Source organism: Helianthus annuus, chromosome 2 (genome assembly GCF_002127325.2).
Source record: "Helianthus annuus cultivar XRQ/B chromosome 2, HanXRQr2.0-SUNRISE, whole genome shotgun sequence".
Taxonomy (NCBI): Eukaryota; Viridiplantae; Streptophyta; class Magnoliopsida; order Asterales; family Asteraceae; genus Helianthus; species Helianthus annuus.
In genome coordinates, this window is record NC_035434.2 from 57,899,256 (window position 1) to 57,971,344 (window position 72,089).

Here is a 72,089-nt window from a genome sequence, read left to right on the forward strand (position 1 = left end):
TCCAGCTGGAGGGTGCTAATAATGACGTGGTGTTCCTTCAACTTTCCCAATTCTCACTCGCCGGTCGGGCTACAACTTGGCTCAATTCACAGCCGGCGGGCACTTTTACCACTTGGGCAGCCCTTCGAGAAGCGTTTCTCAATAAGTACTTCCTGCCTGCTAAGGCATCCTGACTCCGTGATCAATTCACTATTTCCGCATGGAGCCCGACGAGCCATATTACCTAGCTTGGGAGCGCTTCAATCACCTTCTCTCAAGGTGCTCCCATCATGTGACAACTGGCACCAAACCGGTAATTTCCGTACACTTTAATTATTATTTAATGACTGCAATTATGTGCTTAAATGTCAACATTGTTTGATTTCATACTATACAAGTGAATTCATGCACGTTTTATACTACAAAATATTGCTTTATGCATTAACAAGAGCGTTGCGTCAGAAATACTAGTAAACTCACCGGTAAGACACATTGTGTCAACAATCCCACAGAAAACAGTCAGACAATAGAATTGGAGCCTAGGTGTAGGTCCAATGACAAGAATACATTAAAACCCAAGAGTACATACAAGGGTTTATATATAGACCATCCGGAAGCTAAAATACGCACTAAAAAGCACCCGAAACACACTTTAAATGCTAAAACTCATACAATTCAGCTATAATCAGCTTTTAAGCACATTAATATCATGTAGAATTTATGTTTTATTGTCCAAAATAACTTACAAAGTGTCGGGAATTAAAACTGCCATAAAAAGTGCTTTATACCTAGTGAAACTGCGCAATTCAGCACTTTAACGAACCGTAACGAACCGAACAACCGGACAATAACTGGGACATCAAGATTTGACTAAAAGTAATGTTTTTATGATATTAAACTAGTATTGATGCTAGAACACCTTAAAAATCATAAAAACACCTAAACACACTTAAACATACTTAAACCTCCTAATTTGCACTTTAAACCTCTAACTTCCAAAAATATTACATTTTACCCCCTCCCCTCATGTTGCAAACGGCCACAAAGGGCCCCACATGGCTTTTATTATTTTATATAACCATTTCCCCTAACTAGTTGGCATAAAATCTATGAGAAGGATCATGTGATTTTTTCTTTATAAAAACCATAAGTATTCACCATTGTCCATTAACACATAAAAACTTCATCTTCTTCCTCCCATTCCTTCTTGGACTCGGCTCAAACTCACCACCCTACCACCACCATTTCCATGCTTCAATCTTATAATCTAAGGTGATCTAGAGGTGTATGGAAGCCATTTAAGAAGGTGTATAGTGCTAGAACTTGAAGGACCTCTTCCTGGAGCTTTTAACCACTCACTTTCTTCCTTGTTCATCTTCTTCAATCTTGTGCCACTTCCCTAGCCATTAGAGCTAGTAGTAAGCTTCTTGATCACTAATTTATGTCATGTTTATGTTATGTACAAGTTTCACCATCTAAACAACTTAACTTCTAATGTTAAAAATGAGAATATCTAACATATTTATGAAGAAAATAAGTGATTACATGAATTTTTAGTGTGTGTAATGAAGTTGTTGATGTGGTATCTTGCTTTTATGATTATATCAAGTATGTTAAAGTTAGGATCTACCAAGTTTAAGCATGGATCTTGAAGGATCCATGGTTAAACTTGAAGGTGAACATATGAAGCATAATGTGAACTTGAAATTTTTTTTTGTACATAAACATATAAATTTGAAGTGATAAGGTATGTGTAGAATTATTTTTTCACACTAAAACTCATGGAAAGTTTGTTAAAAATATAACATAAAGCTTGTTTTTTTAAAGATCAAAGTAAGATGATAAACATGTAGATCTAAATATCCATGAGTGATTTTTCAAAAGAATCAAGTTAAAATACAAGTTTTACTTAATCTTGGTTCTTAAACAAATAAACCTTATTTTTGGTGGTTAATAAAGTAAAGATACATATGTGTAACAAGAAAAATACAAGAAGTAGTATTTTTAGAAAACATGAACATAAGTTGTAAGAATCACACTTTAAAGTGGTAACAAGACTTACTAAATACCCTAGTAAGTTACTACACATTTTTATAAATTTTCAAGTTCATGAAATAGAGAAATTAGTGTATGTTGTTGATGATTGTTGTTGAAATTGATTGATGATGATTTTTAAAAGAAAATAAACACATGTTTTGAAAACATGGGAAACCTCCATTTTTAGGGGAAACCTGTCAAAATTTTTATAAATTTTGACACTTAGAAAAATATATAAGTTTTTGAGAAACTTATTCCCTAAAAATGTATCTAAAAACATTTACCAAGGTTTCCCTAATTTTTGTGTTAAGAAATGATGATTTCTTCAAGACTAAAAATTGATATTAAGTATGCATATTTTTGAGGAAAAATATATGTAATTATTGGTCACCAAATTTTGTGCTAAGTGTATGTAGTATGTATTATACATGATAGTGTATTAGGACTTGAAAATACACTAAATACTTCTAAGGAGTAAAAACACAAAAATACATATACAACATACAAGATACATAATTCGGGTGCAAAATACAAGAAACTTATATTTATTTTTGAGAAAATAATATAAGTAAGACACTTAGTTAAAAATTTAAAATATTTTTAACATAACAATACATATACAAAAGATAGTGACTTGTGCTTGTACGATACAAGTCTAGTGACTAACGATAATAAAACACGTTTAGGTCACGACGCATTATAAGCAAATCCGGTGAAGTTTACGACGCAAGGAACGCAAAGTTGTGAGTTCATGCTCCCCCTTTTCTTTAACTGTTTTTGTTTTACACTTCGGGGCTGAAATACATGTTACAAATTTTACAATGTTTACATGTGTTATGATGGGTACAAAAACATTCAAGTGAAACATTCTAGACCATGTCTCGAATAGGGTACTATAAGCACCATTAATCAACGTATACATTCAGACCGCGGAACAAAAGGTTAGATCTAATGGGTTTCAGGCAACCCCACTCTTGGCCTACTTCTACCAATGAGTGCTTCTGTGTCTCAGTCAAAGTTGACAAAAATGCCTAGGTTTGGTGACTTCCTATGTCGTGACTTATGTTAGTGGCCTTGCAAACCACTAGCGATCTCACACATTCACACAGTCATAGTACTCAGTTACAGATACAAGTTACATTCAAACATTCATACATTCTACAAGTTTCATACTATGTTTTCATTCGAGTATTTTAAACATTCAAAACAATCACTACATGAATTCACACCAACATTATGTTGACGTTTTTCCAAAACTCACATGTATTTCAGGTAACTAAAGGTGGATGTGCGCGCGGTCCTACTCATGCTTGTGGATGTCGTCTATGTTATGTTTAAATAAAGTTGTAAACTTTTAAGACAATGTTTTATGCTATCTCGCGATGTAAACGCTAAACTTATGTTTTCAAATTATGAAATGTTTGGTATTTAAAGTTATTTTTACGAGCATGTAGTATGTTTACCTTTCGTATGCAATGAGAACCTTTCATGATCACACCTCGTGCTTCCGCCGCAGAAAAGGGTGTGACACATCATGGTCTCTCTGATTGGTCCCTTGTAGAGAAATTCTACAACGGGTTCACTCATGAAACTAAGGCCCGTTTTGATACATCCGCAGGAGGCCACCTCATGGGTAAGAAAAAAGTGGTCGAATGCAATGATCTGTTCGAGAGCTTCGCTCAATCCGACCTTGAACAACGGTCCAACATCACGAATTCCATTCCTGCATCTGGTACATCCTCGACCGCTCGAGGGGTACACCAAGTTAGCTTGGAGACTACGGTGGCCACTGATCTAGAGAATTTTCAAAGAGAGATGAGTAGGGAAATTAAGGACTTGAAAGCCAAAGTCGATAAGTGTGAGGTTTGTATGGGGGTCATGGTACTATCGAGTGTCTGATGCTCACTCAAGAGCAAGTCGAGTTCATAACTGGTCAAAACCGCAGTCCCACTAACCCATTAATAATAACTCCAACTATAGCTCAAATTGGCGTAACAATAGCAATTTTCGTTCTTCTGGTAACCCCCTGGTTTCCAATCAGGTAAAACTCAAAACAGGGGGCAAGGTTAATTCTATAGTGGGGGTTCACAAAACCAGGGTCAATTTTCTGGCGGGGGTTCGCAGGGTCAATTTAGCACTAGGAGTTCAAATACGTAGTTTGCTAGTGGAGGGTCAAACTGTCAAGGTTCAAACAACCAAGACTTGAGTAGTGATTTAGATGAAATTAAGGCCATGTTATCTCAAATAATTGTTAAGGACCAAAACACGTATAAAACCTTAGAGGAACATGCCATACTCTGAAATAACCATCATTTCGGCTTCCTAGATCTTCAAAGGACTGTCGTTGACATTGCTCGTCAGCTACAAGAAAGACCACCCAGTCAATTCTCGGGCAAGACCCAAACAAATCCGACAACCCAATTGAAAGCTATCTTAACCCATAGTAGTAAGAGGAAAAGTTTAGGATGTAGTGATAGAGAGAGTTGAGCAAAAGGAGAAATAATTAGTGGGTGAGGAGATCGAAATGAAGGATCCCAGTAAGGTGCAAACTAGGCTAGACCTAGAAATTACCGCACACACCGAAGAGCCCCAAGTTGAGCGGAGTGTAGGAAAGAAACCCGTAGAGGTTATTATACCTCCAAAAAAGTGGTCACACAAACATTAGTACAGCTATAAACATGTTTAGACAACATAAAACAGATTTTTTTAAGACTGTTACTGTCACACCCTCAAATTCCACATGCGGAGTACTACCGCGAGGCGTGTGACTGACCAGGATCCGCCCACCAATCACATTGAACAATCATCGAAATAAAGCAGTTTTATCAAAATATGTTTAGTGACCAATAAAGTAAAGTCTTAAGTTAAAAACAATGTTTAAAGATAGTAACGAAAGCATAAGTCAAACAGTTCAGTTAAAAGTCCAAAATTTTATTGAAACCCAACACGGGTTGATGCAACCAGCACACCTCCCAAGCTGCAACCTCTTGCCATCACTGAGTACCTGCAAAAGCATGCAGTAGGGTATCAACATAAAGTTGGCGAGTTCATGAGTTGTCCAGTTTTAATTCGATAAAACTTTTTTAAGTTGTTAAGTTACTCATTTATGTCATGCCATGGGGAGCTACCCCATATGTAAGCTACTAAACTGCGTAATACCGAATACTTAGCAACCTCATGTTTCGTTGTTGCCCCGTTTTCCAATGTCTATCATCATTGACGGTTTGCCAGAGTCTATTAGTTCACGCCCGATCCTATCCAGGCACGGTGTGAGGTTGGTGTGACCTAATAGCGCTATCAACTAATAACCTGTTCGCCAGGCCATGCGACTAATCGGTATAGTAAGTAGGGACTTCCGTGATAGAGTTTCATTTAGTACGCTTGTCGCATCTAATATAAATAATAATTAACCGTATTCCAAACCTGGAATAGTAAGTAATCCCAAACTAGGGAAAGTTTTGTTTGTATCGTTCAAGCAATCCCAAACCAGGGAAAGTGTTTTTCGTTCCGTTTCCCAACCACTGGGAACACGTGCTTTTAGTAGATAGGTTGTGAACTCACCTTGGTTTACTCGGCAGGTAACTTACTTGTTTACACAGTTTGTCAACCACGTCCTATTATGGCTACCATTATAAGTTAGGTTTTGTAGTGCAAGTAGTTCACGTATTTGTACACATAACTAACAAGTAACATTCAAAATATGACAGATAATACACACATACACATCTTTACTCATACAGGTTTCATGAATCAAGTCGAACTGATGAACACTCGTAATATAACACAACAGTGTGCAACCCATTAAGTTTGAAGGCCCAAATAAAGTAGTGTGTGGCCTGATCGTTAGTGTGTGGCCCAGTCTTCTAAAGGTTCAGCATAGGAGTGTACATTAAAGGTGTGCGGCCCAATAAGTTAGATGGCCCAAGGAGAGTGTGCAACCCACTTTGGACAGCCCACACGGAGTGTGCGGCCTGTCTCCAAGTGTGCGGTTATGCAGTTAAAGGTTCTACAATGAGCTTAGTATGTTTGTACTATAGTGTGCAGTTATACAAGTGTGTGGTTATACGAGTGTGCGGTATTGCATCCCTTGGGTGTACTTGGTGCATGACAGGTTGTACCTTCCCAAGTGTGCGGTACATACCGCACTCTCAGTGTGCGGTGTAATGCGCTTGATTATACCACGTGCCTCCCATGTTGTACACCCCCTTTATACGATATTAACAGGATTCACTTATGTCAATTCATTTCCACATATCAAAATGCACAGATTTGACATACGCATCATCTTCCATTCCAAGTTCATATCATCATACATTCATGAAAATCAGAAAGTCTAATCCTGCCTAATCTCATTTCATTAACAAGCATTAATATATTTACGTTCCTATGTTCATTTAGAATTATGATCAGTCATCATCATAATGTCAAGAACAAGTTTTTATTTTTGCACACCTATAATCATTGTAAACAATCAAACATAGATCTAAACTCACCCCTATAGATTTTATCAAGAAAACACCAGGGCATCCTTATATGCATTTTGAATGAGCACTTTGTCAATTCAAACATTCAATCAAGCAACTTCAGATTTTAAATAAAAACCACCTTTAACATTCGCAAAGAACCTAAACCTTATCATAACAAGCCCTAAACTCTTCAAGCAAACATCCACATTCTAGCATGAACTGATTCTCATCAAATACTAGCATATATTCATGATTATCTCACATCAACATTAACATATAAATATCGATTATTTCAAGCTCATAACTTATCATTCATCTTGCAATGTCATATAAGCAAGTATTTGATTTAGTCGACCCACATAATGTGTAAATGATAAATCCTACTAACCTGGGATTTGTGAAGTAGGATTGTGTGAGAACAAGAAGAGATGAACTCCTAGAAAGATAGAAAATGTTGTTGTGGATTTTCCTGAGGAAAGGTGCCGCCATCAACTCCCAAATAGAATGTTTTTAGGGATTGATGAGTGAAATGATTTGCTGACAAAACATTCATGTTGTCGGCTGAATGTTCCCTTTTATACCAGGTGAGGATACCGCACATACTAATAAGTGTGCGACATCATAGGGTTTCAGCTGGGCTCGTGTTATTGGGTCTGAATAAGTGTGCGGTGCAGCCCAGTCCAAGAAGAGAGGAGAGTGTGCGACTGAAAGTGGTGTGTTCGGGTGATGGGGTGTGCGGCCAAGACTAAGTCAACAAAATGATTTATTTTACTGATGTGCACAAGATGCAACATATAAATTACATCAATTGTGGCATAAAACTAACCCTTTTTTAGTACTAATGTTGGAAAAAGTGTGCTTTTGTCTTCCTTTTGTATTTTCAGGATTAAATGAGCTCAAATGAACAAAAGAGGCAAAAATACAGCTAAATCTAACATAAATACAAGAAAAGGAACAAACGTGGCATGCCCGACCTCCCGACAGCATCTTCCCAAAGCAAAACAAGAAGGCAGAAGGCTAAACACGCCCCGTGCTCAGTGAGCACGGGGGCGTGCCCAAGTGTCAGCAGAAAAGACAAAGTGATAGAAGCTTCTACTGCCCACCACGGGGCCGTGCGTAATTTTCTATTGAATGGGACATTATTTTACATAATTGGTTGAAGATCACTAGACGTTTCGTTCTAAACCACTAATAAAAATGAGACAAATGTACCCTTCAAAGTAAAAATAGATCAATTGCTATCTAGCTTGTGCTTTATAAATAGCTTCGGCACAGAGACAAAGGGCTGAGCTTTGAATAGAAAAAGAAAAGGATTCTTTTCGTGAGATAGGGCAGCGGACACAGGGGCGTGGTCAACTGTTGCAGACGCATTTAATGAAATTGCGAATTGCAATTAATGAAGAGAGAGACTCGGATGGACATGGGGCTGTGCCCAGTGGACACGAGGCCGTGCCCAGTCTTCTGTTCAGCCTATAAATAGGAGTGCTTGGAGCTCTTGCAACTCATCCCTTGGCACACCACCTCTCTCACACTTCACCCACCATCTACCACCATCACAACACCATCATCCGCCACCATCATCCATTGTCTATCATAGAGTGTGTGAGTCATCTCGGGATCCAAGATTGATCGTAAGAGTTCTTGACAATCAAAGGCCATGTTTGCCTAAGTCTCTTACATCACTTGGTGAAGACAAGTGTTTAGTATAATACTTTTTATTTTTAATATTTTGCACTTTTTAATTGGTTTTGTATTAATGACTTTAATTACTAGTTTCTTGTGTTGAAGGTGATTCTTCCTTATCGTTTGTCCGTGGTGTCTTGGCATTATTTTACTTTCTATATAAAATAAAAGATTTTCACCATTCATATCTCCACGGTCTATATGGAGGTATGTTGGCTACCTGGTCGGGGGTTAAGGGAACGGTTTGGTAAGAGTCTTGCCATTGTTCAGTGTATAGATCCTGCAAAGGACCTGGGTCAAATTTAGTACGACCTCCTTCAATACCCAACAGTATTGGATAGGGGGGGGGGGTCCAAACTCTTTGATCCCCTCATAAGTTAAACTACTATTAAAACTTTAACCCGGCTACTTAGGACTGTATCCCTGCTGACTCATACTACTTAGCCGAGGGTAACGTCGCCTTCAAAAGAGGGGCCTACCACATTATGCATTAATAACTTAATTAATTATCTTTCAATAATCCGACCCTTTAGTATTGTATCCTTGCTGACTCAAACTACTAGGTTGAGGGTAACATCACCTTCAAAAGCGGGGCCTACTACAATAACTAAGATAATCTCTTAAACAAGTGCAAAAGTGTGAAAATAATCATAGGTTATACTAAACACGAATCGGATCCAAGTGATTCATCTTGTCTATATGTTTTTACTTTTATTTTATTTTCAGCATTTTAGTTAGTTTTATTTTTCTAGTTTAAAAACCTTTTTTCTAACATTTTGATTTGATTAGATGTTGAGGATAAACCGGTACTAAAAGCTCTTGTGTCCTTGGACGACCTCGGTATCTTACCAACACTATACTACGTCCACGATGGGTGCACTTGCCCATATGTGTGTTTAGTGTTAGTGAATATCGTGTTTATAAATTTAAAACTTGGCTAAAAACGTAAAAAGGGCTTAAAATATACACCTAAATTATATACACACTCACACGCATCAAGTTTTTGGCGCCGTTGCCGGGGACACAAGGATTTTAAGAAAGTTAGGAATCAGCGGCCAAATCATTTTTTCTATTTTATTTTTATTTTTTTTAGGATTTTCTTAATTTTTCAGCTTCTGCAGAGCTCAGCACGGGCCGTGCCTGGACGGACACGGGCCATGCCCAGCAATGTCACTGGCAATTTTTATTTTCCGAGTTACAAAGAGCTGAGCACGGGGCCTTGTCGGTGCAACACGGGGCCGTGTCCAACTTTCCAGTAACAGGGATCCGGAAAACAATTGCTGTATCTCCGACCACGGGCCGTGTTCACTGAGCACGGGGCCGTGGTGAACTTCCTGACCAATGTTCTTTTCTGTTTTTATTGTAGGACTTGGAACTGGACACCACATCTGAACCTTCTACGTAGTGTATGAGCTCCAGTTCTAGTAGAGACATAAAAGAACCTCTAGAAGAACCCGAACGCTTTCTCAGAAAAAGACTTAAAGCTAAAAACCAAGAGAAGGTTTCGGGGGACCCACTTCCAATGGCGGACCAACGTACCCTCATGGATTACCTACGACCCACCATGGGTAATCTCGGCGCCGCTATCAATGCACCGAATGTTGAAGCTAACAACTTCGAACTTCGGCCACATTTGATACAAATGCTTCAAAACTCCGCAACCTTCCATGGGCTTGCGGACGAGGATCCCCATCTACATATTACTAATTTCTTAGAAATATGTGATACCTTTCGGATCAATGGAGCATCAAATGACGCCATCCGCCTTCGAATGTTTCCATTTTCACTAAAAGACCGAGCAAAAGCTTGGCTCAACGACCTCCCAGTTGGTTCGGTAAACACCTGGGATGAACTAGCCTAAAAATTTCTATATAAGTATTTCGCTAAAACGGCTAAGTTAATGACTGAAATTAATACATATTCACAAGAGGATGGGGAATCCTTATATGAAACTTGGGAAAGGTTCAAGGAGCTATTGCGAAAGTGTCCTCATCACGGTCTTGCGGTATGGCAACAAGTATCCACTTTCTACAATGGGTTGTTGCCACACACAAGACAAACACTTGACTCTAGCTCCGGGGGACTTTTAGATAATCGCCGCCCACATGAAATATACAATCAAATTGAGGAAATTGCTCAAACCAATTTTCAGTGGAACACTCCCCGAGGCAATAAATCTATTGCCCCGGGCGCCCATAAGGTTGATGAAAGCACTTCTTTACAAGCCCAAATCAAAGCCCTTTCTTCAAAAATCAAAAAGTTATAAATGACAAAAACGGTCTCGGTTATGGCTTGTGAAGGGTGTGGTGGGCCACATGAAAATTGGAGTTGTATGAAAGAAACAGATGATCAACAAGATTCGGTAAACTACATTGATAATAGACCTAGGCCGTCGGGTCCTCCAACGGGTACCTACAACCAAGGATGGCGTAACCACTCTAACTTTGGTTGGAGAGAACCCGACAATAGTAGTAACCAACAAAGCCTAAACCAACGAACAAACTTTCAACAACCAAGAAATGAGTCACAACTTTTCCCTCAACAACAAGGTGGACGAGAAAGGCTTGATGATACGGTATCTCGCCTCATCTCCGACACTGAAAGGAAAAACTCGGATCGATTTCAACAATTGGAATCGAATTTTAGAAATCAACAAGCTAGTATACAAAACATTGAAAAACAAATAAATCAATTAGCTCAAAATTTCTCCAAGAGACCACAAGGTGCATTACCAAGTAATACCGAAACAAACCCAAAAGCACAAGTCCATCTCATAACGTTAAGAAACCGTACCGTGGGTTCTGAAGAAGCTCCACCACCGCCAACTGAGGGAAGCACAACACCGCCCCAACAAGAGAAGACTTCTCCTCTAATTCAAGAGCCTACCAAGGCTCCTCCGGTTCCATACCCCGGTAGGTTAATTCGTCAAAAGACCAATGAGCAATTCGCAAAAATCGAAAATCTACTAAAACAATTGCATGTTAATATTCCTTTTATAGAAGTCCTAACTCAAATGCCTAAATACTCAAAATTCATGAGGGACTTCCTCACTCATAAAAGGAAAATTGAATCAGTGCAATTAGTTAACTTAGGCGAAGAATGCTCCGCCCTCGTACTCACCAAACTCCCACAAAAGAAGATTGATCCTGGAAGCTTCACAATTCCTTGCTCGATCGGGGAATCCCCCGTTCGTAATGCACTAGCCGACCTCGGGACTAGCATTAACCTCATGCCTGTGTCAATGTTCAAACGACTCGGCCTAGGAAAAACTAGCCCTACCAAGATAAGTATACAACTTGCCAACAGATCCGTCAAATACCCACAAGGTGTCGCTGAAAATCTATTGGTCAAAGTCGACAATTTCGTCTACCCGGCCGACTTTGTCATACTAGATATGGAAGAAGACACCGAGGTCCCCCTAATACTAGGGAGGCCATTTCTAGCCACCGCGCAAGCAGTGGTAGACATGAATGATGGAACACTTACTTTAAGGTTTGGGGATAAGGAAGTGAAGTTTGGAGTTGGGAAGAGAGTAGAGGACGATGACCCGGTCAATTACGTGAAGGTCATTGATTCGAGTTTGGATGATGCTCTCCGACGGTGCAACAAGGGATGCAAAACATCCCGCTCCCAAGATATATGACCTCACTTTGGGTCTAGCCAAGGACCCTTATAAACGTGGCGCACCACGGAGGCATTCCTCGGAACTTTCCTTAGTTTAGCTTAGATTAATTTTTAGTTTAATTTGCAGGAATAAAACACACTCGGGATGGTCAAGGATAACAAGGGAAACGAGAAACATCACCCCATGCACAAAAACAGGGCCATCCGACAAAAATTTCTTCATTACAGCAAGTTCAGCACGGGCCGTGTCCGCCTAACATGGCCCCGTGCTGCACAATCTGCAGCAATCGCCCAGTTCAGGTAACTGGACACGGGCCATGTTCACTGAACACGCCCCCGTGTCCAGGCTTCTGTTCCTCTTTATTAAATTTTGATACTGGCACCTGAACACGGGGCCGTGCCCGGTCACCACGGGGCCGTGTCCAAAGTGCCAATAACATAAAATTTTTCTTTTAACACCCTTTTACACATTCAATCAACCTAAAAACTTATTTTTGGGACACATTGAGGATAATGTGTAATTTAAGTGTGGGGGGGGGGGATGCTAAAACTTTGAATCTTGCAAGTTCTAATTAACAAGCCTTACACAAAACTCTATTGGAACCGCTAATCACCCCAAATTTTTTTCAAAAATTTTTTTTTTCATTTTTTTACCTGTCTAAGTTTAAGTTGGGAATTTCAAGTTCTAACAAGGTTATATTTTTACAAGTTTACAACCGATAGCGTCATGATAAAAAGAACCAACATAAGAAAATTATGAAACGACATGACAAGCTTAGTTAAAATTTGATTATATATACTTAATCACATAAAAAAAACCATTCCCACAAAAGTGAGTTTTGGGCCTTTATTGAGCATACAAATACATATCTTTACACTAAATGCTCATTTTTCGCTTCTTCTGTGAATAACCGCTTGGTTCATACGACTGTAGAACTTGCCACGACAGTGCATTCCCGGTCCTTACCAACTTAAACCCGAGTAAGTAAATGATGGAGGCATTAGGACTAACCCTTTTTTCTTTCTACACCATTATTTTTCATTTTTTTATGACCTACCCAAAATCCCCCTAGTTAACCCCTTTGAGCCTAAACCTTTTCATTTCTTAACCCAAAACAATCACCCTTTTTACCCACCTAAACCTTTTTATTTTAACCCTTTCTTTTAAGTAACAAAGCTCGGTTTTTCTTATGACTTTTCAAAAAAAAAAGTTGATGAAACCAAATAAACAAACAACTTCATCAAAATTAACCTTGTTTGAAAGAAATGGTTCATCAAAGTAAAAAAAATTAAAATTATGAAAAATAAAAAGTCTTTAAAAAACCGATGCTTTTTACGCTTTTCGCCCTTTTACTAACCACTAACCCAACCACCCACCTTTAGCCCAAGCCTAACCCTTCACCCAAAAAGTCCTCTTGATATTTACAAAGGTATATAGTTAAAAAGGAGAAGAATTGATTGCTTGGCAAGCCTATGGTAGGAGTAAGTTCCATGCCGCTCTCGAGTGATTCACTAAAAATACACCTTCGGCCGAGTGTTAAGTGATCCCCCGTGAGGTATGTGAATCTGTATCTAAATGGAATTTTAAAAAGGCATGTCATGCCCTAATAAGTAATTTATCTTATGAAACATTTTTAATAAATCATGACGAATAGGATTGTAAATAAATAAAAATAAAACTTAAATAAAGAATCTTGGAAATCCTGACACTCTATGACAAGTCCAAAAACCTTCTCTTCTACCCATTCCATTTGGGAAGTGAAAAAGCCACATTATAAAGAGTTTTGCTTGAGGACAAGCAAAGATTCAAGTGTGGGGGTATTTGATGTGCACAAAATGCAACATATAAATTACATCAATTGTGGCATAAAACTAACCCTTTTTTAGTACTAATGTTGGAAAAAATTTGCTTTTGTCTTCCTTTTGTATTTTCAGGATTAAATGAGCTCAAATGAACAAAAGAGGCAAAAATACAGCTAAATCTAACATAAAAACAAGAAAAGGAACAAACGTGGCATGCCCGACCTCCCGACAGCATCTTCCCAAAGCAAAACAAGAAGGCAGAAGGCTGAACACGCCCCGTGCTCAGTGAGCACGAGGGTTTGCCCAAGTGTCAGCAGAAAAGACAAAGTGATAGAAGCTTCTACTGCCCACCACGGGGCCGTGCTCAGCGGACACGGGGGTATGGTCAACTGTTGGAGACGCATTTAATGAAATTGCGAATTGCAATTAATGAAGAGAGAGATACTCGGATGGACACGGGGCCGTGCCCAGTGGACACGGGGCCGTGCCCAGGCTTCTGTTCAGCCTATAAATAGGAGTGCTTGGAGCTCTTGCAACTCATCCCTTGGCACACCACCCCTCTCACACTTCACCCACCATCCACCACCATCACAACACCATCATCCACCACCATCATCCATTGTCCATCATAGAGTGTGTGAGTCATCTCGGGGTCCAAGATTGATCGTAAGAGTTCTTGACAATCAAAGGCTATGTTTTCCTAAGTCTATTACATCACTTGGTGAAGACAATTGTTTAGTATAATACTTTTTATTTTTAATCTTTTGCACTTTTTAATTGGTTTTGTATTAATGACTTTAATTACTAGTTTCTTATGTTGAAGGTGATTCTTCCTTATCGTTTATCTGTGGTGTCTTGGCATTATTTTACTTTCTATATAAAATAAAAGATTTTCACCATTCATATCTCCATGGTCTATATGGAGGTATGTTGGCTACCTGGTCGGGGGTTAAGGGAACGGTTTAGTAAGAGTCTTTCAGTGTATAGATCCTGCAAAGGACCTGGGTTAAATTTAGTAGGACCTCCTTCAATACCCAACGGTATTGGATTGGGGGGGGGGGGGTCCAAACTCTTTGATCCCCTCATAAGTTAAACTACTATTAAAACTTAACCCGGCTACTTAGGACTGTATCCCTGCTGACTCAGACTACTTAGCCGAGGGTAACGTCGCCTTCAAAAGAGGGGCCTACCACATTATGCATTAATAACTTAATTAATTATCTTTCAATAATTCGACCCTTTAGTATTGTATCCTTGCTGACTCAAACTACTTGGTTGAGGGTAACATCACCTTCAAAAGAGGGGCCTACTATAATAACTAAGATAATCTCTTAAACAAGTGCAAAAGTGCGAAAATAATCAAAGGTTATACTACACACGAGTCGGATCCAAGTGATTCATCTTGTCTATCTGTTTTTACTTTTATTTTATTTTCAGCATTTTAGTTAGTTTTATTTATCTAGTTTAAAAACCTTTTTTTCTAACATTTTGATTTGATTAGACGTTGAGGATAAACCGGTACTAAAAGATCTTGTGTCCTTGGACGACCTCGGTATCTTACCAACACTATACTACGTCCACGATGGGTGCACTTGCCCATATGTGTGTTTAGTGTTAGTGAATATTGTGTTTATAAATTTAAAACTTGGCTAAAAAGTGTAAAAAGGGCTTAAAATATACACCTAAATTATATACACACTGACGCGCATCATTTACTAACCAAAAATCACATACCACAAATATAATATGCAACCAACCAATTAATCCATTTAATCAAATTTAATAACCATTGGTGCATATTCTGTGACAACAGCTTAATAGTTTGATTATTTAGTCTTTGGATATTTTGTAATGGGCTTAGCATATTGGTTAGTGAGTTAATTATTGTAGTGGGCTTGGAAAATGGCCTAGTACAGTAGGAAGCCCAGTTCATAGACATGTGGTATATAAACATGTTTTGTAATTAGGGTTTTAGTAGTTAGAGACTTCTTGGAGACTAGAGAGAGAAAACGTAGAGAGAGAGAGAGAATTCGAAAATTAGGGTTTGTAGAGCAAGATCACAGAGAGAGGCTGTGAGGTTGTGGTGTCTTGAATTGATTGTAAAACGTTTCGTTTGGATAATCAATAGAAGACCGTTTAATTGTGAATTATGTGTTTCTACTCGTTTTTGTGCTATTCTGGTCTAGCGGATTCCACACTCTAGATTGGATTGACAATTCTGTGACAATCCGTACGAACAAGAGGACCTACATTTGGTATCAGAGCGTTAGGCTCTTGAAGAAGCTCGGTTTAGAATTGTGATCTGCATAGGGTGGAAGTTGTTTAAAAATTTCGAAAATTTTAAACCTGAATTAAGGTTTTGAATTTTTTTGGGTTTGACAAAATTTTTGAAAGTGGTTTTAATCTGAATTGGTTGTTTTGATCTTACTGTGTTTTTAGTTTTGCTGATTTGCAGGTTTTTGGGACAAATTTGGTTGATTTTTGAAGAATATTTGGCTGGACAGACTTGAAGATTCGAAGACTGTTCTTCGTGTTCTTCATAATTTTCAAAAAATTAGTGCTGATTTGGTTCCTTGATTTTGCAGAAAATTGATAAGAGATAAGGATAAAATCTTCTGAAATTTTGAAAAGATTTGGTTCTAGCAAATTTGCTGATCTCGGATAAATACACTGACAAACCAGCGAATTTGTGACCTAGCAACTTAATAACCAGCGAAATTAACTGGAGTATTTGGATAGCTAGCATAATTAACCAGCGAATTTAATAACCAGAGGAATTAACCAGAGAAATTACCTGGAGGAATTAACCAGCATATTTAGTTTGGCTAAGTGGAGTATTTGCTGGAGGAATTAACCAGCATATTTAGTTTGGCTAAGTGAAGTATTTGCTGGAGGAATTAAAAAAGTGGAGTATTTGCTGGAGGAATTAAAAAGTGGAGTATTTATTTTTGTGGAGGAATTAGATACGTATAGAGGAATTAACGTTTTCGAAAATAGAAAACGATCCGTAACTCATCTTAGCAAACCGTTTGCGCCGTTGGACTCCACGTATTTTTAGGACAAAATAAAACGTGACAAGGACCAGAAGAGAAGTTAGATTTGGATTTTGAAACAGGTTACCAAAATCCATTTGAACTTTTACGCTGCATGATGGCTAAAATGGATAAGGTCCGGGAGACTATTAAGAATTGGCCAAAGCTTATAAATGTTAAAGAATATGTTGACTGGAAAGAGAAGTTTGAGTTGTTTGTTAAAAGTGAAGATACTAAAATGTGGAGCTGTATGATCGATGGCTACATTGCTGCCACACGACGAATTGACAGGAGAATTATAGTGATCTCTTAAGAAAAGATGGATGAATTTGAGAAACATTTGTTTGATGCTGAGAAGAAAGTTTTAATGGCGATTAAGATGTCCTTGCCATCTGGAATAAAACACTCATTTAATAGGTATGGGACATCAAGAGAGCTGTGGGAAGCTTTGGAAAAACGTTATCAGATTCCTTTAAGATTGAATACATGTGATAAAGCTTGTGTATCTGAGCTTGCAGCTGTGAAGATAGGAGAAGTAGTTGCTGAAGTAGAAGAAAAGAAGAAAGCTGATGAGGAGAATGTTGAGAAGAAACATGCAGAAGTTTCAAAGGGCTTGAATGATGTGAATGGACTTACAACAGAGGTGAAGGTAACATCAGAACCTGTAAGTCATACATGTCACAATTGCAATGAACTACAAGGTAAAGTTAACACACTATCGGAGCAAAACAAAACTATGTTAGCTTTTTTTGAAAAGTTGAAAGAGTCAAATGTTCTTTTGATTAACAGAGAGTTAAACTGCTTAAACAAACTCAAATCAAATGAACAAGAAATCAGCAGTTTAACAAGCAAAGTCAATGAACAATCACAGATCATTGATTTGGCTCGTGAAACTCTGAAAGAAAAGACTAACGAGTTTAGGGAAAAGTGCACAGATATGGCTGATCTGCAAGCCAAAATTGTAGAACTTCAGGGTAAGTTAGACAAATTTGGAAAATCTTCGTTAGTCAGGACTCATATTCAAAAGGGTTTGAAAACGAGTAATGATAAAACAGGGGTGGGGTTTAGTAAAGCTTCATCTTCTAAACATCAAGACTACTCATTTTTACCAACTGAGGATGAGTTAACTGATTTTGTAACCACTGCACATGTAGTGGATCCGATAGTTGTGGACTTGCCAAATAGTCTAGTTTCTTTGAATGAATCTGTTGATTCTAACAGTACACCTCATAAATCGAATGAGGATACTGTAGAGGAAAAGAAGAAAACATTTAAAAAGAGATTTCACATAAAGAGGATTTATAAGAAAGGGTCTTGTTTTAAATGTCACAACAAAGGGCACGTGGCGAGTTGTTGTCCTTTAAAGAAAAATAAGCAAAAAGTTGATGATGTTAAGGATGGGAATAAGGTTGGTTTAAATAATAATGTGCAACCACATTGTCAAAGTAATCAACCAAGATTTCAATCTAAACCTTCAACATCAAGAAGATTTGATAGACCGAGAAGTATTTCTCCACAATTTAGTCATTTTAATGGTAAATCAAATCGGTTTCAAAATCAAACTAGAAATTTTGGATATCAAAATCGATACCAAACTTCTGGTAATCGAAATTTTCAAAGAAGAAACAAACATAGGGGTTTTAGTAACTCAAGTGTTCAACCACATCCATTTTTTTTTCTAAATTCATGGTATAATAATGGGCAAAGAAGGTATCAAGATAAAAATTTTCAAAGGTTAGAAAATCCGAGATTTTATTGGAACTCTCGCTATCAAAGACCTAGTGGAAGTTATAAATCTTGTTCAACAACGGGTAAAACATCCAAGACACTAGGAAGGTGTGATGGATATTGGTTAGAAGCTTCATATATGGATTTACATGGTCAACCCAAATCCAGTCAGGTTTGGGTTGTTAAGTCTAACTGAGTTGTTGAGTTTGTGCAGTATGACCAAGAAGGACTGTTGATGTGTTCAACAGTGGTTGTTGCTGTTAAGCGTCTGAGGTGAATAGTAGGTTAAAATTGGTAACCAACTATTTACTTTAGTGATTGATTGATTTATTGGTGAAAAACCTATTGTCAGGTTAAAGTGGGAGTCTGTTTGTGTTTAAATTTGTGTTTTCCAAACTTACTCCATAAAAACAAAACTTTAGGGGGATAAATTTCCCTAAGCCAAAAAGAGTTTAGTTACTGCGTGTGTTTAGGGGGAGTAAGTTATAAATTAAAAAAAAAATAATACAAAAACATTGAAAAATTAAAAACATAAAAAAATAGAAAATCAAAAAATGAGTTATCACTGTGTGAAAGAGAAGAGATGATAGTACATCAGCAAGTTAGACTGTCACACTCAAACTGAAATTAAATTACTTAAGTGTGATAGCAGCTTCATCATACGATGTACCAGTAGGCAAAAAACATGAAATAATCAGCTTACCAATGTGATATAAACCTAAACAAACTGTGTATGAGTGGGGAACACATCTCTGGTGTATGGTTTAATGATCTTAAATCTTGCGTTGATAGATTGCCAAAATCTGAGGTTTTGGGTCTTTATACTGTTATTTAATCCGGGGATATCAGGGTTGTCCTTCTGCTTCATCCAGATACATGTTGACCTAGGCACAACCAAGATATCTTAAAAGAGCTAAAAATGCCAAAACCCATAAATGAAGAAGCTCTCCTAGAGAGTCATTCAAATGTGCAAAATGCATAAATCGTAACAAAAATGGTATTTGTCTTTAGCCCTCGTTAGATATTTTGGTCTCTTTGCTGTACGGAAGTACTGACCTGTTCACCAATTATCTATCGTTGAAAAACAAAACGGATGAATTCAGTATACTCACCTACTACGAGGAATCTTTGTGCATACCTATTGCGGGGGTACATCCTGAAGTGGGACATGCTAATATTTCAGTAATAATATTACCTTAACATATCATATGGTAATGGAACTTGAAATGTTCATGCATTTTGTTTAAGTGGATAAACAATACTGGTAATCGTCTTGGACTACTTTTTACGGAAAACAAAATAAAGAATTATCTAGTAGTGTGAAGACAGTTTGATTTAGCTGATATACAATACTGGTAATCATTTTTTCTATTTTATTTTTTTATTTTTTTTAGGATTTTCTTAATTTTTTTAGGATTTTCTTAATTTTGTTTAAGTGGATAAACAATACTGGTAATCATTTTTTCTATTTTATTTTTATTTTTTTTTAGGATTTTCTTAATTTTTCAGCTTCTGCAGAGCTCAGCACGGGCCGTGCCTGGACGGACACGGGCCATGCCCAGCAATGTCACTGGCAATTTTTATTTTCCGAGTTACAAAGAGCTGAGCACGGGGCCTTGTCGGTGCAACACGGGGCCGTGTCCAACTTTCCAGTAACAGGGATCCGGAAAACAATTGCTGTATCTCCGACCACGGGCCGTGTTCACTGAGCACGGGGCCGTGGTGAACTTCCTGACCAATGTTCTTTTCTGTTTTTATTGTAGGACTTGGAACTGGACACCACATCTGAACCTTCTACGTAGTGTATGAGCTCCAGTTCTAGTAGAGACATAAAAGAACCTCTAGAAGAACCCGAACGCTTTCTCAGAAAAAGACTTAAAGCTAAAAACCAAGAGAAGGTTTCGGGGGACCCACTTCCAATGGCGGACCAACGTACCCTCATGGATTACCTACGACCCACCATGGGTAATCTCGGCGCCGCTATCAATGCACCGAATGTTGAAGCTAACAACTTCGAACTTTGGCCACATTTGATACAAATGCTTCAAAACTCCGCAACCTTCCATGGGCTTGCGGACGAGGATCCCCATCTACATATTACTAATTTCTTAGAAATATGTGATACCTTTCGGATCAATGGAGCATCAAATGACGCCATCCGCCTTCGAATGTTTCCATTTTCACTAAAAGACCGAGCAAAAGCTTGGCTCAACGACCTCCCAGTTGGTTCGGTAAACACCTGGGATGAACTAGCCTAAAAATTTCTATATAAGTATTTCCCTCCCGCTAAAACGGCTAAGTTAATGACTGAAATTAATACATATTCACAAGAGGATGGGGAATCCTTATATGAAACTTGGGAAAGGTTCAAGGAGCTATTGCGAAAGTGTCCTCATCACGGTCTTGCGGTATGGCAACAAGTATCCACTTTCTACAATGGGTTGTTGCCACACACAAGTCAAACACTTGACTCTAGCTCCGGGGGACTTTTAGATAATCGCCGCCCACATGAAATATACAATCAAATTGAGGAAATTGCTCAAACCAATTTTCAGTGGAACACTCCCCGAGGCAATAAATCTATTGCCCCGGGCGCCCATAAGGTTGATGAAAGCACTTCTTTACAAGCCCAAATCGAAGCCCTTTCTTCAAAAATCAAAAAGTTATAAATGACAAAAACGGTCTCGGTTATGGCTTGTGAAGGGTGTGGTGGGCCACATGAAAATTGGAGTTGTATGAAAGAAACAGATGATCAACAAGATTCGGTAAACTACATTGATAATAGACCTAGGCCGTCGGGTCCTCCAACGGGTACCTACAACCAAGGATGGCGTAACCACTCTAACCTTGGTTGGAGAGAACCCGACAATAGTAGTAACCAACAAAGCCTAAACCAACGAACAAACTTTCAACAACCAAGAAATGAGTCACAACTTTTCCCTCAACAACAAGGTGGACGAGAAAGGCTTGATGATACGGTATCTCGCCTCATCTCCGACACTGAAAGGAAAAACTCGGATCGATTTCAACAATTGGAATCGAATTTTAGAAATCAACAAGCTAGTATACAAAACATTGAAAAACAAATAAATCAATTAGCTCAAAATTTCTCCAAGAGACCACAAGGTGCATTACCAAGTAATACCGAAACAAACCCAAAAGCACAAGTCCATCTCATAACGTTAAGAAACCGTACCGTGGGTTCTGAAGAAGCTCCACCACCGCCAACTGAGGGAAGCACAACACCGCCCCAACAAGAGAAGACTTCTCCTCTAATTCAAGAGCCTACCAAGGCTCCTCCGGTTCCATACCCCGGTAGGTTAATTCGTCAAAAGACCAATGAGCAATTCGCAAAAATCGAAAATCTACTAAAACAATTGCATGTTAATATTCCTTTTATAGAAGTCCTAACTCAAATGCCTAAATACTCAAAATTCATGAGGGACTTCCTCACTCATAAAAGGAAAATTGAATCAGTGCAATTAGTTAACTTAGGCGAAGAATGCTCCGCCCTCGTACTCACCAAACTCCTACAAAAGAAGATTGATCCTGGAAGCTTCACAATTCCTTGCTCGATCGGGGAATCCCCCGTTCGTAATGCACTAGCCGACCTCGGGACTAGCATTAACCTCATGCCTGTGTCAATGTTCAAACGACTCGGCCTAGGAAAAACTAGCCCTACCAAGATAAGTATACAACTTGCCAACAGATCCGTCAAATACCCACAAGGTGTCGCTGAAAATCTATTGGTCAAAGTCGACAATTTCGTCTACCCGGCCGACTTTGTCATACTAGATATGGAAGAAGACACCGAGGTCCCCCTAATACTAGGGAGGCCATTTCTAGCCACCGCGCAAGCAGTGGTAGACATGAATGATGGAACACTTACTTTAAGGTTTGGGGATAAGGAAGTAAAGTTTGGAGTTGGGAAGAGAGTAGAGGACGATGACCCGGTCAATTACGTGAAGGTCATTGATTCGAGTTTGGATGATGCTCTCCGACGGTGCAACAAGGGATGCAAAACATCCCGCTCCCAAGATATATGACCTCACTTTGGGTCTAGCCAAGGACCCTTATAAACGTGGCGCACCACGGAGGCATTCCTCGGAACTTTCCTTAGTTTAGCTTAGATTAATTTTTAGTTTAATTTGCAGGAATAAAACACACTCGGGATGGTCAAGGATAACAAGGGAAACGAGAAACATCACCCCATGCACAAAAACAGGGCCATCCGACAAAAATTTCTTCATTACAGCAAGTTCAGCACGGGCCGTGTCCGCCTAACATGGCCCCGTGCTGCACAATCTGCAGCAATCGCCCAGTTCAGGTAACTGGACACGGGCCATGTTCACTGAACACGCCCCCGTGTCCAGGCTTCTGTTCCTCTTTATTAAATTTTGATACTGGCACCTGAACACGGGGCCGTGCCCGGTCACCACGGGGCCGTGTCCAAAGTGCCAATAACATAAAATTTTTCTTTTAACACCCTTTTACACATTCAATCAACCTAAAAACTTATTTTTGGGACACATTGAGGATAATGTGTAATTTAAGTGTGGGGGGGGGGGATGCTAAAACTTTGAATCTTGCAAGTTCTAATTAACAAGCCTTACACAAAACTCTATTGGAACCGCTAATCACCCCAAATTTTTTTCAAAAATTTTTTTTTTTTCATTTTTTTACCTGTCTAAGTTTAAGTTGGGAATTTCAAGTTCTAACAAGGTTATATTTTTACAAGTTTACAACCGATAGCGTCATGATAAAAAGAACCAACATAAGAAAATTATGAAACGACATGACAAGCTTAGTTAAAATTTGATTATATATACTTAATCACATAAAAAAAACCATTCCCACAAAAGTGAGTTTTGGGCCTTTATTGAGCATACAAATACATATCTTTACACTAAATGCTCATTTTTCGCTTCTTCTGTGAATAACCGCTTGGTTCATACGACTGTAGAACTTGCCACGACAGTGCATTCCCGGTCCTTACCAACTTAAACCCGAGTAAGTAAATGATGGAGGCATTAGGACTAACCCTTTTTTCTTTCTACACCATTATTTTTCATTTTTTTATGACCTACCCAAAATCCCCCTAGTTAACCCCTTTGAGCCTAAACCTTTTCATTTCTTAACCCAAAACAATCACCCTTTTTACCCACCTAAACCTTTTTATTTTAACCCTTTCTTTTAAGTAACAAAGCTCGGTTTTTCTTATGACTTTTCAAAAAAAAAGTTGATGAAACCAAATAAACAAACAACTTCATCAAAATTAACCTTGTTTGAAAGAAATGGTTCATCAAAGTAAAAAAAATTAAAATTATGAAAAATAAAAAGTCTTTAAAAAACCGATGCTTTTTACGCTTTTCGCCCTTTTACTAACCACTAACCCAACCACCCACCTTTAGCCCAAGCCTAACCCTTCACCCAAAAAGTCCTCTTGATATTTACAAAGGTATATAGTTAAAAAGGAGGAGAATTGATTGCTTGGCAAGCCTATGGTAGGAGTAAGTTCCATGCCGCTCTCGAGTGATTCACTAAAAATACACCTTCGGCCGAGTGTTAAGTGATCCCCCGTGAGGTATGTGAATCTGTATCTAAATGGAATTTTAAAAAGGCATGTCATGCCCTAATAAGTAATTTATCTTATGAAACATTTTTAATAAATCATGACGAATAGGATTGTAAATAAATAAAAATAAAACTTAAATAAAGAATCTTGGAAATCCTGACACTCTATGACAAGTCCAAAAACCTTCTCTTCTACCCATTCCATTTGGGAAGTGAAAAAGCCACATTATAAAGAGTTTTGCTTGAGGACAAGCAAAGATTCAAGTGTGGGGGTATTTGATGTGCACAAAATGCAACATATAAATTACATCAATTGTGGCATAAAACTAACCCTTTTTTAGTACTAATGTTGGAAAAAATGTGCTTTTGTCTTCCTTTTGTATTTTCAGGATTAAATGAGCTCAAATGAACAAAAGAGGCAAAAATACAGCTAAATCTAACATAAAAACAAGAAAAGGAACAAACGTGGCATGCCCGACCTCCCGACAGCATCTTCCCAAAGCAAAACAAGAAGGCAGAAGGCTGAACACGCCCCGTGCTCAGTGAGCACGAGGGTTTGCCCAAGTGTCAGCAGAAAAGACAAAGTGATAGAAGCTTCTACTGCCCACCACGGGGCCGTGCTCAGTGGACACGGGGGTATGGTCAACTGTTGCAGACGCATTTAATGAAATTGCGAATTGCAATTAATGAAGAGAGAGATACTCGGATGGACACGGGGCCGTGCAAAACTTGGCTTAACTCATACAATTTGTTTCTGTATTTCAAGGTGCACTAGAGACCATCCAAGAAAGACTAAGTGATGTATCAACATTTTTATGTAAGCATTTACAATGATGTTGTAATGCAAAAAGTTTTCTGTAAATGTAAACGTCTTTATAAGTTGGTTGATCATTTATTGATCTTTTCGTTTTATTTATATCATTAGCACGTTGGTTGTTTTATTTACTTTATGAACCTGTGAGTTCCATAATAATTTCTTTTGGAGATTTCGTTATAATCATCATAAAGGTATAATGTGTTTTGTCAATACCTCGAAAGCATATAATTTTGTTAAACCCGCGAAGTTCGCGGGTATTAGCACTATTCCATAAGAATTACTTTTAAAGAATTTATATATGTTCATTATAAACATATAATGTGCTTTGTCAATATCTTGAAAATATATTATTTTGTTAAATCCGCGAAGTTCGCGGGAATTATCACTAGTATTAAATCATTGTCATACTCCTAATCAGCAATTTTGTCATCCTTCCAAAAACCAAACGATGCCCTCATCTTTGAAATCTAAAGTATACATTGATAACTTTAGCAAGACTTTTACAACAATTCAATCCTCTATTTTTTCTCAACATTTTTTTTTGGCACACACATCAGTTTCTTACACGAGTGGTCATCATTTTATCTAGAAATTCTCTTGAAGCAACATTTTTCCGTTATTCAACCCTCTTATACCCCTCTGAACCGTAACTCTCACACTTCAACCTTCCAAATATTCTCAGCCATACCCAACTACTAAAATTAAATTGCGGGATGAAGTTTCTTTTAGTAGGGGAGATTGTAACCATCGCAAAATTTTCAATCTTGTGATTTTACATCATTTTCGTACTTAATAAATTCTACCTCTTTTTACATATATTTTCGTTATCCTACATACTAGCTAAACGATTTTTACGTTATAACCATCGCCATATGTGTGTTTAGTGTTAGTGAATATTGTGTTTATAAATTTAAAACTTGGCTAAAAAGTGTAAAAAGGGCTTAAAATATACACCTAAATTATATACACACTGACGCGCATCATTTACTAACCAAAAATCACATACCACAAATATAATATGCAACCAACCAATTAATCCATTTAATCAAATTTAATAACCATTGGTGCATATTCTGTGACAACAGCTTAATAGTTTGATTATTTAGTCTTTGGATATTTTGTAATGGGCTTAGCATATTGGTTAGTGAGTTAATTATTGTAGTGGGCTTGGAAAATGGCCTAGTACAGTAGGAAGCCCAGTTCATAGACATGTGGTATATAAACATGTTTTGTAATTAGGGTTTTAGTAGTTAGAGACTTCTTGGAGACTAGAGAGAGAAAACGTAGAGAGAGAGAGAGAATTCGAAAATTAGGGTTTGTAGAGCAAGATCACAGAGAGAGGCTGTGAGGTTGTGGTGTCTTGAATTGATTGTAAAACGTTTCGTTTGGATAATCAATAGAAGACCGTTTAATTGTGAATTATGTGTTTCTACTCGTTTTTGTGCTATTCTGGTCTAGCGGATTCCACACTCTAGATTGGATTGACAATTCTGTGACAATCCGTACGAACAAGGGGACCTACATTTGGTATCAGAGCGTTAGGCTCTTGAAGAAGCTCGGTTTAGAATTGTGATCTGCATAGGGTGGAAGTTGTTTAAAAATTTCGAAAATTTTAAACCTGAATTAAGGTTTTGAATTTTTTTGGGTTTGACAAAATTTTTGAAATTGGTTTTAATCTGAATTGGTTGTTTTGATCTTACTGTGTTTTTAGTTTTGCTGATTTGCAGGTTTTTGGGACAAATTTGGTTGATTTTTGAAGAATATTTGGCTGGACAGACTTGAAGATTCGAAGACTGTTCTTCGTGTTCTTCATAATTTTCGAAAAATTAGTGCTGATTTGGTTCCTTGATTTTGCAGAAAATTGATAAGAGATAAGGATAAAATCTTCTGAAATTTTGAAAAGATTTGGTTCTGGCAAATTTGCTGATCTCGGATAAATACACTGACAAACCAGCGAATTTGTGACCTAGCAACTTAATAACCAGCGAAATTAACTGGAGTATTTGGATAGCTAGCATAATTAACCAGCGAATTTAATAACCAGAGGAATTAACCAGAGAAATTACCTGGAGGAATTAACCAGCATATTTAGTTTGGCTAAGTGGAGTATTTGCTGGAGGAATTAACCAGCATATTTAGTTTGGCTAAGTGGAGTATTTGCTGGAGGAATTAAAAAAGTGGAGTATTTGCTGGAGGAATTAAAAAGTGGAGTATTTATTTTTGTGGAGGAATTAGATACGTATAGAGGAATTAACGTTTTCGAAAATAGAAAACGATCCGTAACTCATCTTAGCAAACCGTTTGCGCCGTTGGACTCCACGTATTTTTAGGACAAAATAAAACGTGACAAGGACCAGAAGAGAAGTTAGATTTGGATTTTGAAACAGGTTACCAAAATCCATTTGAACTTTTACGCTGCATGATGGCTAAAATGGATAAGGTCCGGGAGACTATTAAGAATTGGCCAAAGCTTATAAATGTTAAAGAATATGTTGACTGGAAAGAGAAGTTTGAGTTGTTTGTTAAAAGTGAAGATACTAAAATGTGGAGCTGTATGATCGATGGCTACATTGCTGCCACACGACGAATTGACAGGAGAATTATAGTGATCTCTTAAGAAAAGATGGATGAATTTGAGAAACATTTGTTTGATGCTGAGAAGAAAGTTTTAATGGCGATTAAGATGTCCTTGCCATCTGGAATAAAACACTCATTTAATAGGTATGGGACATCAAGAGAGCTGTGGGAAGCTTTGGAAAAACGTTATCAGATTCCTTTAAGATTGAATACATGTGTTAAAGCTTGTGTATCTGAGCTTGCAGCTGTGAAGATAGGAGAAGTAGTTGCTGAAGTAGAAGAAAAGAAGAAAGCTGATGAGGAGAATGTTGAGAAGAAACATGCAGAAGTTTCAAAGGGCTTGAATGATGTGAATGGACTTACAACAGAGGTGAAGGTAACATCAGAACCTGTAAGTCATACATGTCACAATTGCAATGAACTACAGGGTAAAGTTAACACACTATCGGAGCAAAACAAAACTATGTTAGCTTTTTTTGAAAAGTTGAAAGAGTCAAATGTTCTTTTGATTAACAGAGAGTTAAACTGCTTAAACAAACTCAAATCAAATGAACAAGAAATCAGCAGTTTAACAAGCAAAGTCAATGAACAATCACAGATCATTGATTTGGCTCGTGAAACTCTGAAAGAAAAGACTAACGAGTTTAGGGAAAAGTGCACAGATATGGCTGATCTGCAAGCCAAAATTGTAGAACTTCAGGGTAAGTTAGACAAATTTGGAAAATCTTCGTTAGTCAGGACTCATATTCAAAAGGGTTTGAAAACGAGTAATGATAAAACAGGGGTGGGGTTTAGTAAAGCTTCATCTTCTAAACATCAAGACTACTCATTTTTACCAACTGAGGATGAGTTAACTGATTTTGTAACCACTGCACATGTAGTGGATCCGATAGTTGTGGACTTGCCAAATAGTCTAGTTTCTTTGAATGAATCTGTTGATTCTAACAGTACACCTCATAAATCGAATGAGGATACTGTAGAGGAAAAGAAGAAAACATTTAAAAAGAGATTTCACAAAAAGAGGATTTATAAGAAAGGGTCTTGTTTTAAATGTCACAACAAAGGGCACGTGGCGAGTTGTTGTCCTTTAAAGAAAAATAAGCAAAAAGTTGATGATGTTAAGGATGGGAATAAGGTTGGTTTAAATAATAATGTGCAACCACATTGTCAAAGTAATCAACCAAGATTTCAATCTAAACCTTCAACATCAAGAAGATTTGATAGACCGAGAAGTATTTCTCCACAATTTAGTCATTTTAATGGTAAATCAAATCGGTTTCAAAATCAAACTAGAAATTTTGGATATCAAAATCGATACCAAACTTCTGGTAATCGAAATTTTCAAAGAAGAAACAAACATAGGGGTTTTAGTAACTCAAGTGTTCAACCACATCCATTTTTTTTTTCTAAATTCATGGTATAATAATGGGCAAAGAAGGTATCAAGATAAAAATTTTCAAAGGTTAGAAAATCCGAGATTTTATTGGAACTCTCGCTATCAAAGACCTAGTGGAAGTTATAAATCTTGTTCAACAACGGGTAAAACATCCAAGACACTAGGAAGGTGTGATGGATATTGGTTAGAAGCTTCATATATGGATTTACATGGTCAACCCAAATCCAGTCAGGTTTGGGTTGTTAAGTCTAACTGAGTTGTTGAGTTTGTGCAGTATGACCAAGAAGGACTGTTGATGTGTTCAACAGTGGTTGTTGCTGTTAAGCGTCTGAGGTGAATAGTAGGTTAAAATTGGTAACCAACTATTTACTTTAGTGATTGATTGATTTATTGGTGAAAAACCTATTGTCAGGTTAAAGTGGGAGTCTGTTTGTGTTTAAATTTGTGTTTTCCAAACTTACTCCATAAAAACAAAACTTTAGGGGGATAAATTTCCCTAAGCCAAAAAGAGTTTAGTTACTGCGTGTGTTTAGGGGGAGTAAGTTATAAATTAAAAAAAAATAATACAAAAACATTGAAAAATTAAAAACATAAAAAAATAGAAAATCAAAAAATGAGTTATCACTGTGTGAAAGAGAAGAGATGATAGTACATCAGCAAGTTAGACTGTCACACTCAAACTGAAATTAAATTACTTAAGTGTGATAGCAGCTTCATCATACGATGTACCAGTAGGCAAAAAACATGAAATAATCAGCTTACCAATGTGATATAAACCTAAACAAACTGTGTATGAGTGGGGAACACATCTCTGGTGTATTGTTTAATGATCTTAAATCTTGCGTTGATAGATTGCCAAAATCTGAGGTTTTGGGTCTTTATACTGTTATTTAATCCGGGGATATCAGGGTTGTCCTTCTGCTTCATCCAGATACATGTTGACCTAGGCACAACCAAGATATCTTAAAAGAGCTAAAAATGCCAAAACCCATAAATGAAGAAGCTCTCCTAAAGAGTCATTCAAATGTGCAAAATGCATAAATCGTAACAAAAATGGTATTTGTCTTTAGCCCTCGTTAGATATTTTGGTCTCTTTGCTGTACGGAAGTACTGACCTGTTCACCAATTATCTATCGTTGAAAAACAAAACGGATGAATTCAGTATACTCACCTACTACGAGGAATCTTTGTGCATACCTATTGCGGGGGTACATCCTGAAGTGGGACACGCTAATATTTCAGTAATAATATTACCTTAACATATCATATGGTAATGGAACTTGAAATGTTCATGCATTTTGTTTAAGTGGATAAACAATACTGGTAATCGTCTTGGACTACTTTTTACGGAAAACAAAATAAAGAATTATCTAGTAGTGTGAAGACAGTTTGATTTAGCTGATATTATCTTCTTGCACATGATTCTCACAAAAAGATAAATTGTAAATATTTTTGAGTATTATTTAGTTATGTTATTTATTATAAAAAAAAAAAAATTTTTTTAAAAGACTTCAATTTTGAATTGACAAGTTGTTATTTTTGCATATTGAGATAAAATATTGGTTTATCTTTAAATGTGAAAAAGACTAATGGTTTTTCGAGATACTTGCTTATGTTGCTAAACAGATTAATGCAGTTATCAAAATGAAGTGCAGAATACAAGTAAAGTGCAGATTGAGAGTGAAGTAAAGAATGTGTGAAGATGCATGGTAGGTTCCTTCTACTACAATGCAGACAGAGAAAGAGATATAGAAGAAGTTGAAGGTTACTTAGTTAACCAAGATTGCAAGTTCACTGATCTACAATGAGTGAAAGTTTTGGAGATTGGAAGCATCAACTAAGGGGGAGTCTGTTGATGTCAGAAACTGTGTAGCTGACGCTATCCAAAGACCAAAAGAACACAAGATGTTTGAAGACAAAGTTACACTATGAAGCTATTGTCAAGGGGAGTCTGTTGGTGCATATTCTGTGACAACAGCTTAATAGTTTGATTATTTAGTCTTTGGATATTTTGTAACGGGCTTAGCATATTGGTTAGTGAGTTAATTATTGTAGTGGTCTTGGAAAATAGCCTAGTCCAGTAGGAAGCCTAGTTCACAGACATGTGGTATATAAACATGTTTTGTGATTAGGGTTTTAATAGTTAGAGACTTCTTGGAGACCAGAGAGAGAAACCGTAGAGAGAGAGAGAGAATTCAAAATTTAAGGTTTGTAGAGCAAGATCACAGAGAGATGCTATGTGGTTGGGGTGTCTTGAATTGATTGTAAAACGTTTCATTTGGATAATCAATAGAAGACCGTTTAATTGTGAATTCTGTGTTTCTACTCGTTTCTGTGCTATTCTAGTCTATGGGATTCCGCACTCTAGATTGGATTGACAATTTTGTTGCTGCTTGGTAGAATCCTCCTTCTACAATGCAAAATGGATGCTGTGAAGACTTACTTGGAATGCTGAATCACAACTTGGAAGATTTAGTGATTGGATACATTAGCTTAGGGGGAGTCTGTTGCTGACAGAATTCATGTTGAAGCTGACGCTATCCAAAGACCAAAGACTGTGGGATTCTGAAGACTAAAGTTACCTTTGCAAGCTTTGTAAAGGGGAGTTTGTTGGTGCATGTTATGTGACAAAAGCTGTGGATTGGTCTTTGGATATTAAACAGAAGATTGGACTATGAAGACTTAAGGATTTCGAGATATTGAAGCCCAATCAAGTCCAAGTTTGTATCAAGTTTATTAGGCCCAAGTTTATGTAATTGTAATATGGGCAAAGCCCAAATTCGTAGGTCTTGGTTGTGTGTATATAAACAACCTTAGTCTATGGTTTTAGGGTTACATTTTTGAGATTTGTGAGAGCATTCAAGTGTGAGAGATATAGAACAAACAGAAATCGGCTGTGTGGTTCTAGGGAGATCTTAGTGATTATAAAATGTTTGAAGGTTTTGATAATCACAGAAGATCAGTTTGAAAGTTTATGTGTTTGTGTGTTCGAGTTCTTATTCATCTATACGTTTCTGATTCTGTGTTTGAAGATTAATCAAGGAGATTCCGCATCCTTGATTAGTTAGCAGTCTACGGGATTACAGGGACCTACAATAACAATTCTTGGTTTAGTAACAATACGTGTGGGAAACCCAAAGTGTCACATTATCCCCAAGTTTCAGAAATTTCGTGCTGAAATTTTAGAGCACAGCCATTGACGAGCTAGTGTGGTAAAATATTTTCACAGGGTGTCATTGTTACAAGGTCACACGACCAACCCCATGACATGCCAGCCAATTTGGTAATTAGTGGTCACGCTGCCCACTGGTGCCCGCACCACCACCAGTTGTTGCACTATCATCCGTATCATCACCTTCCAGGATAAAGCGCAAGACATCCACGGCTACTCCTTTCCGTGATAACTTCTCGATGGCCTTCGACAATCTGAATTCTAGGAGACCAAACTCCTTGCGCTTGCTACGATAATGACCATTACAGTATTCCTCGAATAATTCAAAGTCATTATCTGGTTTTCCCTCGAGAACAAAAGTTTTCCCTTTAGCATAACCATCCTTGCGACCACTATTATACGCCGCCCCACCAAGTTCGAACATGGACTTGGCCAGATCCTCAGAAGCCCTCAATTAGTCAACAAGCTGCGAAAGAACATAAAATATAAAGTATAACATGCACACGTAAGCGAAAATGAGAAAGGCACAAAATTTAAAGACTCACCAATGGCACCCCACGATTAATCAGCCATTTACAATCTTCACCCAACTCTTGGGCCACCACCTATGAAGCTTTGGCTTGGGCTTTGTGATCTTCAACCACCTTCTCCAACTCAGTAATGCACAATTGAGCTTCCTCATGAGCTTTGAAAGCTGCAGCGACTTGAGTTTCTTGGTCCTTCAGACTCGTCGTAAGGCGCATAACTTTTGACTAGCTTCATCCCTTTCGCCTTTCAACTTTATTATTTCATCACGCGGCAACTTCAAGTCACGGTTAGACCTGGCACATGCAGCAGTCCACTCTTCTTGACTCTCAGTATTATGTTTCTGTTCTTTTGCAAGCTTCTCCTCCGCATCACTCACACGCCAGTTCAAACCTTTCTTCTCCGCATTAAACTTTTCCCTATCCACGTTAAACTCTTGCTTAGCATTTTCAAACTTCATAATCTGCTCACCCATAGAACCCCATTCACACACTATCTCTTGCGTAGTTGCATAATAATTCACCCCAAAACGAACATGGTCGTCCAGTAAACGGAATTGGTCCTTGTTCATTTGATATAAACATTCAGAAGGGGGCAAGGACGTGGAGTAGAATTCAGGACAGTTATCTAAACTATCCATGTGAGACCTCTACACAAGAGACCAATGGGAGAGCTGAGGTAAATCATCACAAGCAGGGTTATGGGCCATCCAATATCACCTGCTTCTACCCTCCCAGGCTTAGAACCACCATGTCCTTCAGAAAGACCATGTCCTTCACCACAAGAGGGCATGCGACATGTATACTTGGTCATAGGGGGGTGCCTTCACTAGACTCCACATCTGTTTCAACACCTTCCACTCTTTCACGAATGATTACCCTAGGAAGAGTAGACGACTGCACCTTCTCAGCAACCCCAGACCTTACAACTTCTTCCGGACACTTCCCCTTTACATCTTCAGGGTGGAATAGGTCCCTGGCAGGTGAGTCACCAAAAACAGCAGCAGGTGGTGATTCAGCGTTGGGGATCGATGAGATATCGAGAGCACTAGGCTTCGAACCACGAGAGGTCGAACGCCAAGACCTCAAACCAGTCGCCTTCGCAGACCCTACAAATGTAATCTCAAGTTATACTTAGATACATATAAAAGGGGAAAAACGCAGTAACTAATTAATGAACAATCAATACCTTTCCTCCTAGCAGACTCCTCATACAGGTCATCAAGAATGTTGACAGATTTTTTCCTAAAAACACTTAAATCAACATCACTCTCCGATGGTGCCAGTCCCACGGGCTGGCCCATCAGCTTCCTCTTTTTCTCAGACACGTTCAGCTGCCTCAGTGTCTAACTTACGCTTTGTATCAGCCAATATACTCCTCTTCTTCTCCATGATTTAGGTGACGGTAGCTTGATCTTTTTCAACTTCCTCAGCAATTGGTTTAACGCTTATGTCCAATCCAGATAATGTGTAAGACACAACAACATAATCCAAGTATCATAGACGGAAAGAGTGTTTACCGGTTTGCACTCCTGGTCAAGACTGTGCTTCAGGCATGTCCTGCACCGGCTCGTTGGCAGCAACCTCAGAATCCACAGTCGCAGGGTCGGTAGCAGCACTAGTTCCAGCACCCGTGGGCTGTACTTGTGGACCTACACGCGTTGTGTGAGACTGATGAATAAGACCATCAGAAGAAGCTATAGACTCCTCACTCGAAAGAAGAATGGTATCCCCTCGAGCAGGAGATCATATGACTTCAGGCTTCACTGAAGCAAAGGGATGCGCACATGTGGGAGTGGCAACATGAATGCTTAAACTCTCCAATGTCGGGTGATGGAATTAATCCTTTATTGCTCCAACCATGGGAGCTCCCCTTTAGGAAGTAACTGTGCAACCATCTCAGCACCAATATGTGGATCCAAAGCATTCATCAATCCATACGCTGCAAAAGGAATTCTAATAAATAATCTAACATACAGCAAGACAAATGCAAAAGAGAACAACCAGCAAGGGTTACCTTTGTTCTTATACACATAGATAGGCGCTGCCCTTGGTTTTGTTGGAGCCGACAACATGCTCATACCAGCCGCCACCAAAGCCTTCTCATCCAGTTGAAGCATCACAGTAGGGTTCCTAGTGAGAGTCTTGTACTATTGCTCCTCCGCGTACGAAACCACAAGTAGTTTGGGAACACCCTTGTCAGCGAGACAGTAATGCATATCAATCGGTATCACACCACGGAGAAGAATTTGTGTTTCCAATCATTTAAACTCATTGGAGGATCCCTACTGCAAGGAAGAACATTGGCGGTTCCAGAGTTGAAAGAATAGAAACCATCAGTGCAAGAAACATAGTAAAACACATTAAACATATCTACTGAAGGGATTAAACACTAAGCCCGGTATATGAACACAAAAGTTAGTGATACGGGGCATGCCAACTATCACACCCCGACTGCGTAAAACAACAAATCGCAGCAGAATCGTCGAGGAGTGTTGTAACAGAATCGTTGTTTCATAACACATGGAAATTCAAGTTTTGTTTTATTAAGTTATGTTGGATCGTTCCGTGACCCTAAACAGTCAGTATGAGCAGTTCACAATCATTTACCAAGGCGGAATCAAAGTAAACAACTTCAAAATAGCTTGTATTCTTTTAACTTTCTTTCTATTACTGCTTTCTGAGTCTTTTACAATGATTCTAACACGATTTTGGCAGCACCTCGTCTTAGATTCAATGACCTGATTTCGCTCGAACCGTTACAAATGAAATCACACATCACCTATTTATAGACCTAGAGATTCCGCTTGAAATGCCCAAGCGATATCTGATTCCGCTTGAAACACACTCAAGCGAAATCACTTAATGTGACATTTGGAGCAGAATAACATGTTTACCTGATTTCGCTTGAAATGACAACATGTCATTTCAAGTGGAATTACATGAATAACCCACTTTTCTTGTTTCCAAACCCTAATCAACCTATCTAGACCTAAGACTCGAATAAGACAAAGTTAACAGACATTCAGTGCACCAACAGACTCCCCCTTGGATGTTGACGAAGTCTTCGGCGTCGAGTCTTCAGTCTTTGGTCTTTTTCCAAATTTTATTTTCTCATTGTAAAAGCTCTTTTCTTCCCAGGTTCAGTATCTCATCCTGTTTCTATCTTCCAATCTACCAACTCCCCTTTGACTGTTGATCCAGAATTCTGACTCCCCCTTTCACAGTCTCCCCCTCTCGGTATGCTGGGACTTGAATTTCTGGTTCAAACTTTGTCATTTTGCTGCCGTGGGGATTTTGAAATCCACAACCTGTTTCTCAAACATATAACTGTAGGATCGTTGTTGAACCCAAATGAGTCAATCCGAAGAGTTGTTTATCCAATTCAGAGGCGGAAACAATGAATTAGACGCTCAAACTAATTATAAAGCTTTCTTTTATTGATCTAACAACGTTTACAACCTGAAAGCAAATTGGCAGCACTTCGTTACAATTTTCAGAACCGTTACCAAATGAATCAACATGTGCACTATATATAGTTGGCATAGGTTCGCTTATATGGACGTCCATATGAGCGGACCTACTTATTGATGGTTCGCTTTTATAGACAATGTCCATATAAGCGGACCTACTTGCTAATCCACCAACTTTCGTTTCTCGAACCTCGTGCACTAGATATCCTAACCTATCCTATTCTATTACATGATGCAAGATAAAGTCAATAGACGTAATGCACTAACAGACCCCCCTCGGATATTGACGAAGTCTTCAGTGACCATTCTCTGTTATGCCACCTCTTCGGTCTTGATCGTTTTGCCATCTCAATCAGATTGTAACAATGTAAGCATCCATCATTCTTTCTCTTTGAACAACTTCACACTTTGACATTTTCACCAGAATCTCATTACTGGCTCTATCATCAACAACTTCATCATCAGCTACTTTATCATCAGGAACATCATCATCAGCAGGCTCCCCCTTTCATCAAGCTTCCGTGCTTTTAGGGATCGACACCAAGCTTTCCAGCTACAAGCTCTTTCTAACTACCAGCTTGTCCTCAGACTCCCCCTCAGTCTTTGCTTCCGGGATCGTAATCTGGACTTTTTCTTCAATCACTCATACACTTGATAAGTAACAAAATTTTAAAAACCATCAATCAATTTCTCTAATCCACTCCCCCTATCAACCAACTTAACAGATATGACAGTGTTAAAGACTCCAACTCCCTCACAGTTTATCATCCAAGTTCAAGTTAATGACCTTAGAGATATCACAAACTGTTTTTGAAATTTTTGATTTTAATTCAAGTATCAAATTAATGAACTTGTTTTATTTTCAGAAACACAATCAGCTTACTTAGATTTTGAAACTCAGCATTTCAGATATCGGTTGTCGAAAATAACGCAGAAATCAAAATCTTTTTGGATTTTCTGAAAATATAAAGCAGTAAAGAAATATATACAAACATATTTACAGACAATATTTTTGTTTGAGTATGCGTCAGAAGATCATATCAGTTTTTGACAAGTTACGAGTACCGCTGAGCTTAATTACACGTTAAGAATTAAACAATTCACTTAGATTGTCGATATACTGATCCACTTAAATTTTAATACAGATTTCAACTGATTCAGGATACGAATTAGATGTTTGAGAAACTTAACTCATTCATGTGTCCCACCTCTTGAATACACTCCCGTATCCAGAATCCCAGATATTCAGTCTTACAGGTGAGTATACCACAGATGATATCTGTAAGGGGTTAAATGCGAGGGCCGTGAGAGCTCAGGTCGATACTTCCATATACGCAGAGAGATGACGACTTCGACTTTTCAGTGTGTCCCTTTAGAGGATCTTTTGATTACAACAGCAGCGACTATCAATTTTATTGTTTCATCAGCTTGCTGAGGGCGATGCTGTGTTTCAAGCATTTGCAGAAAGTATTATTCGGGGACTAGGTCAGTACTTCCATACAGCAGAAGTCCCGGAATAATACCCCAGATATCACTGAGTATAAAGACCTAGTATCTCAGAATATGGGACCTTTCAAACGAGATTTCAGGGGTTACCTATATATCCAAGTAGTGTTCCCCACGAAATAAGCAAGTTTGAATTTAGGTTTATATCCCGAAAAAGCTTACTAAGTGTATAAAAACCTATCGACATATCATCAGTGAGACTGTTTAACGCTTATTAATTCTTTACAATTCTTTAGCATACCATAACTGTCTACCGATGTACTATCATTTCCTCTTTTTACGCAAAAACTCAAATTTTTGAATTTTTATCATGTTTTTGTATTTTTCAAATTTTCTAATGTTTTTGAATTTTCTGACAATTTTTCTCCCCCTAAAATGCAAAATCATTCAAAGAAATTTGACAACACGATACTGATAGCTTTGTCTCGCCATCCATGTTCAGCTAATCATGCTGAATTATACTAAAAGCAGTAATTACCCCCATGATTTACAACACATTGATTTTTACAGTTTGAAAACCGTTTTTCAATCTGATGAATGTAATCATGTTTGTTCAGCCGTGAGGGTTTCGGCGTATTCAAGTAACATTTATTCTATCAAAAACTAAAACATAACATATTTTTGGTTTTTACTTTTTCAAGTTTTTAGGGTTTTGAAAATATTGTTTATTTATGTACAAACAACACTCAAACTAAACTCCCTGTTCAACCAAACCAGGGTCCTGCAACCTCTTCCTGTGCCAGGCTGCTCCAACTATCATTCTCACAATCTTCAGCTTTGTTGAGCACCTGCACATTTCAACAATTTGATTATTTGAACAATTTGGCCCAGGTCTGTTGGACCTTAGGCATTTTAACACAATAATTTTCATTCAATTTTGGAAATTCTTTGTCATTTAAACCTTTTTCAGCTTTGATTTCAACTGTTTCATCTTTTACTGACAACACTTGTTTCTTAGCACTCCACACTTGACCTCCCGGAGTACCTCTTTTGTAAAAATTTGTTCCTTTCTGAACCTTTTGATTTTGAACAACATTTTTAGGTTTCCAAAACTCTTGAGGTTTTGTCATATCAACAGATGTTCTCCAACTCTTTGTTGTTCTCAATCTGGGTGTGTGAGAATTCCAAGTCTGTCTTGAATCGAACCTGTTCGGGTTTGATTACCAATTTTGATTTGAAGCAAACTTGTTTGTATTATACCTCCAAGTTTGTCTCGAATCAAATCTGGTTGACCTTGGTTTCACACTCTCAGATTTCTGTTTTTCAACATCAACAGGGTTTGGATTTGGACACTTTCGTGCAACATGTCTAATTTGATCACACTTAAAACTGTTGGGATTGAACCTTATCAGAGGAACAAATAATGTAAAGCCAAAACTGGGTCAGCTCAGTGGATTCAGAATAAGCAGATGCTGATATATATATCTCTCCCCTTGAAAGTGATTACAACAACTGATGACCTCCTATCTGCTGATCTTACTAACCGCTGACCAATAACTGCTGCTCAATTAAAGATCTGATGAAGACTCATGTCCTGCTGATTCAATCTACTGCCTTAAGTCAAGCACTGCTGATCCGGACAAGTGCTGTTGGGTTCATAGCAGTAGAAGGTTGCAGCAGTTGTTCTATAGTCTGTTATGTAATAGAATGTAATAGCAGTAGTTAACACAAGCAGTGTCTGTATAGATCAGAGGTTAGAGTTTGTTAGGAGGTTAGATGTCACTTTCATGGTGACGTCAGCTAAAGATGCTCAGTAGTTTGCAAGTGCTTATAAATAGTACAGTACTTTGTACTGTTCTATTAGCTCTTCACATCATTCGTCTTCTTTGCACGAACAAAGTACTGAGCTCGGGCTGAGGGGGAGTTTGCATTCATACATCATCATTGTAATCGTGTTTGAAATAAATTCAATCATTCGGTTCTATGTGTAAAGATGTTTGATTAAAAGTATTACTCTCATTTGATTGTATACAAAGTTTGTGTTCATCTTAATTTCCGCTGCACACTCATTCATTTTCATCTTATTTTACAAACAAAAGTACAATCAAAAGGAAACTCGATCCAACAATTGGTATCAGAGCTAGAACAGTCAAATTTGATTTAACAATCATTTTGACGTAAATAGTTCAGCTCAAAACAGTTGATACTGGTCGTTTGTTCGTCGTTGAAAAACAGAGTAAGGATTAATCACCATTATAGTTGATTTTTCAGTACCTGTAAAACAACAAGAATGACGTCACAATCTTAGGACGATAAAAACAACATTGGCTCGCTTTTTAAACCACCTATGCTAAAAAGAAATGAGTACAACATCTGGCAGAGGAGGATGGGTCACATCCTTGCTCAACAAAGCACAGGTTGTTGGAAGTCTGTTATCTTTGGTCCTCATGTTCCTACAGTGCCAAGCGCTGAAGATGCTAAAAAATTTGTTCCTAAACCTGTTGAAAATTATACTGAAACGGATTATCAAAAATTTGAACTAGATGCTAAAGCATTTAGTATTGTTGCATCAGCGCTCCCCAACGAAATATATGCTGGACTGTTACATTGTAACAGTGCCAAAGAGTTGTGGGACGCACTTAAGGAACAGTTTGGAGGTACCGAAGAGGTCATAGAAAACAATAGGGAAATCCTGAACCAACAGTATGAAACATTTTGTCATGTTAAAGGTGAATCACTGACTCAACAATTTGAGCGTTTCAGTTGTCTCATCAGTGAACTGAGGCTTGTCAAGGTCACGTTTTCAAACTCGACTCAAAATAGCAGGTTCCTCAGATCACTGCCAGAAAAATGGGACACAATAGCTATTGTCACCAGAACTGCACCTGAGTTCAAGGATCTGACCTTGACCCAACTCCATGGTCGACTCCTGACCTTTGAGAGGGAGTTGAACCAGAAAAGGAAGTTACAAGAGTCAGGGAAAACCGTTGATGATTATTCATTCGGTAACACTGCTCTTCTGGGTCAAGAAGAATCTGGTGGTAGTGGTAAGGATCAGGGTTATGATCACTTCATTAACATAACTGCTGGTGCAAACTTCAACAACCCTGATCCTCACTCTACAGGTTATGCATTCACTGCAAATGAAAACCAGATTTCAGACAATTTAAGCTTTGAACTCAATGATTTATAGCACTTCGACCCCACTGACCTAGAAGAAATGGACATCCTGCACCAACTGGCCTTGCTAAGTGTTAGAACTAGCAAGTTTTATAAGAGAACTGGGAGAAAATTTCCAGGTCTTCATGGGAACCTAAGGGTTGGGTTAGATAAATCGAAAATCAAGTGTTACAAGTGTAACAGGTTGGGACACTTTGCTAGGGAGTGTAGGAGTCAAACAACTGGTCCCATAGTTACTCACCCTAGTTCAAATCCTAGACCTCAAACTCAAAACACTGTGCACTATGCCCAATATGCCCCAGCAGCACATGTGAACACTGCTCACTATGCTGTTGCCCCTATGCCAGTGCATTATGTCCAAACAGCTGCTCCACAAATCCAATTTGTTCAAACCCCTGCTCCCCAGGCACAAGTGCAATCTGCACCTCAAACTACTGCTCCAGTAGTTACACAACCTGAACAACAAAGTTTCTTTAGTCAAGAGTTTGTTGACTGGAGTAGTATGCCTGAAAATCTTAATGATGAAAATTTTGCACTATATGCTTCAAATGATTCTTCTCACAATGAATTTTGTTTGATGGCATTAGAGTCAATACAGGAGGGGGTTGAATCTGAGGAGGAACAGCTGAAGGTTGAAATAGCGGAAGAGGTGACTGAAGCAGTGGTTACTGCTGTGACTGAAGAAATACTGCTGGGAGAAAGTTCAGGTGCCCTGATTGAACCAATGATGGGTCTATGGTCTGAAGAAGACAAGAAAGATGAAAAGGCTGGTGAGGAAGAAGAGAGAGCTGATGAGGAAGAGAATCCTAAATGTGATTGTGCAATGATGGCTGCTGCCAAGGTATCACCTCAAGTTCTAGAAAAACTATGTTCTGACAATTGCATTATTGCTTTTGCTAACATCAAAGAGGTGAATGAAAACCTTAGGAACAAAATCTTAACTGATGAAGTCAAATTTGAAAGATCTTTAAAAGAACTTAAAAACAACTTGACTGAAAAGGAAAAAGAGATTAGCAGTTTTGAAAGAAGAGCAAAGCATAACCAAAACCCAACTCCAAACTATGGTAGAAAAATACCAAGTTTGCAAAAAGGAGTTAGAATCCACCCAGATCACTTGTGAAAAATGGGTGGAATCATGCAAAGGGTATGAGGTTATGCTTGAGAAACAGATAAAAAGCAATGTAAAATTTAGGGTTGGTTATAGAAAACATGATGATGAAAACACTGCTTTTGGAAAATCTGTTTCAACCACTGATGAATCTACTGAGTTCATCCCAACAAACAAGGATGGCCAAGAAGTGAAAATCACTGACAAACTTGGTAACAAAATCACACTTGACAGACCAGTGGGTCCCTCTACATTTGAGGAGATTGAAAATCATCAATTTAAACCAAGATGGTCTGATGAGTGTGATATCCTTGAAAATTTCAAGCCAATGGACTTGACATCAACTGATGGTGTTAAGGTTCCAAAAGCTAAAGTCATTCCTCTTAAGGATATTCCAGCAGTGGTCAAAACCTCTGCTATAAAGGAGTCTGAAAAGAGGAAGAAGAAAGAGAAAATTGATAACTTGTTTTGTGAATTCTATGAGAAGAGGAACCATCTAACAAAAGATTGTTTCCATCTAAAAGCTTATGACTTAACCAAAACAAGTGTCACTACTTCAGCTGAAAGTTGCAGTGTTTGTGGTAAAACAAACCATAAAACTCAGGCATGTGTGTACCTCAAAAACTTCAATGAAAAGAAGAATGAGTACATGGCTAAAACATCCTTGAGTTCATCAGCATCTTCACCATCTGTCAAGTTCACAAAGAAACAACCACTGTTTGTGCCAGTTCAAACAGCTGTCACAAAACAGCTGAACCAAACATCTGTCAAAAGAGATGTTCAGGTTACTGATGCACCTCCTGCCAATCAATTTAGAAAGGGCAAGGAAAAACAGCCTTAACAAAGGATTCCACACGTTTATGAGGTCTACAAAAAGCCCTCTAAACCCAGAGTGAATAGGCATCCTTTCGGTTACCAGCAGTTGATTGGGCAAGACCCCCAATAGTGGTTAGCAAGAAACAGTACTAAAACTGTCCAAACCCCTGACTTAACCACTGCCCATCACACTGCATCCATACCAGACACTGTTGAGACCCCATCCAAAGCCCTGTTGGCTTTGGAGTCCTTAATGAACTAATCCTTTTACTTCTTGTGCAGGGAGCTTCTGCATGCTTTGATAGTCTATGGTATGTAGATAGTAGAGGCTCCAGGCACATGACAGGATGCAAAGCCCTCCTCAAAGACTTTAAAATCCATGGTGGGGGTGATATATCCTTTGGAAATAATAGTAAAGGGAAAGTTCTGGGATCTGGAACAGTGCAATCTGGCAATGTAAAATTTGAAAATGTCAATCTAATAGACAATCTAAAATTCAACCTTCTGAGTGTGTCTCAAATGAGTGACAAAGGGTTTGGGTCATTCTTCACAAAAGACTGTTGTAGGATTGTTGGACCAGAAATGGTCAAAAACATTGAGCAATAATTAAAAATGGTCAAACAAAACTTGTTGCTCAAAGAAGTGGCAATGTTTATGTTGTTGACATGTCTAAAGAGTGTCCCAGAGCTGATGCCTGTCTGTTCTCAGCTGCCTCTAACAAAGAGACAGAACTTTGGCACAAAAGACTGGGACACACAAATCTTAAGACAATAACAGAAATTTCAAAAAATGGTTTGGTGAGAGGCCTACCACAAAAATTGTTTTCATGTCCTGAACATTGCATTTCCTGTTTAAAAGAAAAACAGCATAAAAGTTCCTACAAGTCCATTGAGGAGTCCAAAACAACCCAGTGCTTGCAAATGCTGCACATGGATTTGTTTGGCCCAGTTCAAGTCATGAGCCTCAAAAAGAAAGGATATTGTTTAGTTATAGTTGATGACTTTTCTAGGTTTACATGGACTTTCTTTTTGCACTCTAAAGATGAAACTGCAGGCATTTTGCAAGACTTTGTGACACAGGTTGAAAAGCAATTTGATCTTTCAGTGAAAAGCTTTAGGAGTGACAATGGCACAGAATTTAAAAATAGAGAGTTGGATGCCTTCTGTGTGAAGAAAGGGATTGTAAGGCAGTACAGCATCCCTAGAACACCAGAGCAAAATGGGGTTGTTGAAAGAAAGAACAGAACTTTGATTGAGGCTGCCAGAACCATGCTTGCAGATTCAGGTTTGCCATTAACTTTCTGGGCAGAGGCAGTAAACACTGCTTGCTATGTCCAGAACAGAGTTTTAATCAACCCCAGGCACAAAAAGACTGCCTATGAAATTTTGTATAAAATCAAACCACTGATCTCATACTTCAAGGTATTTGGCTGCCCATGCTTTATTTTGAACTTAAAAGATTCCATTTCCAAATTTGCAGCCAAAATTGATTGTGGTTATTTTCTGGGATACTCAACCACTACCAAGGCCTACAAAGTGTTCAATGCACGGACCAAGGTAGTGGAGGAGACTTTGGATGTAAAGTTCAATGAACTTTCATCAATGAAAATCCCAGCAAATCCTGCTGAACTGTTTGATCTTGAAAAATTCACTTTTGAAAATACTGTTGTCAAGACTAACAGTGCAGGTCCATCAGAGGATACAACACCAGACTATGGGTATGAAGTCATCATCCCTCAAAGGTCCGCCACAAAAGGGAAAGCATCAGTTGTTCAAAACAACTGTCAAAGCTCAACCACTGCTGCATCAACAGTTGTTGATCAAAGCAGCCCATCCACCACTGCTTCCATATCCTCAACTACTGCTGACAAAAGTCCTCAAACAGTGGATAAAAGTCAGCAGTTGTCCACTCCATTACCACCCATTCCACCACCTTTTGAAGCCACTGCTGGGTCATCAAAGTCACCAGCAGTGGTTAGCTCAGATGATACACATTTGCAGCCTTCACCAACAAATGCCATCATACCATATCAAGGAGATTTAATCTTCTTGAGATCTCATCCACCTGATCAAATGATTGGCAACATCAATGAAGGGGTGCTCACAAGAAGCCAAACCCAAAACATTTGTCTTTTTGCTGGTTTTCTATCACTCCATCAGCCAATCAAGTACCAAGAGGCACTGAAAGACAACAGCTGGGTAGAAGCCATGCAAGAGGAGCTCCAACAGTTCAAAAGACAACAAGTATGGGAGCTTGTACCACTGCTAAAAGAGGTCAGTCCCATTGGCACAAAGTGGGTCTTCAAGAACAAAACAGATGAAAGGGGCATTGTTGTCAAGAACAAAGCCAGGCTTGTGGTTCAAGGTTACAGACAGGAAGAGGGGATTGATTATGATGAAACATTCGCCCCTGTTGCAAGATTGGAAGCTATCAGACTGTTCCTGGCCTTTGCTGTCAACCACAACATGAAGGTGTTTCAGATGGATATCAAAAGTGCTTTCCTTTATGGTACATTGCAAGAAGAGGTATATGTATGTCAACCTCCAGGCTTTGAGGATCCATTTTATCCTGATCATGTCTACAAGCTAAACAAAGCCTTGTATGGCCTGAAACAAGCACCAAGGGCCTGGTATGAAACTCTTTCCAACTTTCTACTCTCAAATGGTTTCAAAAGAGGTACCATTGATAAAACACTGTTTCTTAAATGGAGAGGGAAAGATTTAATGATTGTCCAAATTTATGTGGATGACATTATTTTTGGAAGCACATGTACCAAAATGTGTGAAGAGTTTAGAGAACTCATGACAGCTGAGTTTGAAATGAGTGCAATGGGTGAGCTGCAATGCTTTCTTGGTCTCCAAGTACAGTAAATGCAAAATGGAACTTTCATTCATCAAAGCAAATATGCTAAAGAACTGTTAACCAAATTTGATATGAATGATTGTAAACCATGCATCACACCCATGGCCACAAATAAGCTGGTCATGTATGATGAAAAGGATGAGCTGATTGACCAAACACTTTATAGAAGCATGATTGGGTCTTTACTGTACCTAACTGCATCTAGACCAGACATCATGTTTGCAACATGTGTCTGTGCAAGAAGTCAATCAGCTCCCAGAAAATCTAATCTCATTGCTGTAAAAAGGATTCTCAGATACAAAAAAGGTGCTCCCACACTTGGTATCTGGTATCCAGCTAATGGGAATATCAAGCTTTCAGGTTTCTCAGACAGTGACTTTGCTGGTTGCCATACAACAAGGAAGTCCACTTCAGGACGGTGCCAGTTTCTAGGTGATTGCTTAGTTTCTTGGCAAAGCAAAAAGCAAGCAGCAGTTTCAACATCCACTGCTGAGGCTGAATACATTGCTGCTGCAAGCTGTACAGCCCAACTCCTGTGGCTTCAAAATCAGTTACTGGATTTTGGTATCACTGCCTTAAAGACACCACTTATGCTGGATAGCCAGGCAGCAGAAAATATCATCAAAAATCCAGTTTCCCATTCTACCACCAAACACATCGACATCAGACATCACTTTGTGAGGGATTGCTATGAAAAAGGTTTGATTTCTCTGCATCATGTCCCAACTAAAGACCAGCTGGCTGATGTGCTCACAAAAGCACTTGATACAGCCACTTTTGAAAGTCTGGTCTCTAGGATTGGGATGCTGAACATGGAATAACAAGCAACCTCTTGTTTTTCTATGAATAAAAGCAACAAAATGTTTTCAGAAAATCAAAAATCCATCCTTAAAAATAGCTTAAAAATGAAAATTTCATTAAAATCCTTAAAAGTCTGCCATAACCACTGATTGTTCAAAAGTCCGCTCTACTTCAAAAATCTACCCATTGCTGAAAGGCAACCTCTGTTCTCTCATTCCTTGATAACCACTTTTGTTCAAAAGCAGTGTCTTATCCACTGATATGCTATCTATTGATAGTAAAAATCTTCCACTGTCCCCTTTCCACTGCTTTCATCCGTTGCTTTCACCAAAAGTACTGTCCTTCATTTTCACCAGTGGTTGTCACGTGGGCAGTACATAGCAGTCAGACTTTTTGTAACAGCTGCCACGTCAGCATTCACTCTCTCTCCTATAAAACTCCCCACTCACCATCCAAACAGGGTTTTACCGTCGAATTGAATTCACAAAAATTCTCTTCTCAAAGCAGTTTTTCTTTCCATCTCCCACAAAATTCCTTCGATAAATCGTTTCAAAAATGACAAAATCGAAGTCATCTGCAAAACCCACATCAAAATCCTCAAAAACAGCCTCTCAAAAGGCAATCATCACTGACATTCCATTCAAAAAATCTCACAATCTCCTGGGTCTTCTCACAAAACCAGGAACCACAGATGTTTTCGATTCCATTATCACCATCTTGGCAAAATCAAAGTACAAAACTTTGCTCACCGCCGACGCACCCATCTACTTGGCAACCCAAAGGGAGTTTTGGAAGAATGCAACCCTTGAAAAACAAGGAGACATTGCAACTGAAATCAAATCTTCCATAAAGGGTAAAGTTGTTCACATTCCACCACAATCCATCTCCGAAGTCTTTCAACTCGATGACCAGGCAGGTAAAACTTCCTTCACCAAAAACGAGTTGCACATTGACTTCATTGAAAGAGGGTATGAAGCCACAATGATGACGAAACTGACCTTAGAAAAGGGTTATTTTCCTCCTGCAACAAGATTTTTATTTCATACCCTCCTAGTATGTGTTTCTAACAAAACCACTTCTTTCAATGAGATCCCTATAAAGATTCAAAATCTGGGATATGCGATTCTTCAAGAAGAAAATTATAACGATTCTCGGGAAATCTTTAAAGATTTGGTTAATAATGTTGAAAGTAAATCATTTTTACTGTTTCCAAGGTTTTTAAGCTATTATTTTCAAAAGAAATTCAGTAAGGATGATTTGCCTCTAATAAACCAAGGTGAAATAACTGCAATAAACTGTCTAACATCTGAAACGTTTTCACGTATGTTAGCACCTTGCAAAACACAAGCAGGGGTACCTGAGCAGACTTTAGCAGCTACCACTGCTCCTCAGGTATCTGCTGCTGAGCCTACTGCTCTAGGTGATCAAAGCAGCAGAACAACTATTTTGAAACCCACACCTACCACACCAAAAAGGCCATCCAAAAAGAAAAATCAAAAACCCTCCAAACCAATAAAATAGGCAACTCTGGCAGATGAGATACCAGAGTTAATGCCTGTGACAACACAAATGTCACTAGCAACCACTGCTGCTTCTTCCTCACAGCAGTTGGTACAAATATCTCAACCCATAACCATAACTCCTCCTGCTTCTTCACAAAAAGGACAGGTTGTACACAAAGGGCCACCACATCATGATGCTCTGGATACACTTGTCTCCATCATCCACAGCTCAATGCCCGGAGCAATTCCGCCTTCTAAACCCACCATCACATCCTCAATTCCCCCAAAAACACAACTACTGTTGGATGCAATTGACTTGAACCAGGCACTATCCAGTCCTTCTCAATCACCTGTCAATGAGAATATACCTCAAAAAATGACTGGGCCTGCTGTATCATCCATTGCTAACCCACCAACAAAACCTGAGGAGGTTAGACCCATCGAGTTACAAGTAACTCTTTGTGGTAATCCAAGTGAAGCAGCCACTACAACTGTTGAACCTACAGGTTTCCAGTTGGGCAGTGGTTTCATTAATAAGACTTCCTTGGAGGCAATTCCTTACATAGCACCTCTGCCAACCACCAGTGGATTCATATATCCAACTGGCATCATCAAAAGGTTGTCAAGTGTTGAAGGAAGAAGACCCTAGTACCAAGAAAAAGGGGCATCAGTGGTTAGTGTGTGGAATAAATTCCCTACATCTGCCACTGATAAAACCACTATTAGTGGGAAATCAGATGATCCCATTAAATTGGGTGATGATTTAAAGTACCAGAAATTGACGGATCGTGTTGAAAAACTTGATAACTCAGTTGCAGAGCTCAAAAATATGCTCCAGCAGTTGTTACAGGTACAAAAGGTACAATCCACTGTTGTTCCACCTCAAGCACCTGCTCTACAACAAGCACCTACTACAAATGAGCTCTGGAATCTATTTCAACCTTATCTCCATCATCAGGCACAACTGGCAGATCAGCAACATGAAAAACATGTTCAACAGCTGAGAAATGCTATGGAGTCTAGATTCAAAGACACTCAGGCTGATCTAAAGGCTCTCAAAACTTAGATCCTGCACACCACTGGCACTGCTCCTCTACCAGTATTTTTCATTGATCACCTCCCTGAAGATAATGCCAAAAAGGGGGAGAAAATTCAAGAATGGAGAAGAAAGGGAATAACTGATGGTCTTTACCTTGCACCAGAAAATTCAAATATGACCAAGCAGATCCCTTTGCCAGATGGTAGTAAGAAGATTGATGAGACTACAAATGCACTTGCAGAAGCACTTGCTTGTGTAAAAAGGGATAGAGAAGCCAAAAAGAAAGCCAAGGTGGATTATCCGGATCAGGGTACTTCAGGGTCAAGAGATGATGAAAATCTTTTTGATGAAAAGAAGAAGCCTACTAGAAAAGTAAGGCTACCCAAATCCATTCCGGTCAGGCGTTCAAAGTCTGTTCAAAAACCACCTCCCAAAACAGGTGTTGTAACCTCTGTTGTATCAACTGCTGTTGGTACCTCAGTAGTTTCAACATCTGCTCCCACTTCAACACACACCACCTCAACACACACTTCATCTACTACTTTACCACCATCACCACCAAAATCACAATCACCTCCTGTCAAAAGGCAGAAGACAGTAGATGTTAAAACATTTGTTGTAAAGACAACAGTGGTTGGAACACCAGTTGTTTCAACAGCTGTTAGTCTATCACAAACCACTGCTACTACAACCACCTTCCCATCCAAAACATCATCAGTCCCTCCTCAAATAAAGAGGAGGAGGCTAACTCCTAAAGATGATGTCACTTCACCATCCCAAACATCTTCAAAACCTTTAGCCCTTGTCAATATACCAAAACCAGCTCCACTTTCTTCTGTTCCTATGCACAAACCTTTACCTCCTGCAGGTGTTCAATTTCCTCTTGAACTAGAAGCTGTCAGAGAAGAGATAAAATCCTTCTATTCTGAGGATGACCCTGCCAAAAGGAGTTTGCCCTCAATCAAAGGATATCCATGGCCCAAAAACATTGATGAATATTTGAAAATAAAGGCCAAACAAGCAGAGAATATCTCACAAAGAAACTCACAAGGGAAATCTGACAAAGAAGTTTCAAGATACTACCAATATCTGCTTACCCAAGTCAATTCCCTGGAACGTTTTGCAAAGAATGTTAGTCAACAAATTTCTGAAAGAGCAGCTAAAACTCTGAAGAAAGACTACATTGAAAGCATCATGTTTTACAAGAAATACAAAGGAGAGAGACACATGTACAAAGAGTGGACTATCCCAGAGCTTGAAGCTGAATCAGCCAGAATTCAAGTTATGATAAAAAGGAAAGTCACTCACACTCCTCCTGACTGGGCAAAGTTCAAAAAGAATGTACCTGAAAAGCAGTTGGAACTGAAAAGAATGAAAGAAGAATTGGTTGTTGCTGAATTTGGCACCAAAAGACAAGTAGCTAGATGGAAGGAAGATTTGGTCAGGTTAACCTACAGATGGTTGGAGGAATTAAGGAAGAAAGATCCTAAAATCCCTCAAAAACCTGACTACCCTGAAGCAGCGGTTTCAAAAGGACCATCAAAGCTGCAAATCAGGAGATCCACTGCTCCAGCTGGTACTGCCTTTTACAAAAGAAGGAGTCAAAGCCAGCTAGGTGCTGAAACAGTTCAAGATATTCTTACTGGCAATGCTGTTGTAAAAGAAGGCCTGTTAAGAACGTTGAAAGAAGAACTTGAACAAGAAAATTCTGCTCCCACTGCTCAGCCAGTGATGAACCGGCCAGCCTCTCCAAATACTTCTGCAAATAAGCATCTCCCAAGAAACCCACCAGGCTCAAAAATACAAAAGTGGGCAACTGACAAACAGACCCGCGTATTGACTTTGCTCAGGTCTGGTGGAGAAGTGAAGATAATATCAAGGGAACAAGCTCTTGGCCTGAGTCTTGAAGATTTGCAGGATCTCCTTGATCTTCCACTTCGCAGGGATGATGAAGATACAGATGCCCTTAGCTTTGAATTGCAATTTAAAGGCCAGATAATGGAGCTGTTGATGAGGCAATAAAATATCCACAATAATGAAGAGTTTTGGCATTATCTGTTCCAGGGGGGAGATTGTTGGGATTGAACCCTATCAGAGGAACAGAAAATGTAAAGCCAAAACTGGGTCAGCTCAGTGGATTCAGAATAAGCAGATGCTGATATGTATATCTCTCCCCTTGAAAGTGATTACAACAACTGATGACCTCCTATCTGCTTATCTTACTAACTGCTGACCAATAACTGCTGCTCAATTAAAGATCTGATGAAGACTCAAGTCCTGCTGATTCAATCTACTGCCTTGAGTCAAGCACTGCTGATCCGGACAAGTGCTGCTGGGTTCACATCAGTAGAAGGTTGCAGCAGTTGTTCTATAGTCTGTTATGTAATAGAATGTAATAGCAGTAGTTAACACAAGCAGTGTCTGTATAGATCAGAGGTTAGAGTTTGTTAGGAGGTTAGATGTCACTTTCATGGTGACGTCAGCTAAAGATGCTCAGTAGTTTGCAAGTGCTTATAAATAGTACAGTACTTTGTACTGTTCTATTAGCTCTTCACATCATTCGTCTTCTTTGCACGAACAAACTACTGAGCTTGGGCTGAGGGGGAGTTTGCATTCATACATCATCATTGTAATCGTGTTTGAAATAAATTCAATCATTCGGTTCTATGTGTAAAGATGTTTGATTAAAAGTATTACTCTCATTTGATTGTATACAAAGTTTGTGTTCATCTTAATTTCCGCTGCACACTCATTCATTTTCATCTTATTTTACAAACAAAAGTACAATCAAAAGGAAACTCAGATCCAACAAAAACACACTTTCTTTGAAACATCCTTGGCCTGTTGTTGTTTCTTTTTCATAGCATCAAACTCCTCATTAGACTGTTGTCCAAATTTGAGTTTTTCTTCTTCTTTCAAGCTTTTCCCTTGAACAAAATTCATCTTTTGTTGCAAATTTTGTTGTTTACTTTTATTCCAATTTTGTTTCCTTTTATAACCCAAACCAGCCTTCATGTTTTTCTTCTTAGAACCAGGTTTGTTATAAAAAGATTTATGACCTTTACCAGCAAACTTTGGTATCTCAGACTTTTCAATCTCAACCATTTTGAAAACTTTATTTACCTTTTCTGAAATCACATTCTGAATCGGGAATACAACATCTAAGAATAATTTGTCCGATCCAATCATGGTATAGACCAATCCCTTTGAATCATCATCCAAATTTTTCTTGGATTTTGTGTTTTTCAGATATCCATCATAAAGATTTCCTTCATCTTCATCCTGTGATTCAGACTTACCTGTTGCAGACTCATCTTTCAAAACACTATCAACCACCTTACTTACCACCTCTGAATCATCAGCATCATCAGATTTGGTATAAGTCACATCGATACTTTCAGGTAATTGGTCAGCTATGTTCAAACCCTTTGCCACCTTTTCCTCATCATAAAAAGTATAATTGTTTCTCAATGGTGGTGGTACCTGATGAAATTCTGAACCAATACCCTTTTTACAATTATTAGTATCTCTGTCATCTGGTGTAATGTTGAAAATGCGTTCGAGAATGTACGAAGAGTTATGATAACTTTGAAGTTTGCTCACAATCTTTTCTTTTTCAGCCAAGATTTGTTTAAGATTAGCAATTTCATCAACACATTTGTTCAATTCAATTTGCTTTTCTTTAAACTTTCTTTCATACATTTCTTTAGTGACTAAAGTTTCAGACAATCGTTGATCAAAACTTCTGACTCGACCACTTTAAAGAATCATACTGTTTTTGTAAATCCTGAAATTTTGATTCTTTTTCAACACAATCAACACATTTTGTTGTATACAGTTGTCGATAAACCTCATTATCCTTTTCAAGACCTTGACATTTTTGTGTCAGTTTTTCAACTTTTATTTTCAAAATTTCTTCTTTGTCAATCATTTCTTTACATTTTATTGTAAAAACATTTTCAAGTTTAACAAAGTCATTGTCTTTTATTTTTATGATGTCATCTTTTTCAGTACAGACTTTGCATATTTCTATGCAATTCCTGCACTTGTTTTCTTTTTCATCAATTAAACCAACATTCAATAAGTCAGAAGATTTTCTTACTTCAGGCTCTTCAAGCACCAATTCTTCTGTCTCAACTTTCTGGTCTTCCACTGTTTTCTCCTCTTTTCCTTCTTTAAGTGCTTCCTCGATCTTCTGTTCTTCTTCAGCTTTCTGTCCCTCTTCAGCAGTCTGTTTCTCTTCAGTTTTCTGTTCTTCTTCAGCAGTAGTCTTCGCAACAGCTTTTACTTCTTCAATCATCTTCTTTAATTCTTCTTCTTTTCTCTTCTTCATCTCTACCACCTTCGGTAGACTTGCTTCAAAAACCTCTCTTATCTTCTTCTCCAGATCAGGCAAATACTCTTTATCAGATAATCTTCGTGTGTTGAAAGTAGCTTGCCTTGGAAGCAGATTTGTTACAGCTTTGAAATCCACTTTTGAAGGGTCAACAACCGGATTACCCCGTGGATCCATGTAACATTCCAACTCTTCATTCCATCGTTTGGCTCTTTGGGCTTCTTTGAAAGGTTCATTTAATATTCCAATTTCCCATCTTGCATAGTCTGCTTTCCACCATCTATCAGGATCAGCATCAGCAACAAAAGCATACCCAACAGCATCTTCTTCAGGTAAAACTTCTTTGCTTCAATCATATCCTTCATCGTCGTAGATAACTGCAAGTGCCCTTGATTTTTCTTCTGGCTGTTTCAATCTTGGTGGCTCAGACTTGTTCTGATGGTAAATCACTTTCTTGTAGTAATCTTCGTTGAACGGATTCTCAGAATCATCAGCAGCATACGCATTTCTGCACTCGCGCTTGAAATGACCTTTTTGTTTGCATTTGAAGCATGTCACTTTAGATTTATCAAATCCCAGTTTGGTAGATGGTCCACCAATTGACTTCCTCCCCGTGATCTCCATGAACCGCTGTGCTCGACGAACCGCACTGGCCATGCACCATCTTATATCCATTAGTTCCATCTCCTCGGGGTCTAATTGATCATAATCTTCTTTCGTCAAATTGGTATTGCCAATCTTCCCTGCAACGAGGCTTTCATACGATTCAAGTAAAGATGCCAAGAAAACCATCTGTTGTTTTGCCGACTCTTCGCTGAAATTCTGCCCATTCTTCAAATGAACTACGATATTACACTGGAATAGATTCTTTGAAGCAGTTTGGTCTGAAGTGTTTGAAGAAGATCCACTGTGAAGACTTTCATTATTCACTGAATTTGAACTTTCTGCAGAGAACGCTGTTTTTGGAGATCCAGCCTATGGTACATTTCCTCTGTAGTAAAGTTCCACATTCTGCTGATAAGCTGGACTGTTGACTTTTGATCTTTTTATCTCCAACTCATGGCTTTCAAGCCTTTCAATCAGTAAATCCACTTTTAGATCATCAGGCTTGATTGTATTTTTCAGCATTAGAGCGAAGTATTGCCAATCTTGATCATTGGGCAATGAATCAAACAATTTATCCACCATCGTCTCTTCAGAATATTTGATTTCATGTCTGGCCAGCTCCATATTCAGATGTCGGAATCTTTCGATCATTTTACAAACAAATTCATTTTTCATACAACAGAATAAATCAAACTCTTTACGCAACAATTTCTTTTTGTTTTTGACAATTTCATTACTTCCTACACACTTTTTCCCTAACGCTTCCCACAAACTCTTTGAAGTTTTCTCCTGTTCAAGTAATGAGATATTATCCTCTCTCACTGACTGTTTGATTAATGTGATCATTTTATATTCAGCCACAATGTTTTTTTATGTATATATCTGTGAAATCTTTTGGATCGATTAACTCTCCTCCTCTTTCACTGGTTCAATGTATCCATTTGTCAATTTTAACCAGCTTTCCGGAGCGAAAGCTTTTACCCAGCCCTCAAATCTGTTTTTCCACCAGTTATAGTCTTCGACTTTCATTAGCTTTGGTGGCTTCTGTTGACTTCCGTACATGTTCTCAAACTTCAAATTCTCCGAAATCTCTCTTGAATATTCTTTCAACTCAGATCTTCTGTCTGTCGATTCAGAAGTGAAAGCGTTGTAGAATGTGTTGTAGAACTCTTCACTGTTGTTTGACATCTTTAATCACCTGAAAGCAATCAAACAAACTCAATCAGTTTTACACAATATCAAGTAATTTGAAATACGCTGATACTCGATTGTCGTGAAATGATCTTGACACTTGGACGAAATCAGATTGTATTAATAAGCGAAACCCAAATTGGACAAATAAGCGAAACTCTCTTTAACAAATAAGCGGACCACCAATTTTGACCGAATGAGCAGATCTCATATTGGACCAAATAAGTGGAACTGCTTGTGTCCAAATAAGCGAATCTGCTCAATGTATGAATAAGCGAACCTAAAATGTACGTTCGAGCGGATCTACTTGATGTCCGTTCGAGCGGATCTAGAGCGAAACCCACTGTCCGTTCGAGCGGAACTAACTTGTTTGTTCAAGCAGACCTAGCTTTTTCGAGCGGAACTACTCAGACTGTGACTCAATAAGCGGACCTCTGAAGCGGATCTACTCAAATATTGTGACAGTGAAGCGAACCTAGATGGTCATAAAAGCGGACCTATGTGACTTTCAAGCGAACCTATCTACTGTCCGAATAAGCGGACCCACATCCGAAGGTTATTTTGTCCATTTTTAGGTTGAATTTTGACATGAAACTTTCAAGGGGTTGTTATTATCTACTAATACACATTCTGTGAAAAATTTGGCCAATTTTATCCGTGGAAACTTGTCCAGATTGAAAAAGAAGGTGTAGAAGACAGAAAACAGATCCAATTGAGCTAAACTCTTCCTCCTGAGCTCTGATACCACTTGTAGGATCGTTGTTGAACCCAAATGAGTCAATCCGAAGAGTTGTTTATCCAATTCAGAGGCGGAAAGAATGAATTAGACGCTCAAACTAATTATAAAGCTTTCTTTTATTGATCTAACAACGTTTACAACCTGAAAGCAAATTGGCAGCACTTCGTTACAATTTTCAGAACCGTTACTAAATGAATCAACATGTGCACTATATATAGTTGGCATAGGTTCGCTTATATGGACGTCCATATGAGCGGACCTACTTATTGATGGTTCGCTTTTATGGACAATGTCCATATAAGCGGACCTACTTGCTAATCCACCAACTTTCGTTTCTCGAACCTCGTGCACTAGATATCCTAACCTATCCTATTCTATTACATGATGCAAGACGAAGTCAATAGATGTAATGCACTAACAATAACATTACAATCTATTGATTTTTAACAATAAATCACATTATCTATCAGATTTAGGAATCCACTCAATTATTCAGGTCCAAGTTAATGACCCTGATTACTCAATTAATCTACCAAGTCCAACTTAATGACCTTGGTTGATTTCAGACAAATCAAACTGATTTAGTTCAAGAATTTTCAATCAATTTCAGAAAATAACAAGTTTCAAGTTAATGAACTTGTTTTTGACTTTTCATTAAACAGATTTTTAACAAGATAAGCTCTCCTCATCCTCCAGTCCAGAAACTTCCTGCATCTGCTTCAACTTTGAGAATCAAACAATCAACTTTCTACTCTGGTTTGTCGGAAAATAAATCAGAAATGAAAAATCTTTTTGGATTTTCATTATTGTTTCTAAACTAGAAATGAAATACAGAAACTTAAATGTAGACTGTAATAGAAGTAAACTATTTACAAACATATTTTTGGAGAGCATGTTAGGGAATCATATCAGTTATCAAACAAGTCACTAGTACCGTTAATCTTTGATTTCATACTCAGAATTAAACAATTCACGTAGATTGTCGATATGCTGATCCACTTAAATTCTCACACAATTTTCAATCTGTTCAGGATACGAATTAGATGAATTAATGAACCTAAACTCATTCATGTGTCCCACCTCTTGAATATACTCCCGTATCCAGATCCCAATATTCAGTCTTACAGGTGAGTATACCACAGATGATATCTGTAAGGGGTTAGATGCGAAACCGTGAGAGCTCAGGTCAGAACTTCCGTTCAGCAGAGAGATGACGGTTCGACTTTCGGTGTGTCCCCTTTAGAGGATCTTTTGTTTCAACAGCACACGATTATCATTTTGCAATGTTCATCGTTTTTTATGCTGAGGGTGGTGCTATGTTTCAAGCAATGCGAAAATTATTATTCGGGGACTAGGTCAGAACTTCCATTCAGCAGAAGTCTCGGAATAATACTCCAGATACCACTGAGTATAAAGACCAAGTATTTCAAAAAGAGGAACCTTTCAGACGAGATTTCAGGGGTTACCTATATATCCAAGTAGTGTTCCCCACGAAATAAGTAAGTAAAGATTTTATGTTTATATCCCGAACAAACTTACTAAATGTGTAAAAACCTATCGACACATCATCAGTGACACTGTTTAACGCTTTAAACTTTACAAATCTTTAGCGTACAGTAACTGTCAAACCAATGTACTATCATTTTCCCTTTTTACACAAACTCTTTTCCAGTTTTCTATTGTTTTTGGATTTTGAAATTTTCTCATGTTTATGTATTTTTGAATTTTTTACTGTTTTTGTATTTTCTGAAAATATATCTACTCCCCCTAAATACCAAAACAAGTAAAAAATCGACAAACCATTGCAGATTGTTTCTCATCGTCATCTACAACAGTACCTTCATCAACGCCAATAATGCCATCCGACACCGAGAAAAGCATCATACCTTTCGGTTTTAAAAGATATTTAAAACGTGTTTTATCAAAAGTTTTGGTATGTAAATTAGCTTTCTATTCGTCAGTGTGGATTTTCTCAATTCGTATCAACTTCTTCTCGAAGCAATCTCGGATGAAGTGATGTCGAATTTCTATGTGCTTAGTTTTAGCGTGATGTACTGGATTTTTTGTTATATTATTGCAGCCTCATTATCAACAAATATAGGGGTGTTTAAAAATTGCAAACCGTAGTCGCGCATCTGTTGCTGGATCCACAAGATCTGAGAGCATCAACTGCTAGCAGATACATACTCCGCTTCACATGTGGATAGAGCCACAGAGGTTTGCTTTTTACACTGCCAGGTGACCAGACGAGGTCCAAAGAACTGACAACCCACTGTTGTTGATTTAGCATTGACTTTGCAGCATCCGAAATCTGAATCGGAATACCCTTCGAGCGTGAAATCGCCTTTTCTAGGATACCACAACCCTAATGATGGAGTTCCTTTCAGGTAGCGTAATATCCTCTTCACAATAATCATGTGCGAAGCTCTTGGGTTAGATTGAAATCTTGCTGCGAGGCACGTTGGGTACATGATATCGGGTCTTGAAGCAGTTAAGTACATCAATGAACCGATCATGGAACGATAAAGCGTCTCATCTACCCTGTCTCCGGTGAGATCTGGGTGTATCCCATGATTCGTTGCTAACGGAGTTGACGCTGGAATAGAACCTGACATCCCAAATTTCTCTAGAATATCATGAACGTACTTCGTCTGATGAATGAAAATCCCGTCAGGTAGTTGATCAACTTGTAATCCCAAGAAGAATTTCATCTCCCCCATCGATGACATTTCGAATTTCTGCTTCATCACTGATTCAAAATCTTTGCACAAATTCTCATTTGTAGACCCAAATATGATGTCGTCCACATATATCTGAACTATCAGAAGATGTCCGTCGACCTCTTTGGTGAAGAGAGTGGCATCCACTTTCACTCGGATGAAGCTGTTAGCTGGTAGGTGTTGAGAAAAAGTCTCGTACCAAGCTCTCGGGGCCTGGTGTAAACCATACAGCGCTTTGTCCAACAAGTAGACTTTGTTTTTGTGGATTGGATCGGTAAAGCCCGGTGGCTGTCCGATATATACCTCCTCTTTAACCTTCCCGTAGAGAAACACCGATTTTACATCTAACTGATATACTTTGAAGTTTTTCCACGATGCAAATGCTAGTAAGATTCTGATCGCTTCTAGTCTAGCCACAGGAGCATACACTTCAGTGAAATCTATCCCCTCCCATTTGGTACATACCACAAATTGATTTAGAAACATATTTCAATAAAGATGCCGATTCATGCTTCACAATTATCAACAAGGAAGCTCCGGCAAGTCAGGTTTTTCAAATGAAGAAAATATCCACCCAAGCCTGACCAGCCTTGGGTGTTACCATGTTATCCTCAAGTTTCCCATTTTGTTTCTTAGAATTTTTAGCCTGAAGTGGTGGAAAATTTGTATCATCCACAATTGGAACTGAATTCACCACCTTTTTCACTTGTGGAGTTGAAATTTGTTTCTCTGTTTTAGGCTTCCAAATTTGTTGAGACGATGCAACCCGTTTGTAAAACTTGTCATTTTTAGTTACCACATTCTTTACGGGTTCAGTTTTGACTTTAATGTTTTCATTTTTCAAAACCTTTTTGTCAACAATCAATGGAGCTTTTCCCTTAACATCAACTTTCTCTTTCTGAATCTTCACAACTTCAGTCTTAGGCTTCAAGTTGGTACAATTTTGTGCGATATGTCCAACTTGATTACATCTGAAGCTTGTTCGAGTTCAACTACTCGACTTGTGCCTTCAAACTGAGATTGTGAAGCTTTCTTCTCAAAGAACTCTTCATTTGATTTCGAAAAAATCTTTGATTCCTCATCAGATAGCGAACTTGAACTGTTCACAAACACTTTCTTCTCAACAAACTTCTTGTTTTGAACATTCTTCTTTTGATAACTCTTACCACCCTGATAACCACCCGACCAATTGTTTCGATTGTTATTATAAAAACGTGGTGGAACAACAGGCTTCTTGTAGTAAGCTTTATCTTTCTCAAAATTCTTTTGCCTTTTTGTTTGTTTTAAACTTTTCACTTCAGACAAATTGATTTCAACCATTTTGAACACATTTTTCAATTTGGCAATATTTACATTCTCCAGAGGAAACTCAGAATCCGAATACAACTTATCCGATCCTGACATCTTGTACATGACAAGAGTAGGTTCGTCATTTAAGTTGTTTTTGATCTTTTGTTTCGGAATGTATTTGTCCAAGAAACATTCATCTTCCTGAGTAGTGTCACTGTCCGTTTTTAGAACATTCTCAACAACACTTTTTACCACTTCAGTTTGGAAACTATCGTCATCGGAAGATGTGAAGGTGACATCAATCGTGTCCGGAAGTTTCACTTCATTCTCATCTTCAAGATTAACCAACCCAGATTGCTTTTTCGAATAATTTTCTAGAACTGGTGGTGGAACTTGATGATAACCCACCCCGGTTCCATCTGAAAAGACATCTTTGCCAGCTTTGTTTTTGCCTATGGGTTTTGGAACAATGTGTTGCAAAACAAGGCTTGCGGAGTTGTAACTTTTTAACTTTAACTGGATTCTTTCATTTTCAATTTCAGCTTCTTGAAATTTAAGCTTCAACTTTGCGATTTCATCCAGTTGTTGGTTGATTAATTCTTCCTTTACCCGAAGAACTCCCAACAGATGAATATTTTCCTTATATGTCTTACCATTTCTTTCATCATTATCTTTAACTGTGCGTTTAAGCTTCTCAAATTTTTCAGTGATCTGACGATTTTCAAGAACTAACTTCTCATTTTCTTTCCTAACTTTTTCTTGATCAATTTTATCATTTTCAATTTTGTTAGTTAATTCTTTTAATATGTCAGTTGAAGCTTTCAACATTTTATCACGGTCAAGGATCTGATCCTCAACACTTCTGACTCTTGCAGTCAGATCGTCAATCTTCTTACCATTGAGATAGGTGATTGTACTACGAACTTTGCATTCTTTGATGCAATTTTTGCAGTCAACATCACCATTGACTTTCTTACATGACTCAGTCGTTGACGCATTTGTACTGACCTGGCTTTTAGACTCAGATACAGACTTAAAGTCTACCTCAAGTGCCTTAGCAGCCAGCACCTTGTCAGCCATCTTTTCCAAATTGTCAGCATTCAATTCTTGACTCGTGTCAATGATCCCATTATCAACCTTCTTTGGCTTTCCCTCTTTCTCTTTCTCTTCTTTCTCTTTCTCTTCTTTCTTTTTCTCTTCTTTCTCTTCTCCGCTTCCCTACCATTTTCTTTGCCAAAACTCTTCTTCATCAGCAATTTCTTTAATTATAGTTTCAAGATCAAGAGTCTTATCGTCAATAGCAATGTTTCCCATGGGGTCAAGATAACATTCTCTGTCTGGATCCCATCTCCTCGCTCTTTTTGCTACAAGATAGATACCAGGTATTCTGATCATTCTGTATTCAGCTAACATCTTTCTATGACCATACTTCTCTTGTTCATTTCTGCTGTCTTTAAAAGGAACAGGTTCAACAGATTTTGCCATAAAAGCATATCCAACCGCATCCTCCTCTGGTAGCAACTCACTCCAGTCGAAACCTTCATCGTCATGAATCACAACAAGAGCTCTAGATTTCTCTTTGTTATCCTCAAGCTACTTCATTCTTGGCGGTTCTGATTTATTCTGATGATAAATCGCTTTCTTGTAGTAATCTTCTCTGAACGGGTTTTCAGACTCATCAGCATAAGCATTTAGGCATTCACGCTTAAAGTGACCTTTTTGTTTACACTTAAAGCATGTCACTTTAGACTTGTCAAAGCCTAACTTGGTAGAAGGTCCACCAATAGACTTCCTTCCGGTTATCTCCATGAAACGCTGTGCTCGACGAACCACCTTATGTCGATCAATTCCATCTCCTTAGGATCTATCTGATCGTAGTCTTCTTTTGTCAGGTTGGTGTTGCTTATCTTCCCCGCCACAAGACTTTCATACGATTCTAGCATAGAAGCTAAGAAAACCATTTGTTGCTTTGCCGACTCCTCGCTGAAGTTTTGAGCGTTCTTTAAGTCTACAAAGATGTTGCATTGAAATAGGTTCTTTGCATCTGATTGGTTTGAATGTGACGAAGAACCACTGTGAAATCCACTGCTTTGACTTTCTTTGTTTGAAGTGTTGGAATTCTCAGCAGAAAAAGCTTCTTGGGAGACGTATTCTTTGGCATCATGCTTTTTGGATAATACAAATCCAAGTTCTGCTGGTATGATGAGTGATTGACTTTGTGTGTTTTCTTTATCTCCAGCTCGTGGCTTTCTAGTCTTTCAATCAACAAATCCACTGTAAGCTCCTCAGACTTGATCGTATTCTTCAACATCAAGGCATAATATTGCCAACCCATCTCATCTGGCAATGAATCCAACAATTTGTCGATTAGCTCTTCTTGAGAATAGAAAATTTCATGTCTTGCCAGTTCCAGCTTCAGGTGCCCAAACCTCTCAATCATTTTACAAACTGATTCATTCTTTAAACACCCAAATAAATCAAACTCTTTTCTTAGTAGTTTCTTTTTGTTTTCACTATTTCTGCACTTCCCAAACATTTAACTTTCAACTTTTGCCAGAGATCTATAGAATTTTTGTACTCTATCAAGGATATTATATCTTCTCGAACAGACTGAAAAAGCAGTGCGATGCATTTTTGCTCAGCAACAAACGATTCTATTTCTTCAGATGATGTCAAGCTTTCACCATTTTTGCCTCCATCAATGTATCCATTCTTCAGACTCTTCCATCTAGGATACGCAAAGGCCTTCAACCATTCTTCAAACTTCTTGGCCCACCGACTGTACTCTTCGATAGCCATCAACTTCGGGGGTTTGTTATATGTTCCATATGCGCTTTCAACTCCCAAGGCATCCGATAAACTTTTCTTCGTACTCGGCGTGTTCTCATTGGTGTTGCTAGAAGAAGTATCGTCTACAGAATTTCCAGCAAAGGCATACATATCGCTAAACGGATTCATGAATAGATCATCCATCTTGCACGTACCTGAAAAGTCAGCAAACACTTAGAAAATTTTTAAGTTTTGACAAACAGCAAGTTCAAGCGAAATCACTTGAAGTGGAATCAGCTTCAACCGAAATCAGCAAAATACTTTCAAGCGAGATCAGACAGTTCAAGCAAAATCTCGTATTTCACTTTAACTTTCAAGCGGGATAAGTATTTCGAGCGAAATAAAAGATAATCTTTCAAGCGAAATCTGAATTTGATCTGATTTCGCTTGAAAATACAAGTATTTCAAGCGGAATCAAACTTTCGAGCGAAATCACACGCAATGTTCAAGCGGAATACGGATTTTAAAGGGGTTTCGCTTGAAATTTTTCAAGCGGAATCAAATGACATCAGCATTTTCGAACAACTTTTCAAGCGGAATTAGATTGTTTTGATTGATTTTGATCGATTTAAGGTCCAATTTTCTCAGGGATTAGTTAACACTTTATTTCGCTTGATATATGTCAAATTCAGGCCATTTTCACTGCTGAAATATGTTCAAATCAGAAAAGAAAGGGTAGAAGTATGAGAATCCAATTATTTCAAGCTGTAATGGTATGAACTCCTCGTCCTGAGCTCTAATACCACTTGTTGGATCGTTCCGTGACCGTAAACAGTCAGTATGAGCAGTTCACAATCATTTACTAAGGCGGAATCAAAGTAAACAACTTCAAAACAGCTTGCATTCTTTTAACTTTCTTTCTATTACTGCTTTCTGAGTCTTTTACAACGATTCTAACACGATTTTTGCATCGTCTTAGATTCAGTGACCTGATTTCGCTCGAACCGTTACAAATGAAATCACACATCACCTATTTATAGACCTAGAGATTCCGCTTGAAATGCCCAAGCGATATCTGATTCCGCTTGAAACACACTCAAGAGAAATCACTTAATGTGACATTTGGAGCGGAATAACATGTTTACCTGATTTCGCTTGAAATGACAACATGTCATTTCAAGCGGAATTACATGAATAACCCACTTTTCTTGTTTCCAAACCCCAATCAACCTATCTAGACCTAAGACTCGATTAAGACAAAGTTAACAGACATTCAGTGCACCAACAAGTTACAAGAGGTTACATTGTCTTAAAAACAAGGAAACATAACATAATTAACTAGTCTTGCATCTTTTAATGTCACTAAGGCCCGCGGCCAATCCTATGTTTGCATCATAATCATCTAACAACAACACCTGAAACACATGTGAAAATAGGTACGTCAGCATAAAAATGCCTGTGAGATACAAATGTTTTATTGATTTAGGATTCATGACTTATAAGTTTAAAGAAAATGTTTAACAAAAGTTAGTCATGAACCTTGTAAAATGTTTTCTTTTATAATTCATACAAAAAGTGATAAGAAATCAGATGATATAAAAGAAAGATGCATAGATAAATAAATCACCAAGTAAAAATGAGTTTGTATAAAATATGTTGTTTGTAAAACAATGTTTATGTGAAAATATGTTATCTGTGTAAAATGTAATATGTCTAAATTAAAATGGTTTAAATAGCGCTACGATATGTAATATCATAAAAACACTTATATATAGGAAGTACCAGTGGCGTATCCACCATACTTTTATCATATTACACACGCCTCGCTATTTAAATCACTTACCCAAACAAACCACCAAAATGTATTGTTTAAACCAATGTAATAATGTTTATGTGTAAACAATGTCAAATGCCAAATGTGAATCATGTTCATGTATAACCAAATGTAATGTATAGTGAATAAAAGCATTTACTAAATAAAAGCATTTACTCAATCCTATATGAAAAAATGTACAAAACAATGTATTTCATAAATCATAATTTAAATCAAAAGTTATGTTTTGTAAAATGCATGCTTTACTGATACAAACATCTAAGCGGTATTGTTCTAACTCCTACATTCAAGCCTTGCGACTGTGGCGATAAACCGTTAAACAAATTAAAGGTATATCTAAATTTTGTATATCCAATTCGGTCATTCCTTCCACCCAAACAAACCTAGGGTTTCAGAAACGGGAGTTGTCAATTCCTATGGTACCACTACCTACTAACGAACGGCATGATCGGTGTTAATGAATGTATTTATGACCCGTTAAACAAACCAAATGTCATACCAAATGTAAGCATGTTTTTTTGAAAATAATATACTTAAATATGCTAAATGAACATACAAAGTAGAAATGTAAATCAATGTGTCCATATGCTGAGTGAACATATGCAACAAAATGTAATATATAGAAATCAATGTGCTAGCACACTAATAAAACATACATAGCAAAAACATACTGAAATCATGTACTATATGTGTACTAATGAACATAGCAAGTATATGTTATAAAAGCATGAAAAGCACGAAAGTAACAAGTAGCCACGTGTGCATCACCCCAAAACATTTGGAAACGTAAAAGAGGGGAACTATGTACTCACTTGAGGATGCTTAGAAGTCTTGAATAACAACCAGGCAAAGCTAAAGGGATCACGGAAATCAAACGCCACCTAGTATAGGTAACTATGTTAATAAACCAGACCTAAATCGGAAGAACGGATAGAATGAGGTTTCGTAAACCAAATGAGTATAGGAACTCATGTAATATGGTTTAACAAAGCCTACATCCTAAAACAAAACCTATCCTAAGTGCTTACGACCCATTACAACCCGTTTAGGTAGCTTACGCTACTTTAATGAGTCGTTCGCGTAAAACGCGTTCGGACCGCCTAACTAGTCCTATGACAAGTGTTATATGCCTTAACGTGTCTAATAATGTTACCTAATTAGTTTAGATGTAAAAATTTAGGTTACATATGCTTAAAATGAATTTATGCGTAAAAACGCATTTTGGTCATTTTCCTAAGGCATATAAATTACCTATCATACAACTATCTAAACGAAGTGACCATAAAGTATAACCTCGGAAGGTTATTCCCTATACAATTATGGTCACAAAATATGTTTGGTCGGATCATTAGTCGGGTTCGAAAGTCTAAGCGGTTGTTTAGACCGCGTATCTTACGACCCTATATAAGCACTAAACTAAAAGTGACGAGCTAAACATGTTAAAACATGCTTTACGAAGTTAGAAAACAAGTTTGATATCAAAACAAAGGGTTTTGATACCCAAGAATAGTTTGGTTGCAAAATACGCATAAACGCGTATTTTGACCGAAACTATGACTCGTCACTATGCCTAAATAACATGGTAATCAGTAGGTATAGTCACAAGGGACTACAACCATCGTGATTACGCTCACGTTGCGAAGTTCAAACGAGCTTCGTGTTGACCTTTGACTGGTCAAAGCAGAAAGTCAAACATTGTTTTACTTTTACGCTTAAAACCGCATAAAAGCATGAAGGAGACTTACAAAAGGCCCAAGCAATGGAGATTTGATTCAAGTTGCTCAGGTATGAGGTGTGGAAACCCCAACTTAGAGCAGAAATGAATTAAGGTGTGAGGTTGCAAATGAAACATGATGGGTATTTATCGATTTTGGGCCACCGTTAGGATCGTTCCTCGATTTACGAGCTTCAATCTTGGCCCTCCATGTGTGCCCATTGTTTTACAAACCTATGGGTGCCCCAAAACAAGCTCATGGTATTGAAAAACCAAGAACCAAAGCCAGAAACCAGCTGCTGATTGAAGAAAACCATTTTTGCAGAACTGGGGAGTTTACGCGGGCCGCTTAGACTTTCACTAAGTCTTACGCGCCCCTCCTAAGCCTAACTTTGACAGAATGTCAAGTTTAGTCCCTGCATGTGTAAAACTTGGTTTTTGATGCATTTTTGACACGTTAAAGCCCCGTTAACCCTATTTCAAGGCTCTACAATGAAGTTAAAGTATAGGGAACATGAAATATGCTCAAAAACATCTCGGTTGTCGGTTCGTTTGGTCGTACGGTTGCGTTGTTCGGTTAATTACGATAAAACACGAACGGATGCGAAAAACGATCCAAATTACGCGATGAATGGAATTTTATCATGACAATCACTGAAATAAAATATTTTAATGATTACATAAATTTTTGGATGTCCGGATATATTCAGAACGTAAGATATGCACGAAAATGCAAACTTAGGCACTTTTTGACGCTTTTAGTCCCTATTTGACCAAATAAGTTTATTTTTGCGCACCAAACACCTCTAAGCCTATTTTTGTCACACCCCGACCACGTATAACAACAAAACATGGCGGAAATGTCGGGGAGTGTTGTAACAGAATCATTGTTTGACAACCATGAATTAAACAATTTTGTTTTATTGAATTAAATGCATTACAATGTCTTAAAAACAAAGAAAATATAACATAATTAACTAGTCTTGCATCTTTTAATGTCACTAAGGCTTCGTCCAATCCTATGTGAGCATGCATCAATATTATCATCAAATATCATCAACTATTGTACCTGAAACACATGTGAAAATACGTCAGCATAAAAATGTCGGCGAGTACATAGGTTTTATATGAGTGTCAGATTCATGGCTCGTTTTACATGTTGCAATACTTATTTAAAAACAAACCTAATTTTGATTATAATTAACCGACTAAATTAACCAACTCAAATCAAGTTGATTATAATTTATAAAATCTCGTAGCCATGATTCTTAACTCCAAAATATTTGTTTAATTAAACCCAAATTTGTAAATCGTTTTTGAAATAAAAACTCGAATAGTATATATGTATCAATAAAAAAACCTTGTAGTATAACTTTGTTTTGATAACCTTGCCCAAGTGATCTAGAGAACACAACGATATATAATGTGTTGAAAGCACTTATATATAGGAAGTACCAGCGGCGTATCCACCATGCTTTTAGCATATTACACCTGCCCCGTTACCTAATCACTTCCCTAACCCAACGGTTCAAACAGAATTCAAACGGTTCATGTCAATCAACAGTTACAAACGGTTCACACGGTTCAACAGTTACAAACGGTTCACATAATTCAACGGTTACAAACGGTTCACATGATCAAATGGTTACAACGGTTCACATAGTCAAATAGTTACAAACGGTTCTGAAGAAACACTAGATAAATGGCCGGAACCGAGATATCTAGGGGGTTTGAATCCGCATAAAAAGGTTAGTTTCCACTCGATTGATTCAGGTCTAACAGACCTTCTTCTCCGGTAATTCTGCAAAAAAGAACACCGTTAGCCTCGTCAAGGGGAGAAGAGGGTTCTCTCCTTGACCCGACTCCGGTTGTGAGAATAAGTATTTGGTAATGAAGAAGAAGGTGTATTTGAGAAGTGTGTGTAACTTGTATTCATACCTGATTTTTCTCGTATTTATAGCCGGGAGTCGTTTAAAGGCGGGAAAACCCGTTAGTGAAAAGAAGACGGAAGATGCTAACCCCGTAAGCGGTTATGCTTACTTCCGTTAATGCTCCTTGATCCGACGTGATAGCACACGGATCGTGGTTTAGATCAAAGGCTAGGGATTGGCCACGTGTAAAGTGACTAAGTGGAGATTACTCTTCATTTACATGCGTTCGTTGTGAATTTAGGGACGTCTGATATAGTGACACGTGTCCAGACGGTTATAACCGTCTTGGTGGTGCACGATTGTATTACTTCTACAAGATTACTGTTGTAATCTGGTGTGACACCTTATCATGTGGAAACAGGTGAATAAATCCCAAGTCTGGGCAAATAATATCCAAGTCTGGATATTAAGCGGAAGTATCTGACTCTGAATTCTTATCCTTTGTTTTGTGTAGGAAAGGCGCAAGGTTTTATGGTTCCCTTTAGGCGCAAGTGTTGACTGTTGTAGGCCTTTTAGGCCTTTCTTTTTGTGAGACCAGTGCGCGGCCGCGCAAGGTGCCAGGCTGAAAGTTAAGGTTGTGGTATGGTCCCAAGCACTTATTATGAGGTTTTTGGGACCTTACCCCTTCGAGTCCCCCCAGTCTAGTGTTGTACTTATGCAAATAAGTGGAGCACTGGACTTATGAGAGGAAATGCTTTTGGGTGTGGTATGTAAGGAATCTTCTACGAGAAGATTTTTAATTTTGTTAAAAAGGTTTTTTAGGAGAAATTATGACTTCTTGCCTTTTGTAATCATGCCCTGACGTGTGGTGACGTCAGTTTGCAGTAAAAATTGGTATATTTCCTTTTTATCTTGGGATTCGTAGTGGCGCTTGTCAGGCCTTACTTATGGGGATATGACGCTTGCTCCTGTAGCGCCGTTTTGAAAAGACATCTGACAGGTAATCATGTCCTTCCAGTTCCCGGAGTTATGTGCCTATATATACATGTGAGTGTTCCTCTTCTTCTCTTTGTTTGTTTCTAGAAAGATGAAGATCGGTCGTTCCCCTCGTACTCGACGTCTGTTGGATGTTCTGAATATGTTTGAGGCTGCTGAGAGTCTCTTACTTCTTGCTAGCTCACCACCGCTAACAGTTACCGGAGCCGGGGAGCTGATATCTTCTGTTCATCCCTCCTTGACGGGGGTTAGCTCTGAACTATGTCCACCGGAGACTAAAGAAGAAACCGGTGCATTGTCTGCTGAAGCCTTGATGGCTCGTTTCCCAATGCTTCAACCTGGTGGATGCGAGTTAGTATATCGTCGTCAGCAGAATCGTCGAGTTGGTCATGTTTCGAGTGGTGATGCTACCGTTGAATAGGGTTGGTTTGGGAATTGTATATTCCCTTCTTTTTTGATGTTTAAGTTGGTTTTGTTTCTGAAAACTTTTTGTAAATCACTGTCGTGATTGTTGTGAATGGTTGTTTATGCCGCCTGATGATATGTATATTTTTGATGCACTGCTGTGCCTATAGGTTTTGTTTGTTTTGTATGTTTAGGTTACAATATGTTGAATGTGTTTTAATTGCTTTGATCAGGTAAAGCGAATGAAAGATGGTATTGTGCTCATGTGTGAACTTTTGTCCAGAATGTGCGCTTATGTTGTGCTTTTCTCAGACTGTTCATAAGGTGTACAATGTTTACCATATTGTTTTCACGCAAACCAAAAGAATTACATGCAATTTGTAACAAACAGAAACAAGTATGAAAATAATTTTTGTATTGATAAAGCGCGAGGCTTGTAATACAGGAGTAAATAGGAAATACATTGCCTGTGAATGATTTGACCTACATGTAACACCTGCGCAGCTGCTGCGCGTTCCAGGTGCGTGGGACTAGAGTCCTGTCAATTCTTTTGAGAGTATATGCCCCCTTGCCTAGGACCTCGTTAATGACATATGGTCCTTCCCATCTTGGCGCTAATTTTTCCAGCTTCTCAGCGTTTGATGCTTCATTATCGCGTAAGACGAAATCACCCGGAACGAATGTACATACGCGGACGCGCGCATTGTAGTATTTTTCGAGTTTGGATTTGTACCTGGCCTCTGTGATAGTGGAATTATCGCGCCGTTCTTCGAGGAGGTCTAGATCCAATCTTCGTTCGTGCTCATTATTCTGTTTTTCCATGGCTATCATGCGTGGTGATGGTAAGCCAATCTCAGCTGGGATGACGGCTTCAGACCCATAGACTAGACTGAACGGAGTTTCGCCTGTGCTAGTCTTTGGCATTGTTCGATGCGCCCAGAGGATGCTGGGGAGTTCGTCGACCCACCCTCTGCGTGCTGTCCCTAGTCGTGCTTTTATGCCGTCAACGATCTGTTTGTTTATACTTTCTACTTAACCGTTCGCTTGTGGATGCGCGACGGAGGCAAAATGATGCTCGATCTTCATTTCTTTGAACCACTTTTGAAGATCTTCTGAGGCGAAGTTTGTGCCGTTGTCAGAGATAATGCGTAATGGTAACCCAAACCTGCAAATGATATGTTCCCATATAAATTTGCGAATTACCATTGATGTGGTTGAAGCCAAGTCTTTAGCTTCCACCCATTTGGTGAAGTAATCGACTGCTACAATGATGAATTTTACTGCGCCTGGCGCATCATGGAATGGGCCAACAAGATCGATGCCCCATTGTTGGAATGGCCAGGCGGATGAGACAGGCACTAGTGGATTTTTTGGTCGGAGCGTCTTTGGTGCATGGCGTTGACAGGCTGCACATCTCCTTAATAAATCAACTGCGTCCATATGCATTCCTGGCCAGTAGTATCCGGCGTTCATTATTTTTGCTACGACCATGCGCGGTCCCGCGTGTATTCCACATAAACCTTCATGGATTTCTCTGACCAGGTATTGAGCATCTGTTTTGTGGACACAGCGTAGTAATGGTCCCATGAATGACTTTCGGTAAAGGACGCCATCCGCCATTTCGTAATTTATCGCTTTGTGTCGGAGTTTCCAGGCTTCTGCTTTTCCTTCCTGGAGTTTCCCGTGTTGTAGGTATAAGATGATCGAAGACATCCAGGATGGATTACAGACCTCTATAACGTTTACTTGCTTGAGATGGATTGATGGGTTAGACAATACCTCTATGCGCACTTCTTTTGCTAGGTGCTTGAAGCTGGTAGCGGCTAATTTGCTAAGCGCGTCTGCGTGCTTATTTTCGCTTCTGTTTATATGGTTAGCCCTGAATGTCTGGAATTGGCTGATTAACATCCGTGCTTGTTCAAGGTATAATGCCATAGCTTCTCCTTTTGCATCGTAGTGACCGTTAACTTGCTCGGCTACTAGTTTTGAATCAAAGTTGGCCTCAAGGTTTCTTGCCCCCATTTTGAGCGCTAGACGAAGGCCTGCTAAAAATGCTTCGTATTCTACTTCATTGTTGGTACTTTGGAAGTCTAAGCGTATGGCATATGTGAGCTCGTGATTGTCCGGACTGACCAATCGGAGGCCTGCTCCTGCTCCGTCATCATTGGAAGCACCATCTGTGTGTAAGGTCCAGACTCTGTCGTCGAAAACAGGTGTAGGGTTCTGGATTGCCTCGCATTCTTGTACTTTGTCGTTGGGAACTTCAGTAGCAAAGTCTGCTAGAACTTGCCCTTTGATTGCTGGTCTTGGCTTGTAGAAGATATTGTATCCTCCCAGCTCGATGGCCCATTTAGCCAATCTTCCCGCCACATCGGGTTTTGATAAGATTTGGCCTAAATGATAATTTGTGAGAACCGTGATGACGTGGCCCGAGAAATACCTGCGCAAGTGTCGGGATGCGTGCACTAGTGCTAGAACCAATTTTTCTATCATTGAGTAACGAGTTTCTGGGCCGGTGAGCATTTTGCTGATATAGTAAATTGGAGTCTGAACGTTTTCTCGTTCCACCATTAATACTGCTCCTACCGCTACTTCCGCGGCTGATAAGTATAAAATTAGCGGCTCTTTTTCTTTTGGTGCAGTCAGCATTGGTAACTGAATTAAACATTCTTTCATTTGTTTGAATGCTGCTTCTACTTCAGGTGTCCATTGAAAGGGGGTTTTCTTCCCGCAGTTTCGCAGCGTACTGATAAATGGGTAAGATTTAGCCGCATGATTAGCCAAGAATCTGTTCAAGGCTGCTAAGCGTCCGGCGAGTCTTTGCATTTCTTTTATTGTTGCGGGTGAGGGCATTTGCTGGATAGCCTGTACTTTTTCTGGGTTTACTTTGAAGCCCTCTCTTGTGACTATGAAGCCCGGAAATTTTCCTTCTTCCATGCCGAAGGAGCATTTAGTTGGGTTGAGTTTTAAGTTTACATT

General features: G+C 38.5%; 2 non-coding genes across 2 annotated transcripts; both read right to left on the minus strand.

Moving 5' to 3' along the window:
- Positions 1–10,059: 10,059 nt before the first annotated feature.
- LOC118489899 lies at positions 10,060–10,166 on the minus strand. Its single transcript, XR_004887911.1, has one exon. It is a non-coding gene; the product is annotated as a small nucleolar RNA R71 (small nucleolar RNA).
- A 10,483-nt stretch (positions 10,167–20,649) lies between these two features.
- LOC118489900 lies at positions 20,650–20,756 on the minus strand. The gene has a single exon (XR_004887912.1). It is a non-coding gene; the product is annotated as a small nucleolar RNA R71 (small nucleolar RNA).
- Positions 20,757–72,089: the final 51,333 nt, after the last annotated feature.